The 53,969-nt window shown below is 41.1% G+C and overlaps 2 protein-coding genes across 4 annotated transcripts; both read right to left on the minus strand.

Moving 5' to 3' along the window:
• Positions 1-1,778: 1,778 nt before the first annotated feature.
• sf3b4.S (splicing factor 3b subunit 4 S homeolog) lies at positions 1,779-11,662 on the minus strand. Of its 2 annotated transcripts, none has more exon segments than NM_001086631.1 (6): positions 1,779-3,354; positions 4,266-4,382; positions 6,048-6,206; positions 8,382-8,918; positions 10,204-10,332; positions 11,602-11,662. In NM_001086631.1, coding segments are annotated over 6 exon segments (1,134 nt in total). In that variant the 5' UTR covers positions 11,636-11,662; the 3' UTR covers positions 1,779-3,196.
• Positions 11,663-18,186: 6,524 nt separating this feature from the next.
• mtmr11.S (myotubularin related protein 11 S homeolog) lies at positions 18,187-41,691 on the minus strand. 2 transcript variants are annotated; one of them, XM_018233463.2, is made up of 17 exons: positions 41,165-41,691; positions 34,441-34,510; positions 32,397-32,527; positions 31,214-31,286; positions 29,407-29,549; positions 28,705-28,786; positions 27,728-27,869; positions 27,535-27,622; positions 26,667-26,755; positions 25,181-25,305; positions 24,889-24,961; positions 23,550-23,620; positions 23,264-23,436; positions 22,931-23,101; positions 20,974-21,213; positions 19,729-19,998; positions 18,187-18,630 (listed from the first exon to the last, which is right to left on the minus strand). In XM_018233463.2, exons 1-17 carry the CDS (start codon positions 41,219-41,221, stop codon positions 18,472-18,474), a joined length of 2,157 nt encoding a protein of 718 aa, XP_018088952.1. In that variant the 5' UTR covers positions 41,222-41,691; the 3' UTR covers positions 18,187-18,471. The 2 variants fall into 2 exon arrangements, with proteins under 2 accessions (XP_018088952.1, XP_041430387.1); XM_041574453.1 differs by having other exon boundaries at positions 20,974-21,216.
• Positions 41,692-53,969: the final 12,278 nt, after the last annotated feature.

A 53,969-nucleotide genomic window follows, 5' to 3' on the forward strand; every position in this document is an offset into this window, starting at 1 on the left:
CATATTCCAGTCTCTTATTCAAATCAATGCATGGTTGCTAGGGGAATTTGCACCCTAGTTACCAGATTGGTTAAGATGCAAATTGAAGAGCTGCTGAATAAAAAGCTAAATAACAGAAATAATAAAAACCAATTGCAAATTCTCTTAGAATATCATTCTCTACATCATACTTAAAGTTATGTCAAAGGTGAACAACCCCTTTAATCCCAAAATATAATTAATCCTTATTGGAAGCAAATCCAGCCTATTGGGTTTATTTAATATTTACATGATTTTTTAGTAGATTTAAGGTATGAAGATCCAAATTATAAAAAGATCAGTTATCTGGAAAGCACCAGGTGCCAAGCATTCTGGATAACAGGTCCCATACCTGTACTTGTAAAGGCATTAAAAAACCTGAATGTTTCCTTGGGGGAAAGAGAGCCATTAAAGGACAAATCAAGTGTAACACTGGAAGAGAATTTAATTGCTTCCCTTAGACTTAACAATCATTGGAGAAATAAGGTAAAAGTAAATATTCAACATACAAACAAATAAAGCAGGTTTATTGGCTCCTGCTTAAATTGGCCTTGGTGGTGAGGACTTCAAATTGTAGCTCCTTTGGGTCAGGGAATGATGTATAACCTCTGCAAAGTGTTGGGGAATATGGTATAATATAAATACCAGGAAACAAATAAGGTTTCCATTAGACAAATGCACAAAGTAGTGACGACTTCAACATAAAAAATTGCATTTTTAACCATTCATTTTTGGGGTTTAGTTCTCCTTTAAAAATTAACCACATCATTACCAGCAGGGTTGTTAGGTCTAATTTTTTTAAAACCAGCCCAAAACTAGTCAAGAGGCACTTCAAAAGTAGCCCAAAAATAGCACATGTGCAGTGAAAAAAAAATCGAAAAAAATAAATGAATATATGTAAAAAATTCACAACTACAGAGGGGGGACCAGGAGGTGTAGGTACAGATACAATTTCAATAAATATTGGTAAAACAAGTCAACCTCTAGATATTTTAGTGGCCAGCAGATTTTTGAGGAATTGAGGAAAGTCACCGGAAAACGTGAGAAAGCTTAAGAGTTAATGAGCCCAGAAAAAAACTCCCGACTTCTACACAAGTCAGTCCCGTTGCATGCTGGGTATTGTAGTCTTACATTAAACTTGGCAGTTGGCAAATTGCTTAATAAAAACTACATTACCCAACATGCATTGGGTTAAACAGGCTTGGCACATTAGGGCAAGAAAAAACTTTGTAGAAAAAATTTATATAATGGGATGCTAGTCTCTACAGGGCCCATGATTTTTGGGATAAAGCCCCCAGTTCAAAAGGGTATAAACATCCCAAAACTCTATTATATTAAAAAAATAAGTCTCTATTCAAAAATCATGTTAAGAATATAGGCATACAGACCACATGGTATTCCGCCTTACGCATTTCATACCCCCTGGTACTTAAAAAGGCATAATGATTTTTAAATGAAGATTATTTATTTTTTTATATAATAGAGTTTTGGGATAATTTTCTTTTTTTTGGGGGGTTTTGAAGAAAAAAACTTTGGCTGGTTTTCCAAAGTACAAACCAGCCAAAGGCCCAAAAAGTAGCCCAAATCTGTACCTTGGTTAGTTTGTACTTTCAAAACCCGCCTGGGCTTTAAATTAGTAGCCCAATGTGGCTGGAAAACTGCCGACCCTGATTACCAGGATCACTTGAACTTAAGAACCTTATGAATTCTGCTTCTCCCCTTCTGTTTTCTACCAAAATTAACCACCCAATAAGCCGCTATTCCTTTTTTTTTCTCCTTTTATTTCAATTAAATCTTTGTTTAATAAAAAACAAGTTATTAAATCAGACTAAGAAGAATTAAAAACAAAAAGGATGGGTTGGAGGAAATCTCAAATGTCTGGAGTTTTCAATTTATTGAAGCAACGCAATTCACATACCTACATGGCAATAACATACAAACTGCATGGATATTAATTCCAGCCATGGAATGTAAAAAGGACTACAGACCCCTGTGGAGGAATTCCCAGAGTCCTTCGTTTACAAAACAATTCTGTACATCTGTACATGCAAAATAAAGGGATTCCGTCATGATTTTGTTTTTATTCCTAAGTCACACTGTTTACACTTGTATTTAGTTGTAATATTGGTGTGTAGGTGCATCTCAGGTCATTTTGCCTGGTCATGTGCTTTCAGAAAGAGCCAGCACTTTAGGATGGAACTGCTTTCTGGCAGGCTGTTGTTTCTCCTACTCAATGTAACTGAATGTGTCGCAGTGGGACCTGGATTTTACTATTGAGTGTTGTTCTTAGATCTACCAGGCAGCTGTTATCTTGTGTTAGGGAGCTGCTATCTGGTTACCTTCCCATTGTTCTGTTGTTAGGCTGCTGGGGGGAAAGGGTAGTAAAGTAGTAAAGAGTGACTGAATTTATCAGAGCACAAGTCACATGACATGGGGCAGCTGGGAAACTGACAATATATCAAGCCCAGTGTCAGATTTCAAAATTAAATATAAAAAAATACGTTTGCTCTTTTTAAAAAACTGCTGGCCGATATTGGGTGAATCCGAACGTTAGGCCCTGGGGCCGAACATCGGATTACAATGCTACAAATGTGCGCCAACAGGTCGCAGGACCGCATCAACTAGCCGATGCGGTCCTGGATCGGAGAAAAAAAAATCAAACTTGACCGATCGATATCTTGCCGATTTTTGGCCTGATATCGATCGGGAGGACCTGTCGGGAGCCTCAACGCATGGGCAGATAAACTGCCGAATCTGTCTAAAGGATCTATATCGGCAGCTTTAATCTGCCCGTGTATAGCCATCTTTAGGCTGCTGGGGGGAAAGGGAGGGGGGTGATATCACCCCAACTTGCAGTACAGCAGTAAAGAGTGACTGGTTTATTAGAGCACATGACTTGGGGGCAGCTGGGAAACTGACAATATGTCTAGCCCCATGTCAGATTTCAAAATTAAATATAAAAAAATCTGTTTGCTCTTTTGAAAAACGTCTTTCAGGGCAGAATTCTGCTGGAGCAGCACTATTAACTGATGCATTTTAAAAAACATTTCCCCCCCCCCATGACATTATCCCTTTAATAGCTGAATCTGAAAAGGAAATGAGCTCAAATGCTGACGAGTTGTGATGGTCCGTAGGGAGGACATGTTACACAAGCTGAAGGGGAGTCCGTTTCTTCTATTCACTGTGTCATGGGGAGCCTCATTGGAGGTCGAGGTGGAGCAGGTCGGGGCAAGGGTAGTGGGGCACGTTGGTAACCGTATGGCGGGGGTCGTGGGGGGCCGTTGTATGGCGGCATCAGGGGTGGTGGCCTCATACCTGGAGGCATGCCTGGGTGACCTGGAAAAGAAGAATGAATATAACAAGTTATGGATATGATGGAAGTGTCAGTGTAGCACTTGAGCTGGTCACAATATAGTCCATATTCTAACAAGAAGTCCTATGTTAATACAACATCCAGTAAAGCTGCCCATAGACGTGCAGACTTTAAACTTCAATTCAGTCTGTTGTTCTACTACTAACCATTCACATTAAATAAAGAAGTAAATGAACAAATCAGACGATGATCTGCACTTGACAGCAATCGTAGTAGCGATGAGCGAATCTGTCCCGTTTCGCTTGCCGAAAAATTCACGAAACTATGAAAATGGTGACATTTTGCAAAACGCATTGAAGTGTTTTTACACTCGCGACAATTTTTCTTGTTCTAAATGCATTAAAGTCAATGGGCGTTTTTTGGAATATAATAAAGCCTGCACTTGTCTGATGCCATACTTCCCCTTTAATATAGTGTCATTGTATAGAGCCTTCACTACTAAATCAGTTCTGCCAAACTCTCCCGCGTGTGGCAAAAACGCTCCGTGAAATGTGAAAAGCAGTTACACAATGAGATCTACCAGGCAGCTGTTATCTTGTGTTTTTAGGCTGCTGGGGGAGAGGGGAAGGCATCACTCCAACTTGCAGTACAGCAGCAAAGAGTAACTGAAGTTTATCAGAGCACAAATCACATGACTGGGGGCAACTGGGAAACTGACAATATGTCCAGCCCCATGTCAGATTTCAAACTTAAATATAAAAAATCAGTTTGCTCTTTTGAGAAATGGATTTCAGTGCAGAATTCTACTGGAGCAGCACTATTAACTGATGTGTTTTGAAAAAAAAAAAACATTTTTTCCCATGACAGTATCCCTTTAAAATAGGTCTGTTAGCTAATTGGAAAAAAAAGAGTTCACAGTAATTATTGGACTTACCCATGGCTCCAAATGGTGGAGCTCTTGGTGGCATTCCCATAGGAGGAGGTCCTGGTGGCCCCATTCCTGGTGGGCGTGTTCCTGGGATAGAGGGGTGTGGAATCTGCATCTGCATACCTGTAGCAATACAAACCTGTTATGTATCACATTGTTCAGACATTCAACAGAACAAAAGTCAGTGATCAGAGAATGGCTACTTATAAGGCCTCTCTCAGGAGACAGCAAGATTACTCCAACTTTGAGCTTTTCCTCAAAGGGTCCTACACCCAAAAGCATGTTTTTTTTTTTGCATAATAAAAGAACAAGTAAGGCGAAGCACCTTTCCAATGTACATTCATGAAACATTTTCAGTTGTATGAAATATACAAAATGTTTTCTTCTGAAAGCAATAGATAAATTCATTATCCAGAAAGCTCCGAATTACGGAAAGTCTGTCTCCCATAGACTCCATTTTATCCAAATAATCCACATTTTTAAAAATGTTTTCCTTTTTCTCTGTAACAATAAAACAGTCGCTTGTACTTGATCCCAACTCAGATATAATTTTTTGGAAGCAAAACCAGCCTATTGGGTTTATTTCATGTTTATATGATTTTCTAATTACGGAAAGATCCATTATCTGGAAAACCCCAAGCATTCTGGATAACAGGTCCCATATCGGTATACTTGAAATAAGTGTTTTTGGGCAGAGTTGTCCTTTAAAAGCAGAACTCAGACATGTGCACTAATGTGTTTTTTGCAAAGCCTCCTACATGTTACTACAAAAAGCTCAGCATTGTGCTGGGGATAGGAGGAATTGTTTATGCGCTTGTAATAAAATAAGGAAACTAGGATTTTACTCCTAGTTAAACATGAAAGAGATATCATAATTTTTATGTAGTTTTTATTTCTAAATAACACTGCAAATAATTCACTCTAGAATATAAAATTTAATTCCTGAACCAACAAGTGTATTTAGTTGTAATATTGGTGTGTAGGTGCATCTCAGGTCATTTTGCCTGGTCATGTGCTTTCAGAAAGAGCCAGCACTTTAGGATGGAACTGCTTTCTGGCAGGCTGTTGTTTCTCCTACTCAATGTAACTGAATGTGTCTCAGTGGGACCTGGATTTTACTATTGAGTGCTGTTCCTAGATCTACCAGGCAGCTGTTATCTTGTGTTAGGGAGCTGCTATCTGGTTACCTTCCCATTGTTCTGTTGTTAGGCTGCTGGGGGGGAAGGGGGTGATATCACTCCAACTTGCAGTACAGCAGTAAAGAGTGACTGAAGTTTATCAGAGCACAAGTCACATGACTGGGGGCAGCTGGGAAATTGACAAAATGTCTAGCCCCATGTCAGATTTCAAAATTAAATATAAAAAAATTTGTTTGCTCTTTTGAGAAACGGATTTCAGTGCCGAATTCTCCTGAAGCAGCTCTATTAACTGATGTGTTTTGAAAAAATATTTTTTCCCACGACAGTATCCCTTCAATCAGAAATGAATCAAATTCATTTAATGCCAGTAAACCTTGATTTCCCTTCATATTTAGCTAAAGTAAGCATATGAAAATTCACATTAGAGGACTTTTCTGGTTATATATAAGTGGTTTGCCTTGTTATTTCTCAGCACCTGTCTTCATTGGACAATTTAGGCCACGCCCCTGGTCCTCCCCATTATGCCCAAACACAAAGAACCCGCCAAACCCATCCACCTCCAGCTAAACCAACCGTCCCATTAATCCTCACCCTTTAGCATTGGAACAAACAACTAGGTGCATAGCTGTAGACTGAAAAGACAACTTACCTGGGTGCATAGCTGTAGACTGAAAGGGAAGCGGGACTTGAGGAGCGGCTGTAGCTTGCCCAGCGCCTGTGACAGGAGACATTGGTGGAGGAGGCATGGAGGGTGGAATCCCAGGAGGCATCGCTCCAGGTGGAGGAACAGGAGGAAATGTGGGAATACCTACAAAAGCGAATCAAATTAGAACATAAATGATTTACAATTGAAAAACTTACCTAAACTATTTACAGAGTCACAAGAATAATCCAACATTTCAGAGCTTGTCCTGTGTGTATGTGTGTGTGTATATATATATATATATCTATCTGTGGGGTCACTGCAGACAGAAGATCCACAAGTTCTGCTTTGAAGAGTAATCATATGAGCTCTTGTAATGTAACTTTCATTATACTTTCATGTGACCCTGCTCTTTCTGCTGCTCTAGAAATCCAAAACTTTCTATCAATAAAGGCACCATGTCTTTATATTGTGCCAAAACTCCTTGAAGGACAAGGAAAGTCTAACATTATGTGAGGCTAGAAATGCTGTATTTTGTATACTAAACATAAACATGAACTTACTGCACCAGAAACCTAATCAAACAAATAATTTATGTTTTCAAAGTTGGCCACAGGGGGTCACCATCTTGTAACTTTGTTATACATCTTTGCAAGACCAAGACTGTGCACATGCTCAGTGTGGTCTGGGCTGCTTAGGGATCGTCATAAATAATCAAAACAGCACAAGTGAAATAATATCTGCCAGACGCCGATACAGCAAGACTGATTAATAATGAGAATATACAGACTGCACTGGGTCCTGTGTTGTCATGTAATCGAATGTGGATTTTATAGTTTTTATATTGTTTGATACAAACTTTCTCCAACTCTGCAGAACCAGTGGCTGCAGCAAAATAATCCTCCAAATAGAATCCCAGTTTATCTGTTTAAATCTGGCTCCATGATCTTTGTCCCTGCAGCTGGAGTTGGAAACATTAAAGGGACTTTAAAGGCAAAAATAAAATCCAATACTAATCTACACAGTCGCTGACTGCTCTACAGGGAAACAAACAAAGTTGCTGAATTTCTGAAAGGCTGGGAAGTAAGGCGAGGGTCCCACTGCTGTTCATAAGTATGATTGTTTCCCTGCCCAGCAGTTAGGGACCATCTGAAAATTCCTATCCACAGCAGTATATGAAGGGAGAAATTCACTGCATACAGTCAGGTTTCTTATAAAAACGGTACACATTTTTTAATTAAAGTAAATTGGAGAAATGTTTCTTTTTCATGCCCTTTAATGACGACTCTAGCCGCTTATTTCCTTATAATACATGAGTGATACTCATGATACCCTCAGTGACTTCTAATATCCTTATCATTTACAGTAGGGGGTACATTATCCCTTATAATACACGAGTGATACTCAGAGTTCCCTGTATAACTCAGCCTGCAGCCTTGTGTCTTTAAATAGTCACAGAACAACCCCTCAGTGACTTCTAATATCCTTATCATTTACAGTAGGGGGTACATTATCCCTTATAATACATGAGTGATACTCAGAGTTCCCTGTATAACTCAGCCTGCAGCCTTGTGCCTTTATATGGTCACAGAACAACCCCTCAGTGACTTCTAATATCCTTATCATTTACAGTAGGGGGTACATTATCCCTTATAATACATGAGTGATACTCAGAGTTCCCTGTATAACTCAGCCTGCAGCCTTGTGCCTTTATATGGTCACAGAACAACCCCTCAGTGACTTCTAATATCCTTATCATTAACAGTAGGGGGTACATTATCCCTTATAATACATGAGTGATACTCAGAGTTCCCTGTATAACTCAGCCTGCAGCCTTGTGTCTTTATATGGTCACAGAACAACCCCTCAGTGACTTCTAATATTGTGTTGTGTGTTATCTTGTGTTAGGGAGCGGTTATCCGTTCACCTTCCCATTGTTCTGTTGTTAGGCTTCCTGGGGGAAGGGGGGGAATGGGAGGGGGGTGATATCACATGACTGGGAGCATTTAGGAAACTGACAATATGTCTAGCCCCATGTCAGATTTCAAAGTTCAATACAAAAAAAAAATCTGTTTGCTCTTTTGAGAAATGGATTTCAGTGCAGAATTCTGTTGGAGCAGCACTGTTAACTGATGTGTTATGAAAAACCTTTTTCCCATGACAGTATCCCCTTAAAATATCTAGAATATTTCTTGCTTTCCTTCATTGAGAAACCAAGCTTTGCCTCTTTTCACTTCAATCATAAATTCAGTACATATTGTGATTAATAAGGACTAAACTCCCGTAAACTTTCATTGAGATCACATGACCTGCCAAATATCTATCCAAACAAATACCCACCTGCAGCAACTGCGCTGGTCAATGACGTAATGACAGCTGGTACAGATGGAGGGGGAGGGGCGTCGGCGAAAAGCTGGTGAGGCCGGTCGGCCTGTGAAAGTGGATTCTGGGCGGCCAGCAATCTCTCTGCTGCTGAGCCGTGCCGCTCTCCTTTGGAGTCCTTCTTGAAAGCATAAGAAACAGTGATGGGCCTGTTGCACAAGTACTGTCCATTCATGGCCTCGATGGCTGCATCCGAGGCATCAAAACTGGCGTAATTGATGAAGGCGTAGCCTTTGGAGTTGCCGGTGTCCGGATCTCTCATGATCTTGGGGGTCTGCAGGATGACCCCAAAAGCACTGAAGGTGTCGTAGAGCAACTTTTCATCAATCTCAGGGTCCAGGTTGCCAATGAAGATGTTGGCGCCCACATCCAGGTTCTTGTTGTGTGCCGAGGCTTTATTTACTCTTATGGGTTTCCCATAGAGCTTTATCATGTTCATAATCTTTATGGCGTAATCAGCATCCTCTTCACTCAGAAACTCCACAAAGCCATAACCTGTGAGGAAAAAGAGCAGAGACTGTATCACTGGAATTCCATCAGTGCTGATTGATGATATCAGAGCATTGTACAGACTGGTGACATCAGCCCCCAAATAGGTATATTTCCCCTTTAAAGTAGAACTAAAGCGTAACTAAAGAAGTAGCTAGAAATGTTGTACATGATGTTTTGTACTTCTGTACCAACCCAAGGCAACCACAGCCCTTTAGCAGTAAAGATCTGTGTCTCCAAAGATGCCCCAGTAGCTCCCCATCTTCTTTTCTGCTGATTCACTGCACATGCTCTGTGCTGCTGTCACTTACTGAGCTTAGGGACCCACTCACAATATACAGTACATATAGAATAGAAATGTCACAATATAAGGCTGATTAGTAATTAATACAGAAAATTACTACATGGCAGCACAGAAACCAGTGCAATTAGCATCAGAATTGAATAATCAGCAAACCTGTAGCATCAGCTTATATTACAGCCAGGGAAGTTCATTTTCTGCTGGATAATTAGTGACGAGCCCTAAGCTTAGCTTCTCAACAGCCAATCAGAGCCCACTGAGCATGTGAGTGTCACAGACACTTTCCAAGATGGTGACCCCCTGTGACAAGTTTGAAGTCCTGGATCATTGCTGCTATTGACAAGCTGAAATTTTAGGCTGGTATAAAAAGTTCAATTCATAAATGATGGAATTTTTAATCATGTTCCTTTTTAAGGTTTAGTTCTCCTTTAAAAAGTAATGACCACTTGTTTTTTTCAGCAAAGACACATATGACATTAGGGCAATGTTATCAACTAACAATAACAAAGACTTAAATGGGCTGGTTCCCTTTTAGTATGTTATAGAATGTCCTCAACTTTGCAATTGGTCTTTATTTTAAAATAATTCTTTGCTGTCCTCTGATACATCTTTCCAGCTTTCAAATGGGGGTCACTGACACTGGCAGACAAAAAAAACTATTGCTCTGTTATAATGTCATTTACAAGCTTATTATTTTTGTTACTTATCTTTCTATAGAGGTTGTGGCTGGGCAGATACATTTACTTAACCTCAATCACACACTGTGTCTCTATTAAGGAACAGATGTACAAGCTGTGCATCAGCAGCCCTTGTCTGTGGTGTTGGTTCAAATGGACTGTACCATGTGAGAAAATAGGAATCACAACACCCTAACACTGTGCACTTGTGTGAGACATTTATATGCTCTATTTTACTCTTCCGACAGCAATCTCCTCCATTCCTGTGGATACTCAGCTATAAGAAACAAAGGTTTAGAAATACTAATCTTACCTTGATGTTGCCCCGTGACTCTGTCTTTGGGCATGTGTGTATTCACTACCGGCCCTGCTTGTAAGAAGAGCTCCCATAGGAGAGGCTCAGACACCTTTTCATCCAGGCCTCCAACATACACCGTGGCATCTACAGAAAAAAGGAAAAGTTACAGTATGTGACTAATCGGCTATAGTAACCCTCTCCCCTGCATACACGTTAAAGGAAAAGGAACACCTAAAAATAAGTGTTTTATAATGTGCTGTTGCCCTGCACTGGTAAAACTGGTTTGTTTGCTTCAGAAACTCTACAATAGTTTATATAAACAAGCTGCTGTGTAGCCATGGGGGCAGCCATTCAAGCACAGGATACACAGTAGATAACAGATAAGTACTACTATAGTTTATATAAACAAGCTGCTGTGTAGCCATGGGGGCAGCCATTCAAGCACAGGATACACAGTAAATAACAGATAAGTACTACTATAGTTTATATAAACAAGCTGCTGTGTAGCCATGGGGGCAGCCATTCAAGCACAGGATACACAGTAGATAACAGATAAGTACTACTATAGTTTATATAAACAAGCTGCTGTGTAGCCATGGGGGCAAATGCAGTGCAAAATAAATAACTTTTCTAATATAGTTAGTTAGGCAAAAATGGAATGTATAAAGGCTGGAGTGACTGGATGTGTAACATAATAGCCAGAACACCACTTCCTGCTTGTCAGCTCTGTTTCCTCTGATTGGTTATCAGGCAGTAACCAATCAGAGACTTGAGGGGGGGGGCACATGGGTCATAGCTGTTGCTTTTGAATCTGAGCTGAATGCGGAGGATCAATTGCAAATTCACAGAACAGTCATGTCCCATGTGGCCCTCCTTATAGTCACTGACTAACTCAGAGTTAGAGAGCTGAAAAGCAGGAAGTAGTGTTCTGGCTATTATGTTACACATCCACTCACTCCAGCCTTTATACATTACATTTATGACTAACTATATTAGAAACATTATTATTTTGCACAGCCTATCTATTTATTTTCACACTGAACTGCAAATCTATGGCCAGGCCGCTGTGTAACCATTGGAAAGGAGCAATGAATGTTTCCTGGGAGGCAGATTAGTATCACAGCTGCTTATTAGACACAGGCTTTAGCTGCACGCCCATTAAACTGAACTGACGTGGAAGAAGCAAAGCAAGACAATTCCATTCAGTCTCACATCCGATATTAATTCAGCGACTTTATTTCCAAATGACAGAGATGGAACCTGCATCTCATACACAAAGTACAGCCCTTATCCTTCCCTGTAAATCCTCCTTTCCTCTTTTCATCCTCCGATACCCCTACATTCCCCACGTATATATCGCTCCTCTGTACCGATAACCCCCTGCAGCCCATACGCAGTCTGTATACATCTCACCCTGGTTCCGTTCTGAGATCGGCCCAGCCGCCATTTTCACGCCGCCAACCACTCAGCCACCTCGCGGCTTCGATTTCCGCTTCCGTACTTCCGGTCTTGGAGCACTTACTTCCGCTACCACTAGAGGTTTTTTTTTTTTTACATTGAATAACTTTATGAACATGCATAATGATGACAATGATTTCTGGTTGATCTTTTTGGGGATATATGTATTTAAAGAAATCGTGTAGGCACAATGTGACTCTGGTGGTGTCACGGGGAATGTATTAAAGTGCAAGCAAATAGATTTTACCATAAATGCAGCCAGGCCCTGACTGGAAATCTGTGGGTTCTTCTGGCAAATGGCAGATGTTCTGCTGTAACATTTTATACACAGTCACTATTTATTGCTTGTGTGTGTGGGCTGTTTTGGCCTCTGTACTTCAAATGCCAGGGCCTATTTTAAATCTCAGTCCAGACTAGGGTTGCCACCTTTTCTGGAAAAAAATACCGGCCTTCCTATATATTTATCTTTTTTCCCTATTAATAACATTGGGATCAGTCCTCATTTTTACGAGTCAGGCCGGTAAAATACAGGCCAGGTGGCTACCCTAGTCCAGACCTGAAAGCAGCAGTATTCAGGCCCAGATAGGGCTGCCACCTTTTCTGGAAAAAATACTGGCCTTCCTGTATATTTATCTTTTTTCCTATTAATAACATTGGGATCAGCCATCATTTTTACCGGCCAGGCCGGTAAAATACCGGCCAGGTGGCAACCCTACCAACCACACCCACATTGGTTCACAAACACTGGGGATGTGCAAGAGATGAAATAGTTTCTTAAATTTCCTGTGCGCCAATCCCCATTGCTCCGGTCCAGATTATTAAAATTTGTGCAAATAAAAGGGAGAGGACGGGGGTGACAAACATCAGCAGACCTAGGGGTTCCCACTATTTAAATCCGGCCCTGGCAGTATTGTCAGCTGGTGTCAGGGCAAAGAATAGGGTTGCCACCTTTTGGGAAAAAATACCGGCATTCATATATATTTATCTTTTTTCGCTATTAATAATATTGGGATCAACCATCATTTTCAGGGGCGCTTCGCCAATGAGGCGACTTGAGACTGTCGCCTCAGACGGCAGCGCCCCACTAGGTACCAGGGGCGGCAAAAATGCAGCTCCAGGTACTTTAAGAGCCGAATTTCCGGTTTTCAAACTGGAAATTCAGCTCTTCTAGCGCAGAGAGCGCAGTTAGGCTTGCCCCTAATCATTTCTATCGTCCGGGCCTGTAAAATACCGGCCAGGTGGCAACCCTGGCAAAGATCCAGGCTTTTGCTTCTTTGGACACTTAACTAAACATATAAAGCTTCACCTGTTGGTAGGGTTGCCACCTTTTCTGGAAAAAAATACCGGCCTTCCTTTATATTTATCATTTTCCCCTATTAATAACATTGGGATCAACCATCATATTTACCGGCCAGGCCGGTAAAATACTGGCCAGATGGCAACCCTAACTGTGGGGGGAAAGTAAATGAAAAGACAATGAATACAATGTAAAATCAAAATGCCCTCAGATTGAGATCTCTGTTGAGGCCAAAAACAGAGATTACTGCTGCGGCTGCCAGCTAATCAGATGCATATTATGTCTGTCAGTCCAATTATTTGGACTTTTAGTGGTATAAGCAACTTCTTTAGTGTGAAAGGCCTGGTTAATACCTTGGTCCCCCCAGTTTGCTGTATCTGGTTATAAAAAGGAGAACAGTGTAAGTGTATTGTGAGCGGCATCTCACATTGTTTCAGCTACTCTGCTCTGCAATTGCTGTCCCAGAACACAGGCTACTCCTGTCACAAGATTGCTGAGAAGAGGACCTGACATAGAGTGAGATGGCAGGAGGGGACCCAGGTATTAACCAGGCTTTTATTCACGTTTAAGATCATCGTCAGGTCTGGACTGGGATTCAAAATAGGCCCTGGTATTTGCCAGAATCCATAAATTGCCAGTCTGGATCATACATAGGATGATGTAAGATGTCAATGTGGTTGGCCTCACCAGAACTAGCTGGCAGCTTACTGGCTCATGTATGCTATTGAGCAGGTTAGAAAACCCACAATGGACAAGGTCAATATTGTCCTATTTACCCGGCCCACTCCTGATGGGTCTGCATAGGCCTGCATTATGGTATAATCATTGGATCATCATTACATCAGTATGATCAGTTATTGGGGTAGATTTACTAAAGGGTGAAGTGCCCGTCGCTAAAATTTGCCAAAATGATAATTTGCAGGGACGTCGCCAATTTACTAAAAGGCATAGAGGACAATTCGCTAATGAAAGAGCTGAGTGCTTGCAAAGTTTTGCGTCCTTTCGCCAGGAAAATTTCCGCTCAGGTGAAAGATTGTTATTCATCAAAGTGCAAACTTTACAATACATATTTTTTTTAACCATTTGAAGCTCATGCCACATTTGTTTGAGGGTAGCGCTAGCGAAAGATCGCTCACAAATGCCCATGCTGACGAATTTTCGCTGGCCAGTGTTCATCTGCTGAAATTTAACTTTGCATTTTGATAAATTAGCGTATGTGCTGCCAACTGGCCAGCATGTCGGTCATTCCTCCCAAATGGCCTGCTTTTGGGGGGGGCAGTCCCAATCTTGTTGCAAACCCCTTACGCAAGTCTCATCACAGTTTTGCGAGATGGGACTGTGGTATCACTCCTCACATTATATTAAGTGCTGAACCCAACAAGCAGTATAGGAGTATTCATTGTTGTCTGCACAGGGCTTTTGGGGTGCTGAATTGTGACCAGAATTTGACATAAAATACTGCCGGCTGTAACATGAAATACCTGGGATTGGACTGTAAAATACTGGGAATCATGATCTGTTATAAAATGGTTGGGGCCACGCTGTGTGTTTACTAAAATACTGATGCACATACCTTGTTTCTGCCATTCTATGTGAAAATGGGTGTAGTACTGTGAGTGTGTTGGTACAAACTACTACAAACAATGGTTCTTTGTGTAACTCTTAGCATTTTTCAAATGTTTGGTTTTTATTTGGCTCTTTATATGTGTGGATAGCTTTAGTTCATATAGCCATTCAGAGCATTTTGATGTTACAGATATTACGCCAGACTTTATTTACCCCCCATTTATGAAGTGATCCCTTGTTTCATTTTGAGTAGAGGGTAGGATCCAACATGTATGGCTAATGTTTCCTAGGTGGACATGAAGAGAAGAGAGAGAGTTTGCGGCCCTTTTATAGAAAGTCTCTCGAGTGCATGCTCCTTGGCATCTCCAACCACTTAACTTGTCTTAAGAAAGAAGAATGAGGAGCAGCTCCAGGGCGTGGATAAAATGTATCAATATTGCATCAAAATATATGGCTCCCACGTTCCAAGCCCCCCAGGGGGACCACAGTTTGGGTAAGTAACAGTACAATATATGCAGTCAAAGAGGGGACATATGATGGCGTTTTTATAGATTTATCACATTTAGGAACTTGCTTAGAAACATTTCATTGCTTAAAATATGTACAACTCATTACAATGTACCAAGCAACATATGTGTCATTTCACAAAGCCGCAATCAACATACATTGCTTTTGCCTATGTATTTCAATCTTTGTCATTTCAGAGTCGTAATCAAACTGCATGTAATAACATGGATTTAGTCATCAGAATGGCATAAATATATTGTGGATTTCAAAGAAATTGGCAAAGTACAGAAGGAAGTGAAACAATTTAGGGAAAGAGTTGATGATACTCTGGGCAGTTTGAGAAACTGAGTATTACATATATAACAATAGAGATGTAAATTACACCCCCATAAAGGCAATAGGCACTAAGGGGATGAATGCCGAACGCTGCAGAAGTAGAGTTGCCAGTAGCAACCAAGCAGGTGAGTACTTGCAGTAGACTATTGATAACCAGTTGCTGATTGTTTGCTATTGGCAGCACCTATATTCATAAACCATCCCCTAATACTGTTAAAGAAGGCAAAGTTCTGCTTTTGGAACGGAGAAATGAAATGGAAGGAGAGCTAATCTCATGTAGCCAACATAGGACCCTGCACTGCCCCCCAATCGCGTAACTATAGAGGAAGCCGACCCTGCGGCTGCAGGCGGGCCCAGGTAAAACAAGTCAACCTCTAGACATTTTTTGGGCCTGAAAAATAATTTGCTGTGGGGCCCAGTAATATCTAGTTACACTACTGATCCCTTCCCCCCCGTACCAGTCTTTCTTAGGTTGTCCACTTTCTTTTTGCACCCCAGTCGTTGACCAGGAGCATGCACTTTAGAAACCAGCAGCAGATTGGCTTCTGGTGGACATGCTTCTTTTCAAAAGCAGCGGACAAGGGAATGGAAGTAAAGTATATACAGTATATATATATATATATATATATATATATACACATAGGTATGCAATCCTTTATCTGGTAACCCGTTATCTGGAAATCTCCAAATTACGCAAAGGTCATCTGCCATAGACTCAATTTTATCCAAATAATCCAAATTTTTTTAAACTGATTTCCTTTTTCCTGTGTAATAATAAAACAGTCGCTTGTACTTGATCCAAACTAAGATATAAATAATCCTTATTGAAAGCAAAACCAGCCTATTGGGGTTATTTAATGTTTACATGATTTTCTAGTAGACTTAAGGTATGAAGATCCAAATTACGGAAAGATCGATTATCCAAAACACCCCAGGTCCAGAGCATTCTGCATAACAGGTCCCCTACCTTTAAAAAACGCTGCCTGGTTGAATTACGAACGGCTGAGCAGTGAACACCAGAAGGGGGCGCCACAGGAACACATTTAGGCAACATCCTGCTCAAATGCTTTTTTATAACAAAATTGTGCAGGATGCTGCCACTTTGCAGAGTGATTTGTGTAAAGGTCCCCATAGATGCAAAGATTTTTCTTGCCGAACGACCGATTTTAGCGAAGTCCGACCAATCCTAATTCTGGGCAGTGTCATTCTGTGGCTACTAAAGCAAATAAAGTTCTGTCTTGTATAAAAAAGGGCATTAACTCAAGGGATGAAAATATAATTATGCCTCTTTATAGGTCCCTGGTAAGGCCTCATCTGGAGTATGCAGTGCAGTTTTGGACTCCAGTCCTTAAGAGGGATATAAATGAGCTGGAGAGAGTGCAGAGACTAAGTGCAACTAAACTGGTTAGAGGGAGGGAAGAGTTAAATTATGATGGGAGACTGTCAAGGTTGGGGTTGTTTTCTCTGGAAAAAAGGCGCTTGCGAGGGGACATGATTAGACTTTACAAGTACATTAGAGGACATTATAGACAAATAGCAGGGGACCTTTTTACCCATAAAGTGGATCACCGTACCAGAGGCCTCCCCTTTAGACTAGAAGAAAAGAACTTTCATTTGAAGCAACGTAGGGGGTTCATCACAGTCAGGACAGTGAGGTTGTGGAATGCACTGCCGGGTGATGTTGTGATGCTGATTCAGTTAATGACTATAAGAGGGACTAAACTAAACTCTATAGTTAGTATAGATATGGGTATATAGAATTTATGTGAGAGTAGGGAGGGGTGTGTGTATGGGGCTGGGTTTTCATTTGGAGGAGTTGAACTTGATGGACTTTGTCTTTTTTCAACCCAATTTAACTATGTAACTATATAACTATGTTACTACAGTTCTGATACTTGACAGCTAGATGTCAGACTTTCACTGGACAGCAGACTATATAATGGGGTAGTTTCAGTACAATAGCTGAAGTTTATACATCAACGCCTGCAGTTGGAACATTCTCACTGATGCTGGGAATGAGAGATCCGCTGCACAAATTCCTTCTTTTCTTAAAGGAAAACTATACCCCCCAAACAATGTAGGTCTCTATTAAAATATACTGAGTAAAACAGCTCATGTGTAAAACCCTGCTTCATGTAAATGAACCATTATCATAATAATATACTTTTTTAGTAGTATGTGCCATTGGGTAATCATAAATAGAAAATTGCCATTTTAAAAAATAAGGGCCGCCCCCTGAGATCGTAAGATTCACTGTTTACACATACAAACCACATGTAAGGTCACATGAGCCAATTAACAGACAGAGTTCTGCCTTTTGCTTCCACACTTCTTCCTGTTACAGTTAGAGTTGTAGTATTTCTGGTCAGGTGATCTCTGAGGCAGCACAGATAGAGTCACGAAATGGTGGTTCAAGGCAAGAGATGTAAAAGGGCAATATTTATGTAAATATATATTCCAGTTTGGTAAGATTCTTTAATATGTCATTCAATTTGATATAAACTATCTGTTGCTTAAGTATTCATTTTGGGGGTATAGTTTTCCTTTAACACCCTGTCACATACAAGCTGCATTTTAGCCTTGCTGGTCCTTTATAGGGTTATAATACACAAAAGCCATGAATATCCTGTAAATTATATCCTTATAAACGGTGAGTTCTGATGTCATCAGTTATAAACGGTGAGTTCTGATGTCATTTCTGTCACATGACTCACTGAAATTTGTGTATTATAATAAATAAAGTACCCTCAGTTGCAAAATATGAGGATATTAGAAGTTACCTCGGAGTTCCATGACCTGTATAAAAACACTCTGCCTTCGGCCTCGTACTTTTATATGGTCATGAAACTCCTCGGTAACTTATAATATCCTTATATTTTACAAGAGGGGGTACTTTATTCACTATATATGGTTAATCGTCTGTTTATACAGCACTTTAACCCCATTCCCTTTACAGCAGTTGAACAAGCCTTGTGCCAGCAATGCATTCTGGTACTTCTGTGTCCCAAGGAGCTGACATAGGGATTCAAATTCCTTTCTCCCATAGCACTTCCAAGTCAGCTCTCCTTATACCTTGCCTTGTCTGTTGCTGTTATTCAGAGGATTCCGGGATGGGCCCATTATCCGTACGAGGAAGGTGAGAAGCCGTTTCCACCAGTCTGGATTGTAAGGCTGGCACTAGGTTCTTGGCTATTAGGAATGTGAAAGTTCTTGAGCTTCTCCAGAAGAGATTTCAGTTCCTTGGCCAAAGCAGCAGCTGATGGAGGCGGCAGGTCCAACTGAAAGGAATATAAGAAGTCAACAAGGTGAATTAAATCCACTAAATAATATCTGAACTGAATCAGGGATTGTAATGGCATATACAAAATACATCACTACAACAATATATTTATATATACTTTATACCTGGTGTCTGCACTCAAACTGGTCTTCCTTTGTTTGTGGGTGCAGGGTTAAATTGCAATATAAAATAGTTCAGAAGAACCCGCAATCCATATGGACTATGATCTGTTATAAATATATATATATATATATATATATACACACACACACATATATATATACTGTATATGTGTATATATATATATATATATATATATATCCACATTTATATGGAACATGGAGGATCACTCCCCAAACAAAAACACAGCATGCCTTTATATATTGAAAAAGGTTTTATACCATAACCGAAACTTTGATGTAGATGTAGTAATTGAAGATGAAGAAACAAGATCGGAGTGCGTGCTATCTTCTATTGCTTTGACTACTTCAACCACAGCACAGCACCTGGGAGCATTTAACTATAAACTAGCGTGTGCGTATGGTGAGGGGTTTTATATATATATATATATATACTGTATATCTCAAGCAGGTTGTCTGCAAACTGTTTTGTCACTTCCGATAACCCTCCAGTTGTGTTATAATCCTGCATTGTAACTATCTGAAAGGGAACTTGGCCCTGTAGTCTAGGGCAGTGTTATCCAAGTGTTTTCATATAGTGGGCCACTTATTCTCATGTAATTAAATCAAAGGGTTCATTTGAGCAGTCTGGAGGCCACATCTCTTGGAGGGCCACACCTGACCCATGAGCATCCAGCTGGACAGCCCTGATCCGTGTAGTATGACACTACTGGGGGCCAGTTACATAGGTGTTTAAAAGGAACCATAGATTGAACATGGTAGCATACATATTCCCCTGTACTAGGCATAATCCTGCAGGAACAGCCTTGAGTGTATGCTTATACACTACTGAGAAAAACTAGCATAGGTAATCCTTTAAGCACAATTCAGCAGGAACAGCCCCTTACTTTACTTATAGTCTATAAAGCATCATCAGCAAAACATACAGTACAGTATTATAATTGTATGGGGATTACCTGCATTTCAGTTGCACAGCGCAGATAACATCTTTTCCACAGGCGGACCCATGGCCCCACCCAAAGAGGCTGAAGAAGGTCACTGGTATAATGCTGGGTGCTGATGTGACCCCTGAACTGACGCTCTTCATCCAGCAGGTTCTCTACAGACTGGGATCGGCGGGCACCTTTCTTTGCCACTGCTCCATTCTTGAGTGACAGAAGTGGTGACTGCAGCACAAGGGAACCCCTGCAAAGCCTGTACATCTGCAACTGATTGGGAGCATCCAGCTGAAAAACCGAAAAATACACATTTTCTTACATTTACTTTCTGTGCAAGATTTAATACAAGAGTGACAGCTACAAGAAGAAACTGAAGCAGTCCCAAAAGCTTGCATTTTGTAATATTCTAAATCAGCAAATATGCCGAGAACAAATTGAGCACATAATACCCTGTTCCTAGAAACTTGCACTTTGTTTATGGTTAAATAAGTACAGGTATGGGATCCGTTATCCAGAAATCCGTTTACAGAAAGGCCGTCTCCCATAGGCTCCATTTTATCCAAATAATCCAAATTTTTCAAAATAATTTCCTTTTTCTGTGTAATAATAAAACAGTAGCTTGTACTTGATCCCAACTAAGATATAATTAATCCTTATTGGAAGCAAAAGCAGCCTATTGGGTTTATTTAATGTTTAACTGATTTTCTAGTAGACTTTGGGGCAGATTTATCAACGGTCAAATTGAAAATTTCGAATTTGTTTTTTAAGTGTTTTTTATCTCCCTATTTGAATTTGACAGTTTTGACCATAAAAAAAACAAAAATCAAATTTGATTCGAGTTTTTAAAAAAAAAATTAGAATTAGATTTTCAAGATTTCTCATACTCTGACCCTTTAAGAACTTGAATTCGACTATTCACCACTTAAAACCTGCCGAATTGCTGTTTAAGTCAATGGGAGACATTCAGGGATCAATTGTCAATTGATTTGTTTGCAGCCTTCCTGACATTCAAGTTTTTTTTTTAGGAGAAAAAACTTGAATGGAGTTTTTAAAATTCAAATATAATTTCAGTTGATAACATTCATCCGAGTTTAAAATATTAGATTTTTTTTAATCAATTTAGATTGGTCGAATTTCTAATTTATGGGAAGTTAAGGGGAGTTTTAAAAACTCACATGAATTTAAAATTTGACCTTTGATAAATGTGCCTCTCAATGTATGAAGATCCAAATTACGGAAAGATCCGATATCCAGAAAGTTTACCATGCTTGTCTTGTCCGTAATCCCATTGCCGTTCTGCACCGTCTGCTTCTTGTTTTGGTAAAAGGGATTCCTAAACTGTTGCCGGTGCAAATGATCATAAAATAGATCCCATCGCCATACAGTTACGGGAGTCGGTTTCCCTTCCTCCACACCCTTGTAATCTCCATTATACAGAATCCTGTCCTGCACAACATCTCTCCATCCATTGACAGGTGTGTATGTCTGGCTGTAGAATTGTCTCTGCTGGGCACAAAAGATCACATTGCTTAGCCATGCGGTAACTATGGAACATCAATGGTGCCAACCAATACAGCTCGGCACTACCTTGTCATAATCTCAGATGCACAATGGCTGCTCTTTATACTGACAGTTGTTATCGAAGGGATACTGCCATGATTTTTATGGTGTAGTTTTTATTTCTAAATGATACTGCAAATAATTCACTCTACAATATAAAACATTATCCCTGAACCGACAAGTATATATTTTTTTAGTTGTAATATTGGTGTGTAGGTGCATCTCAGGTCATTTTGCCTGGTCATGTGCTTTCAGAAAGAGCCAGCACTTTAGGATGGAACTGCTTTCTGGCAAGCTGTTGTTTCTCCTACTCAAAGTAACTGAATGTGTCTCAGTGGGACTTGGATTTTACTATTGAGTGCTGTTCTTAGATCTACCAGGCAGCTGTTATCTTGTGTTAGGGAGCTGCTATCTGGATACCTTCCCATTGTTCTGTTGTTAAGATGGCCATAGATGCAAAGATCCGATTGTTCGAATCCTCGAACAATCGGACTTCCCCATCTCCCGACCAGCCACTAACCATACCGTTCCATTCAGTAGTAGTAAAAGAACAGATCAGCCGATGTTCTGCCCCTGACAGCAATCGTACGAAAGTTATGTCCGACAAAGCTGCTGACAGTCTCCCACTGAAAATCGTATGATCGACAGGCAATACATGCAGAGAAATCTCGAATCCTCGATTGGTACGATCGGATCTTTGCTTCTATGGCCAGCTTTAGGCTGCTGGTGGGGGAGAAGGGAGGGGGTGTCATATCACTTCAACTTGCAGTACAGCAGTAAAGAGTGACTAAAGTTTATCAGAGCACAAGTCACATGACTGGAGGCACCTGGGAAACTGACAATATGTCTAGCCCCATGTCAGATTTCAAAATTGAATATAAAAAAATCAGTTTGCTCTTTTGAGAAATGGATTTCAGTGCAGAATTCTGCTGGAGCAGCACTACTAACTGATTTTGAAAAAAAACATGTTTTCCCATGACAGTATCCCTGTAGGACTTTGCTATTTACTGGTACAGCTGAAAATGCACAAAATTGAGCAAACAAATGCCATACATTAAGAGGCACATTTATCAAGGGTCGAATTTTAATATTCATGTAAGTTTTTTTAACTCACATGAATTTGATTTTACTTGAAATTCAATTAGGGGGTTATTTATTAAAAAAATCAAAAAAGGAAAACTCGGATGAATTTTACCGATTTGAAAACTCCATCAAATTCGACTGAACTCGATTTGAGTTTTTTCTCCATAAAAAACTTGAATGTCAGGAAGGCTACAAACATCTCCAAATTGGTCACTGGACCTCTCCCATTGACTTATACATGAATTTGGCAGGTTGTAGGTGGCGAATAGTTGAATTCGAATTCTTAAAGGGCCAGAGTATGATAAATCTCAAAAATCTAATTTGATTTTTTTTTTTTTTTTTTAAAAACTCGAATCGAATTGGGAAAATTCCCTAGTTGAATTTGACAGTTTTGATTTAAAAAAAAAATGTGAATTAGAATTTTCAATTCGACCCTTAATAAACCTGCCCCATAGTGTTTGCACCTACACTATGTACTGGCACCTGCTGCCGGTTTTGTGTACCGAAAGTGCACCATTTAAGCTCTGCAAGAAATTTATTTTCTTGAAGTTGGTCGGCCAATAAGCAAATTGAATACCTGGCACCCCCGGATCCTCTCCCACTGGCAGTTGTACATGAAGCTGCTGCAGAAGGGATGGAAGGCGCTATCATGTAGAGCTAGCAGGTAGGACTCCGTAAACTCAAAGGCGTTTGGGAACTGCTGAATGAGCTGCCAGACGCAATCCAGAAAAAGCTGAAATACTGGCGACTGTAGAGAAAGGGAGATATCATTTAATCAACCTGGATCAATAAAAATGACAGTTGGGCAACATCCGGGGAGGCTGAGTCTGAAATCACATGATATGATCAACCTTGGGTTTGTAGCAGCCCAAGCAACACCATCTGCTCCTTTCATTCAAATGTCACTCACTTCATCCTTGTCCGTCTCCTTGAAAGGATTGATCCTTTGCAGGAAGGGGTGCCCTGCAGATAGCCACTCCTTCTGAACCAAGCTCTGGAACCCCGATATTGTACGAACAAAAGGGTCTGACATCAGCTGAACCAAAGAGGCCAACAGGCAGTTCAGGTCACGGTCCTCTGACTCTGTGTAATAGAATAATAAAGAAAACATGAATCAGAAAATAAGAAATATAAATGACGTGGCTGGTATTCGGGTAGTTGGTGCCATGCTCTTAATTCTGCATTCTACAGTTTACCTTGAAGGACCACAGATCGTTTTCCCTCGCTGAGAAAACCAGAGACATCACTGGACTTCTTTAAGCAAAGCCTGAAGAAGAAACACAGGGCATTAGGTTATACGTGTTAATAATCCACAATGATTACATAGAAAAAGCTGGAGGCCGAGATGGGCAGGGTCATTCTGCACAACACGCATACAGCTCCCTGATAGGTTGAACCTGTATGCATGCTCAATTACCTTTACCATTAAAGGGATACTGTCGGGAAAAAAATGTTTTTTTCAAAACACATCAGTTAATAGTGCTGCTCCAGCAGAATTCTGCACTGAAATCCATTTCTCAAAAGAGCAAACATATTTTTTTATATTTAATTTTGAAATCTGACATGGGGCTAGACATATTGTCAGTTTCCCAGCTGCCCCCAGTCATGTGACTTGTGCTTTGATAAAACTTTACACCCCCCCCAGCAGCCTAACAATAGAACAATGGGAAGGTAACCAGATAACAGCTCCCTAACACAAGATAGCTGCCTGGTAGATATAAGAACAACACTCAATAGTAAAATCCAGGTCCCACTGAGACACATTCAGTTACATTGAGTAGGAGAAACAACAGCCTGCCAGAAAGCAGTTCCATCCTAAAGTGCTGGCTCTTTCTGAAAGCACATGACCAGGCAAAATGACCTGAGATGCACCTACACACCAATATTACAACTATAAAAAAATACACTTGCTGGTTCAGGAATAAAATTTTACATGGTAGAGTCAATTATTTGCTGTGTAAACAGTGTCATTTAGAAATAAAAACGACATTGTAAAAATAATGACAGAATCCCTTAAATTTGACCAAAGAAGAAGAAACTATGGATTACAATCAGGCACATGTTGGGGCCTGGGTTCTACCGTAACATGCACCTAGCTGTATTTTTATGGGCTTGTGGTGGATCAGTATTTTGTGGGGAAGAAACTCTATGGTATAGGATAAAATCCTGGTACAACTAGAATAATTACTTTGTACTTTTTTAACCTTGCCCCGTTAAGGGGTTTGTGCATCCAAATCAGAAGTATTTCCTGAAAACTACTCCGACCAAATCCGCAGACTCTTTCCCCCTATTTATCAATACATTTTTCCGATTTCCGAACAATTATATCAATGATCTGAGCAATAGCCATAGACCTTCACACCATTAGCAGATGGTTCCATCCCATTCATGGCTGAAATATTCTTGAGTTAGGCACAAGCAGATATTTGGCTGGGGAGCATCTGAAAGCACTTAACTTCTTGTAAATATTCTAACACAGCAAGGTTTTATTAGCACCAGGATTAGCTGTTCAACCTTATATTTGGGAATATTTACCGGACATGGTCCAGCCATCGAGTACCTTCCAAATTAGAGAGCCACTTCTCATCGGACACAGTAATTGAGGGATCTGGAAGCAACAAACATAAATATATTTGAAGTTTGCACATTCCCTGCTGCCGAGATGGATAACCTTGCCTTAATTGTGTAAAAAAAAATCAAAGGAAGTTGGATTTTATTCGATTATCACTATATTCATGGACAGACGGGCCTGCAACAATTCCATTAGACAGCCAGTTGGGCCCAGCCAAGGGCACTTATATATATAAATACAATATATTATTGGTACCGTTTAAGCACAGGCTGCGCAGTTTCCCATAGGAGAGTTGGATATCTGAGACAGAAGGAAGTTCTTCATTCGTGTCCACAATCAGACACTGGGAATGGTTGGCAAACAGCAAGGACCGTATGGACCTGGGAACAGAGAATCTGCACGTTACCACGTTCTTATCCTCAAACTGCCACTACTATAGTCAGAAATAATTCACTTGATTTGCAAAAAAAGGGTGGACATGTTGGATGACTAAAACCATAGCTGCTGATGTAAGTAGTGAGGAACATTTATCAAAGGTCGAATTACGAATTTATGAGAATTTTTTAAATCTAATAAACTCGAGTATAAGCCGAGTTTTTCAGCCCCCAAAATATGCTGAAAAACTCTACCTCTGCTTATACTCGGGTCAAGCGCAAAAACGGTCATCGGCGTCTAAGAATAATCACCGGTGCCCAAGAATAGTCGCCGGCGTCCAAGAATAGTCTCCAAGAATATTCGCCGGCATCCAAGAATGGTCGCCGGCATCCAAAAACGAGACGCCGGCAACTCCAATGGGAGCAGAAACCCTCAATTTTTTGATTGAAACTTACCAGAAGCTGCTGCATTTCTCACCCTCGGCTTATACTCGAGTCAATAAGCTTTCCCAGTTTTTCGAGGTAAAATTAGGTACCTCAGCTTATACTCGGGACGGCTTATATTCGAGTATATACAGTACTCGAAATTCAATTGGGGGGGTTATGTAATAAGAAATCGAATATCTAAAACTCAAACTAATATTACCGACCCAAAAACTCGAAATCGAATTCAAATCGAATTCGACTAAGCTCAAATCGAGTTTTAAAAACGGAAATGTCAGAAAGGCTAGTAACATGTTCAAATTGGTCCCTGGACCTCTCCCATTGACTTATACATGAACTCGGCAGGTTTTAGGTGTCGAATAGTCGAATTCGAATTTTTTAACTTCTGATGAAGTGACTGTCACAGTCAAGAAACGCGTTTAGGCGTGCACTCCCCTGCTCATACTCCATCCTTTGAATGCATCGCATCTTTGCTTTTAGAATGATCAAATAAATTTGTAGATTTAACCAAGACATCTGCTATGAGAGGCAAATCCTGCGCATTTAATCCGGTGATCTACAAGTGCGTCTTTCTTGGTGTGAATTTTTGAAAGGCCAGGGTTTGATAAATCTCAAAATTCGAATCGAGTTTGGATTATTCACAATTTGGATTTGAGAGTTTTGACCATTAAAAAACCCTTAAAAAAACTGCCCCTTAGAGAATGACATCTAGACTGGACAAAACTAGACTGGGCAAATGGCATATCATGTTGGTTGGTCATTGAGAGGAGCCACTGCATCACCCTAGTCGCTAACTTACAAAGCTGGTGTTTCTGTTATGCCCAGACCATGCCTGCACCCCCATGATCCACCCCCACCAGGGTAAATAGGAGTCACAAAGAAGTTTTATTTCAATTCAAACCCTAGGGTTGGGTTTTCCTTACCTCATGTTTTCTTTATCAGGATCAGTATTGGTTTCGAATCCAGCCGATCTCAGCAAGTCACTTCCCCCACGGTGATGCCAGGACCACCTCTGTAATAGGGGGCAATACAATTATTAACTAGACCATACAATTGCCTCAGCCATGTCATAGAGGTGCATTTGTTAGTTTGCACCACATTGAGTAATTCATAGTAACCAATCAGAAGTTTACTTTTATTAACCTTCCCCCAGCAGACCATGCTACATGGTAACTTCTGAGTGGTTGTATGGATACTGCACCTAACATGTTCTTTTAGGACAGTGGTTCCCAAATTATGGAGCTGGCACCCCTTGGCAGGGCTTGCAGGGGGTGAGGTGCTCATCTTGAAGGCCAATTCGGATGAGATTTATGGAGAAAACAAGGCCAGAACTAAGGGTAGGCAGAAGAGGCACATACCTATGGTGCAATAGATGGGTACCCTTTCTCCCTGCCTTCCCCTAGTTTCAGCCAATGAAAAGACAGCGAAAATACACACATGTTGGCAGTTGTGTACGCTTGTTGTGTGTTCATGCTTCCAGGAGAAAAATGAACTGGTGGGTGCCGGGGTGCTTGTCTTGGATGTCCTGATCCTCAGTCCAAGCACTAAGAAAAAGCCAACTTGCTGTTTGTATTTACTCAATTATATCATCTTGAAACTATGGTTAAATGACAGTTAGACCAGTGTTTTCCTAAATTTCTAACCTTGTTATGAATTAAAGGGGATTCTGACCAAAGACTGGACCTCTAAGTGGGGAACTGATTTAGGCTTATACATGTACTGTATATAGTGCAGGTGAAAAATCTTCTCTTTGTTCAATATATGTAAAGGAAAGATATAAAAAAGACTCACAGGAACACGCCTCTGGTTGAAGTGAGCAAAGGTCTTCTTCAGGTCAATGTCCAGGAGCTTGCAGGGAACCACAATGTACTTGGATAAACTGAAAGCAGATGGGTCAGGGGGGGAGGGAAATTTGGTCAACACCTGTAAATGTCTTTCTCAGTATTCACAACTAGTCATTGTGTGGGTGTCCTCTGCTTATTACCTGGTGGAGGTGTCATATCTTTCATTGACGGGGCTCACTCTCCAGGCCGAGGCCCCAAGCCTGTCTATCTCATTCTCCCAGTCACTGTAAGACTCAAAAAACTTTGTGGTGAAGTCCATTGATGAACCATCCTGTTTGTTATCTGCAACCACAGTGCAACACGGCTGACACTTACTCTAGACCAGTGATCCCCAACCAGTAGCTCGTGAGTAACATGTTGCTCCCCAACCCCTTGGATGTTGCTCCCAGTGGCCTCAAAGCAGGTGATTATTTTTGAATCCCAGGCTTGGAGGCAAGTTTTAGTTGTATAAAAACCAGGTGTACTGCCAAACAGAGTCTCCTGTAGGCTGCCAATCCATATAGGGGCTACCGAATAGCCAATCACACCCCTTATTTGGCACCACCCAGGAACATTTTTCATGCTTGTGTTGCTCCCCAACTCTTTTTACATCTGAATGTTGCTCATGGGTGAAAAAGTTTGGGGACTCCTGCTCTAGACTTTAAGGCCTGCTGCCAGGCACTGACCTATTCTACATGCACAACGGCTTCCGTTTCACACATCTATGGGTCTATAGCTTTCATAATGTTTATCAAGAGAAAAAATTGCATAGAAGACAGAATCAACCACAAATTATTTAGACAATCTTTATTTTATTTAAAGGAAAGTTTGTAAAACCCTCCTATGACTTCACTTAGGCGAGTTAATGCACCCTGGTCTGAAGAGGGTACAGGCCCAGGTGTGTAGGTGCCCCTGAAAGTTATGCGACTACTGAACTCAGGCAGCACTGTATTCATGGGAGAAATAATGGAGCATAAAGACCTATGGAGCTAAGGTCAGATTATGGTGCAAAAGACACAACATTTTGTACACTTTGAATCCTGCACATTGTAAATGATCTTTAATGGGCCGAGATGAAGAAATCAGCGCTGAGCACAATAAAAAGAACAGCCCATGTCCAGTTATGTGCATTTCTCACCTGGGTTCTGGAGGACGGTGCTGTTCCTCTTCTTCATTGTCAGACAGCTCTTCTGCTGATATTGGAGGATGGCTTTTATGATCTACAAACCAGAGAAAGGTATAACAGTATGACCAAAAATCACCTTGTTTCTTACCAACATTTCCAGCGTAATAATGGGCCTAAGAAAAGCCTACAGGTCAATGGCCACCCAGTTGGTTATTCTGCAGTTTCATCTTAGGAGAATGCAATAAGCAGACTCATTTTAAGGGCAGAAAATATCCTATTTAACAGAAGAGTTTCCATAAAGGTGCATAAACTTTCCAAAATATGTTCTCTTTGTCGTGAGTTTTTATTAAAGCAGCCCCCTCAAATCAAAACCTAAACCCTATGTATCAAGCTATGAAGGTTCACTTTCTGCTAATGATGCCAAAGTTTAATTGCACTGGTTTGGCACCTACATTGTGGTTTCTAAGGTGTTGCGCATTCTCAAATTCATTTTGCAAAACAAGAATTAACAGAACAGGACCCTCTTTATCACTATCACTAGGCAGGCAATATGGCAACACCTTCTAATGTATAAATTTAAATTGGACCTTGTACTTTACTCTCAGCTCAAGGGAAAATAAATGGAAGCTAAACCTCACTATGCGCCTGTTCCAATTTCACTGATAAGTGGCCCCAATGTGGTGACACCCAGAGTGTTGTGCAATTAGTCCTTACTTTGTAAGCCTGTGTCTGGAGTCCATCGTTGCTGAAGAGAAAGCGCATGAGCCGGAATCCTTTATAGTATATCAGCAGCTCTTCAGGAATAAATTTCAGGTTGGACTGGGCTGTTACCACCTTCATTTTGGTCTGGCCGGCTACTGAAACCCCCAAAGCAAAAAATAACATTGGCTTTGTCATCGCATACAGTGAATTTACTCATTGCCACTTCTTCTCAGGGTCAGCTCATGAGCCGAGAACAAAAGGTCGGAGAGGTGTCTCCCAAACCACGAGTAGTGATGGGCAAATAAATTCGCCAGACGCAAAATTATTAGAACGCCCATTGACTTTAAAGCATTTTGACCAAATAGTCTCGCGTATAAAAATTGTGGCTCGCGGCAAAATGAACGTGCATCAAAATTATTTTGACGCCCAATGACTTCAATTTTACGCCGTTCCACGAATTACACAGTAAATTCAGCACAGATTCGCCCATCACTAACCACTAGTTAAAATTATAAAAATACCTTATTGCCAAGCTTATGTTAAACACAGTTAACAGGTATCATTTGTGAGGCTTATCTCCCGGACTATGACATATACAATCACCTGACGCGTTTCATGCCTCCTTCTGGCACTTCATCAGAGGTGGAGTCAGCAAGTGCTCAATGCCTTATATACTGACATTAATTAAAAACAGGCGATAAGCCTCACAAATGTTACCTGCTAACTGTGTTTTATATAAGATTAGCAATAAGGTTTTTCTGCATTTTTAACTCATGGTTTGGGAGACACCTGGTCCACCTTATGTTCTCACAGATTGAAATAGAATTTGGCTGGAGTGGAGACCAGACAATTTGCAATTGGTTTTCATTTTTTATCATTTGTGGTTTTTGAGTTGTTTTGCTTTTTAGTCAACAGCTCTCCAGTTTGCAATTGGTCCAAATTCCCCTAGCGACCATCAGGACCGCCATCAGAAATCGCAGGGCCCCATACGACAACATTTCCTGGGCCCCCTGGGCTGCACCCACAGCAAACCCCACCTACAGGTCTGCCCTCCCCACCCCCACAGGTCCGCCCCCACCACACAGTAAAAAAACTAAAAAAATATTGGTTGCTAGGGTTCCCACATGTTAATAAAAAATAAAAAGATATTGGTGGTCAGGGCCCCCCATAAAAAGCATTTGTGGCCAGGGCCCCCCATTAAAAAATATTGGTGGCTAGGACCCCACATGAGAAAAGAAAAATTGGTGGCCAGGGCCCCTCCCCCCACATTATGAGAAAATTGGTGGCCAAGGGCCCCTTAAACGTCCATGCCTTCCTGAAGTCAGCAGCTCTCAGAAAGATGGGGGGACCGGATAATCAAGTAAGTGTGGCGTGTCAGTGTCCCCCTTACCCTCGGGTCCCCTACAACTCTCCCCCTGTCCCCCCCTGATGGCTGCCCTGGCAACCATGCATTGATTTGAATAAGAGACTGGAATATGAATAGGAGAGACCTGAATAGAAAGCTGAGGAATACAAAGTAACAATAACAATACATTTGTAGCTTTACAGAGCATTTGTTTTTAATATGGGGGTCAGTGACCCCCATTTGAAAGCTGGAAAGGGTCAGTGGAAGAAGGCAAATAATTAAAAACGATAAAAAATGAAGACCAATTAAATAGGCACAATAGTGAACATGCCACTTTGTCCCAGTGTTTAAACGTAATGGGATCAGAACTTGAAAATTCAGGACTCACAATAACATGTTGGCACGTTGAGGTTATCAGTGTTGTTGTGACTCTGCTTGTTACCCTCACACTTTCCTAAATTGCTGTCTGCTCACCTGCCACAATCCTGTCGACACTCGGCAGAGCCATGTCATTGTCATTGTCAAATAGAACCTCAGCAGGAGGATCCTGAAATAGGAAATAGAGAAACGTGGGAGATGTAGTTATACCTGCAGAGCAAGAGAAACTGTGGGAGTTGTATGAAGCGACATGGGCCCGGCACCCCTGATTTATTCATTATTATAAGTGGAAGAGGAGCAAGACATTCTTAATTTGCCCATAATATTACCAAGAGCTGGACGGGCGTGGAACTTGTGAATCCCTATGGCATCTCACAGCAGCCCTTTTGGCATTGGCCCAAATCTGCAGATTCCCAGTCCAGGCCAGGCAGGTCCGCATAGTAAATAAGCCCTTCGTTGTTTCCCATGAATGCCATCGATAAGCAGACAATGTTGTGTCCATGTTAGCACAATGCCCTAATACTGTCTCTAAATTAAAGGGGAACTATCGCAAAAATTATAATTAAATATAAGCTTAATATAAGAAGTTTTAAAATAATCAAGTTTATTTTCACAATTCATTCTGTCTTCATGCAGCATTTGGGTGTCAGATATTCATTGACAATTAGATCCAATATATCTTATAGGGGGGCTTTCTTTCCTAGCAGATGTATTAGAATTCACTCTATTAAAATCACCAGACATCATGTCTCTCTACATGCAGAATTTGTGCAAAAGGCAGTTATTTTGTTAGATTGTGTTTGTATTGGAATCAGTTATTGAGTGAGCTCTAATACATCTGCTAGGAAAGGAGCCCCCCTATAAGATATATTGGATCTAACTGTCAATGAATATCTGACACCCAACTGCTGCATGAAGACAGAATGAAGAGAAACAGATGCTGTGAGAGGAATAGTGAAGATAAACTTGATTATTTCAGAAACAATGCAGAATATTTAATTGATTGTATTTAGAAGTTGTATTATTTCAGTATGCTGGAGCTTATATTAAATTGCCATTTTCGTGACAGCTTTTACCTTCTTTTGTAACACACTGAAGGTTATGAGCTAACAAGTAACTGTCCCTGTATGGCAACTCAAATCATTAGTTACTGGTCTAACTTAAATTAGTATAATGATTGATTGGATTCTATGGGTTAGAGGACACAAAAACGTTTCCCCATATTTGCCAAGTGTTGGCATTTAATAAAGAGAGAGCACAATGTGGAGGCCTGACTCACTTTATCAGGGTGTTCTCTCCTGAAAGCAGTTCTGTAGTTGGTGCAATACAAGGTTCCCAAAATATAGTGGGGTCCATCATTATAGTGAACACACTTCTTCACTCGTATAGCTTCTTCCTGAATGGTTTCTCCTGAGAGGGAAGAACTGGTTACCATCAGTAGGCCAACCTATGTGTTATGTTTTAGTAGCCGAGGATGAGTAGAGTATAACAGTGCTTTATTAGCAGGCTCATGCAGCCAATACACAACAGTAAGCAACTCTAACACCACAAGCTGTATAGAAAGTATGCACAGTATAAGTCTCGAGCACACAGGCCATTTGTATAAACACCACACTATGCTTCTATACAAGCCTCCGCAACACACAGTCATGAACTTGTCGCATTATGTGAAAGTGGCCTTTTACGGTGATCATCAACCTATGGCCCTACAGTGGCTGCTGAACTACAGAGATTTAACTATGCCCAAAGCAATTCCTGTGTAGGAGCTGGTACATTGCTTGCAATACTTACATTCTTTAATGATAAGTAAACCTTAAAAAAGTTTTATGTAAAATGGTTCTGGTCAGTTCGTGTAACTGTACAGTCAGAGAGATATACCTTCAGAAGGAAAATAGAGAAGTGTTCTGATGTTGCTCTGTTCAGGAAAGAGATCAGAAACCTCAGATGCACTTTCACATCTCTTTCCTAAGCAGAGCAACATAAGAACACTTCTCTGTTTTCCTTCCGAATCTATCTGACTGTAGAGTTACAGGAACTGACCAACAGGTGGTGCTGTTGTCACAAAATGTTTTATACTGGCTGTTAATAAAAACTTAGCTCTGAAACTGAAAAAAACATTATAATTAGGGGTTTATTTATCAAAGTCTGAATGCTAAAAACTCAAAAAATTCAAGTTTTTTTTTACTATAAATTTAAGTTTTTTAGTGGAAAACAAACCTCAGATTTTTCTGAATTTATTAAACCCAGAGGGTGTTAAAAGTCCGAATTAAAAACTACTCCAACTCAGACCTGCCGAGTTAATGTAGAAGTCAGTGGGAGAAGTCCTGAAGATATGTTGATCTGTGCTAGGTTTCATGCAATAATTTGAAGATTCTGTGGTTTTAGGGCAAAAAAACGAAAAAAATCTGAAAAATTCACAATTTTATCGAGTTTTTTTGCTGCACAGGAAATTTTCAGAAAAATGTATTGATAAATAAGGGAACTAAATCTTTGTGGATTTGGTGCGACTATTTTATTGAAAATGATCAGAAAGTGTTTTGGGTTTTTGAAAAATAATCCCCTTAATGTAAATTGCCAAAGTGCTTAGAAAAGCACCCTAAACTATTTTACATTCATGTTTTTAAGGTTTACTTATCCTGTAAGTCACATTCATAAAAGGGGGCCTATTCTGAAAATGAAAATTTAGTTTATCTCTATTAGCTAATAAATGTTTACAGTTTCTGAAACAATCAGGTTCCTCTTTATTATGCACCCTTCTCAGCCATCTGTCTCTCTACATGCAGCTTTGTGTCAAAGTCGGTTATTTTGAAAGACAGTTGGTTCTAATAAATTGTCTAGGCAAAGGTAGCACAAACAAATATATTTATTTATCACCTATCAGTCAAAATCTGACTCTGACGCCTGCATGTATAAAGACAGATTGCTGACTCCGACGCCTGCATGTAGAGAGACAGATGGCTGAGTAGGGATACTGAAAAGTAACTTGTACAGTATTTATTTCCTTGTTTCCATGAGATTCATGTTGCAATTAATGAACGCTGCAAAAGGATCTAGTGGTGCTTGGGAATGAATAATTAGAGGATACCATCAAAGTAAATGGTTCAGTTGCAGAGAATGCTCTTGGGGGTCCTGCACTGGAAAGTGTTGACTAATAATAGAAAAAGCACCAATAAGAAGTGACATATAGGAGGCAAGTCCACACGTGTTTTTGCAGGAGGTGGGAGGGAGAGTGATAAAGTGGAAAGGGAAAGCAGATGTGGGAGAGCACGAGATAGAAGCACATGATCAATGTGTCTGATACTCGGCACAGTCTTATTACTCACCTGGGAGGCATCTCAGCGCTGCACCTCCAGCATTGTACTTGCTAATTCTCTGAGACTTGGAACTTTTCAGCTACAGAAGAATCAAAAGGGCAGAAATTCTGATGAGTGCTTTCAGGAAGCTCGTTAAACTGGCAGATTGGCTCATCGTGACTGTCATCTGATCTAAATCACTCACACGTGGATATCATTTCTACGCAATCAAAGGGCCACTCTGGAACCAAGATCTATCTGTGGCTTTAAATAAGCCAGACCCCCTTTAAAGCTCAGTATTTGATCAGGGAGCCCCTGATTATAACAAGGTTGCAAATATATGAAAGCTTTACTTTATGCGCCATTCAGCCATAGTCCTAATAACACCCCTCCCCACTTTTGGATATGGAGGGGAGGGAGGAGAATGCTGCATTGTGGGTAAAACACGGCTAATTGTGTACGAAATTCATTTTGCACACTGTACTTTTAACAGATTGAAAAGAACCATTCCTCTGACTCACAGGAACCATTTCCCCCTCCCCCTTAGGCTCACAGAGTCATTAAATCCCTCAATCACCTCGTTCCATGTTGAAGTAAAGGCTTCTGGGACTCGAAATCCCTCTGATCAACATGGTGGGCAGTTAGGGTTGCCAATAAAATGCAGCAATAAAATGCAGCAACCCTATGGGCAGTGCAGAGACTCTCTCAGAAGCAGAGGGACTTCAAGTCCCAGAAACCTTGGCTTCAACATCAAACATGATGATGGAGGGGTTGATTGGTGCATAAGAAACAAGCCCAAGGCTGAGAGGTAAAGAGGAGGGTCTGGCAATGGTCCCTCTGATGGCAGCACCCTCTCTATCATATATACAGTACAGGTATGGGATCCGTTATCCAGAAAACTCCTTATCCAGAAAACTCCGATTTACAAAAATGCTGTCTCCCATTTTTTCCAAATAATCCAAATTTTTTAAAATTATTCTTTTTCTCTGTAATAATAAAATAGTATTTTGTACGTGATCGGAACTAAGGGGGTTATTTGTTAAAGCCAGAATGCCAAAACCCCAGAAAATAATATTTTTTTTACTATAGAATCCAAATTCTAGTAGAAAAAAAACTCAAATTTTGGATGGAGAAATTCCGAATCAGAAAATCCAGCATCTCAGACCTACCGATGTTGCATATAAGTAGGGATGCACCGAATGCAGGATTCGGTTTGGGATTCGGCCAAGATTCTGCCTTTTTCAGCAGAATTCGGATCCTTGTGCCTAGCCCGAACCAAATCCTAATTTGCATATGCAAATTGTGGGGAGGGTGGAATTTCACATGACTTTTTGTTACAAAACAAGGAAGTAACCCAATTTTTTTAACTTTTTCCTTCCCCGTCCCTAATTTGCATATGCAAATTAGGATTCAGTTCGGTATTCGGCCGAATCTTCCAAGATGGGTTCAGGGATTCGGCCGAATATAAAATAGTGGATTTTTCCATTTTTTTTCCCCCACAGGGAATTTTCAGGAAAGCGTATTGATAAATAAGGGGAAAAAAACCTATGCGGATATGAGTAGTTTTCAGAAAATATTGAGATAAATTCAGACTTTGATAAATGGGGCTCTAAGATATAATCAATCATTATTGAAGGCAGAGCCAGCTTATTGGGTTTATTTAATGTTTACATGATTCTCTAGTAGACTTAAGGTATGAAGATCCAAATCACGGAAAGTTCCGTTATCCGGAAAACCCCAGGTCCCAAACATTCTGGTAACAGGTCCCATACCTGTACTTGATCCCAACTAAGATATAATTAATCCTTATTGGAGTCAAAACCAGCCTATTGGGTTTATTTAATGTTTACTTGATTTTCTAGTAGACTTAAGGTATGAAGATCCAAATTATGGAAAGATCCGTTATCCGGAAAACCCCAGGTCCCGAGCATTCTGGACAACAGGTCCCATACCTGTATATATATATATTGTATTGTATTACATCACAAAGGTCACAGATTTCATTCACTAAAATTGAGAAGGCGCAAAAACACCAACATGAGCCAAAAGTGACGTCACAATGGGTGTCAGAGCAGCCGATCACTTTACACCCATTGTGGGTTTAATATTGTGACCTGCCAGATCTTAATGGTGTAATTATAAAATAGTAAGTTCTTTTAAGAGAAAGAGGACTTTATCTTTATTATTAATACCTGCCCCTTGCATGCCCCATCTTTCATTCAGTTGCCGGGCAACTTACACACCAGGAAGTGTTCCTTTGAGCTTAGTTCTGCTTCAGCAGCAAAGTTAATTTTTTACATTTACACATGTTTTCACAAATAGTTTCATTTCCTTCCACCTGAACCCAGCGGCTACAGGGCAGTAATCATGGCAACATTAATTATTAACAGCACAATGCCAGCGAATCATCTATTGACTGGTGACAATAAAATAAGTGCTTTCATGTGAAACATTACTACATGACTGTAGAGAAAGTAGGGACCCATAACTCACAATATTTAGGAAATAGAAAGAGAAAAAAATCTGATGCGCAAAGATAATTTTTTTTACCACTCCCATTTTGTGGCCACACCCCCTAATTACCATGTTCATTTTACAAAATTAGGCAGGTTGAAGACATCTCTTGTGTTATTACATTTTTGCTAATGAAGATGAAATTACCCTTTAAGCTGCAAGTCACAGTTTCCCAAAGAGACCTGATTATCTTAAATTGTTACAATTGTTTCTTTGCTTATTTTAAATTGTTACCAATGTATCTAACTGCACCTGGCACCTATTCTGGGCTCTCTGCCAAAAGCCAATTAAGTTTTAGAGACTTTGGGGCAAATTCACTAAGATGCGAAGTTGCTCCAGGCGCAACTTCGCCGAGCTTCGCCGCACTTCGCCGCACTTCGCCAGGCGTAGTTTCGCCAGCGCTCCGCAAATTCACTAAAATCCGAAGTTGCGCTCAGGGGTAGCGTAAGGTTGCGTAAGGTTGCGAAGGTAACTTCGCTTCACTTAGCGAATCAAAATTGGCGAAGGCTAATTTGCATACGGCGCGAAATTCAAATTTCAATGGAGGAATACGTATCTGCACTACAAATGCCAAGAAAACCTTCAAATCTGCAAATAAAAATTTTATTTTGCCCTACACATGTGCCCACTGTCTAGGTAAGTTGCCATGAGTCAGGAAATGTAGGGAGGAAGGAGGGGATCCCCAAAAATGTTTTCGATCTTTTTCAGCCTATCACCCATCATGTAGAAAACACGCCAGCGTTTTTTTAGACTTTTTTGGAAACAATCCCTATCTACTCTATTGCGCTTCGCCTGGTCTGAGGTGGCGAAGGAAGTCTAGCGTAAAAGGTAGCGTTCAGTACACTGCGCAAGTTAGTGAATTTGCGTCGTTTCGACGCTAGCGAAAATTCGCCTGGCGTAAGGGTGCGAAGTAACACTAGCGAAACTACGCCAGCGTTCGTTAGTGAATTTGCGCAGTAGCGAAAATGCCAAACACTAGCGAACTAACGCTAGCGTTCGGCGCTTCGCGTCTTAGTGAATTTGCCCCTTTGTTTCATTTTCTGGCTGTTCAGTGCAGGAGATCAAAGAGAAAGTCGGGACATTTCCGTAACAATCCGGGACTGCGGGTTGAGCTGTCAAAATCGTTTTCCTTAAATAAAGAACCATTCTTCTACATTATTTTGTTCCAAATTGAAATTGAATTGGTTAGAGAAAAAGTATTGTGTTGCTGATATACGCAAGGCATAGAATCTGACCACAAATGAGAGGTTGTTGTGTGTCACCTGCAGTACCAACTGCCACCTGTCACATGCCATAGATAACAGTGGAACAGCGCCACTGCTCAGTAATCGCCCAGAAAACGATGAGAAGGTGGCTATTGACATGTTTTGGTGGGATTCTCCATATAGTGAGTTATAAGACGGGACACAGCAGACTGTAATGTAAACTCAGCCCCCCAGTTATTTATATTGCACTAATGGAAAATACCCTGATGGGATGAAGTGGAAACATATACAAAGTTCCAGGGGAAGTTTATATTGAGTGTCTCAGGAATGGGTTACCAGCAGCTGCACAGATGTTGTTGCACTATAACTCTCAGCACCCTACCAGCAAATATTTATATATTAATTAAAGAAGCATGGGGCCCCCTATACCTCCTGGGCCCACCTGCAGCCGCAGGGTCTGCTTCCTCTCTAGTTACGCCCCTATGTTTAATTGAGCTGTTTGATAAATGTCGCAAAATCTGATTGGCTGCTATGGGTAATGTAGAACGAAAATAAAAATCTGATTGGCTGTTATGGGTAATGTAGAACGAAAATAAAAATCTGATTGGCTGTTATGGGTAATTCAGAATGAAAATAAAATCTGATTGGCTGTTATGGGTAATGTAGAATGAAAATAAAAATTGATTGGCTGTTATGGGTAATGTAGAATGAAAATAAAAATCTGATTGGCTGTTATGGGTAATGGAGAATGAAAATAAAATCTGATTGGCTTTTAGGGGTAATGTAGAATGAAAATAAATTCTGATTGGCTTTTAGGGGTAATGTAGAATGAAAATAAAATCCGATTGGCTGTTATGAGTAATGGCACTGGTGCAGTTTAGATCAATTAGTTATGTCCAATAGCTCCATTCACACTTTATGTCGTTATAATGAGAGGTAGGGCTTGGTGCCCTAAATAGTGCCAAAGCCAAGAAAAGCAAAGGGAAGGTACAGAGCAATGATTTGTGGGCAGTTAATTCCCAGAATGTTCCCAGGACGACTCACAAAACCCTTTTGTTCTGGAAATGAGAAGTGTTTTCTCTTTTATTTCTCTCTTTCTGTTCTCGGATCCATTTAATGCATCCGGGGTGTGAAACCAACTCCCATCCCAGCAACCTGCGTGCGGGGGGCTAATTATCTCTGAATCTTAGAAATACCCTGGGTGGAAAATGAATGAATTAGAAAATGAATAGGTGTTTCTATGTTGTTTGCCTCTCCAGAAATACAAGTAAAGCAACCTCAGGGGTCACAGACAGGCCTGAGAATATAGACATTTATATATGAATCACTCCTGGTACATTGTGTCAAGAGTCAGAACCAGAGAACAGAGAGAGAAGCACAAACGCTGCATTAATGACAAACCCAGACCTTAGCAACCAGATAGAAGTTTAAATCCCAAACTCAGACCTTAGCAACCAGATACAAGTTCAAACCCCAAACCGAAACCTTAGCAACCAGATAGAAGTTTAAATTCCAAACCCAGACCGTAGCAACCAGATAGAAGGTCAAATCCCAAACCAAGACCTTAGCAACCAGATAGAAGTTTAAATCCCAAACCCAGACCGTAGCAACCAGATAGAAGTTTAAATCCCAAACCGAGACCTTAGCAACCAGATACAAGTTTAAATCCCAAACCGAGACCTTAGCAACCAGATAGAAGTTTAAATCGCAAACTCAGACTAGAGCAACCAGATAGAAGTTTAAATTCCAAACCCAGTCCGTAGCAACCAGATAGAAGTTTAAATCCCAAACCGAGACCTTAACAACCAGATAGAAGTTTAAATCCCAAACCGAGACCTTAACAACCAGATAGAAGTTTAAATTCCAAACCCAGTCCGTAGCAACCAGATAGAAGTTTAAATCCCAAACCGAGACCTTAACAACCAGATAGAAGTTTAAATCCCAAACCGAGACCTTAACAACCAGATACAAGTTTAAATCCCAAACCCAGACCGTAGCAACCAGATAGAAGTTTAAATCCCAAACCGAGACCTTAGCAACCAGATAGAAGTTTAAATCCCAAACCCAGACCGTAGCAACCAGATAGAAGTTAAAATTCCAAACTCAGACCTTAGCAACCAGATAGAAGTTTAAATCCCAAACCCAGACCTTAGCAACCAGATAGAAGTTTAAATTCCAAACCCAGACCTTAGCAACCAGATAGAAGTTTAAATTCCAAACTCAGACCTTAGCAACCAGATAGAAGTTTAAATCCCAAACTCAAATTAGAGCAACCAGATAGAAGTTTAAATCCCAAACCCAGTCCGTAGCAACCAGATATAAATTTAAATCCCAAACTCAGATCTTAGCAACCAGATAGAAGTTTAAATCCCAAACCGAGACCTTAGCAACCAAATAGAAGTTTAAATTCCAAACCCAGACCTTAGCAACCAGATAGAAGTTTAAATTCCAAACTCAGACCTTAGCAACCAGATAGAAGTTTAAATCCCAAACCGAGACCTTAGCAACCAGATAGAAGTTTAAATCCCAAACTCAGATTAGAGCAACCAGATAGAAGTTTAAATCCCAAACCCAGTCCGTAGCAACCAGATATAAGTTTAAATCCCAAACTCAGACCTTAGCAACCAGATAGAAGTTTAAATCCAACTGCATCCTTAACAACCAGATTGCAGTTTATATTTCAAACCTCAGGGCTGCAGAATATAAGTGGAATAATTAAACCAAACTAATTAGGAACAAACGCAAAGTGACAAAGTTTTCGGCATCCGACACACAATTACCAATTCCCTTTAAGAAGCAGAATATTAAACTCCCAAGGAACAGCTTTAAGTGAAATAGTTTTCAGAGTAACAAATATGAAATGTAATGATTCATTCTTTCCCTGGGCGTCCCTGCTCCACAGATGGAACCACATCCCCTGAAATGCCACCACGGTGCTGCTGCCGTACACTCAGTGTGATCTGAAAACAAACCCCAGCTCCCTGCCTTCAGCAAAGCCAAAAAGTGAGGCACAGAAAGAGGCGGCGGAGACTTACCGGGGAATCTTGGGGGTCCTGCTTGAGAGTGAAAGAGGTCACGGACCTGGGGAGCATTCTGAGATCTGATGCGGAACCAACAAGAGGAAAAACACAGGAGGAAAGTTAAAAAAGAAAAAGGGGAGTTAGATCCTGTGCGCTGCTTCCATGGTGAGAATATAAAGAAGACTTTGTACTGAGTCTGGCGCAGAAATAGAGGCAGCAGGGGGGCAGCTGTAGAGTCCAAAGAAGATCAGAAGGGTGCTGCACGGGGGCTTCTGATTGGCTCTGCCTCCTCCTTGTTAATAAGGATCTCGCCCCTATACAGTGCAAGGGATTGAGAGTCAGCCTCTTGTTCTTCTGTGTATCCTGCACTGTCTGATCTCCATAATGAAACTGACACACAGGGAACATGCTCCTCTTAAAGGGGACAGGCACCAGCAGAATGTTGTTACACTTGTAACCCAGATGCGCCTGTTCACTGCTACTGCCACTTTAACCCTTTCAGTAGTGAGCATTGCCAACGATACATTTTCTACGGGATTCTGGAAATTGAAAAGAAAAAAAAAAAAAAACACAGGGCAGTTGTAAAACCCCAGCTGGCCAAAGAGTTTACAGAATAACAAAAAAAAAAATTTTTTTTTGACCAATAGAAATATTATTAAGCCTTTAGTTGCTGGGCACACAAATGCTTGGGGCATTACTGAAGCACTACAGTATATAGATCTCTTTTTCTCCTAAAACTCCTTTGGTATATTTAGTTGTAACTGATATGGGACCTGTTATCCAGAATTCTTGGGACCTGCAGTTTTCTGGATAACGGATCTTTCTGTAGTTTGGCTCTTCATATATTGGGGGACCTTATATATCAAAATCCGATTTTTTTTCTGATTATTTTAATTTAAAAAAGTCTGACCCAACTAGAATCCACGATTTTATCAAATCGAATTCGAATCGTATGATTTTTTCTGATATTTTTCCCGAATCGATCGATTTTTCCTGCCTTTTTCCCAAAAAAACTGATTTTTTTTCAGATATTTGCCCAAAAAGTCAGAAATAGTCGGGTTTTCGGGCTAATTCCAGCGCAGATCACAGAAAATTCCAAATAGGATAGGGACCTCTCCCATTGGTCTGAGATGGTGGATTTTCTGATTCAGACTTTTTCCATGCTCAGGGTATAATAAATCTTGAAAAAAATGTACATTTTTTCCCCACAAAAAATTCTGATTTTATAGTAAAAAAAAAAACCTCACATTTTTCGAGTTTTTGGCATTCCGACTTTAATAAATTAAATAAACCCAATAGGCTGGTTTTGCTTCCAATAAGGATTAATTATATCTTAGTTTGGATCAAGTACAAGTTACTGTAATGCCATCAATGTCATGGCATGTTGGTGAATGAACGCAGCCTTTGGGTTTCACTGTTGGGTTAATTAGAAGCAGGTCAGTCATGTGGAATTTGCCTGTTAGTGACGACTCAAGGGACTTTGTCCTGCTCTGCTTTTCATAGCCTGACAAACATCACAGTGTTTTATAATGCTCCGGGGCTATAGGGAACCAGTCACATATATATCCTCCCCATGTCCAGCCCTGGTGTATTTAGGTGTGAACTGAAAAAGCCACAAAACCCTACAAACTGTCCAGTGTGACATAACATGGCCAGAGGTGAGAGCACAGGTCACTATTAACATTAACTTATAGAGAATGAGCAGGGGATATAGCAGGGTGACTGTTACCCCAATGTTTCTATATATCTGTAACCTTGTTATGAGCTAAGGGGGCCCAGCCTGAAGTCCAGTTAGGGGGAGATTTGGGGTGAGTGCTTATTTGTGCCCTGGGTACCCCTGGAACTAAAGCAGGGTGACTGTTACCCCAATGTTTCTATATATCTGTAACCTTGTTATGAGCTAAGGGGGCCCAGCCTGAAGTCCAGTTAGGGGGAGATTTGGGGTGAGTGCTTATTTGTACCCTGGGTACCCCTGGAACTATAGCAGGGTGACTGTTACCCCAATGTTTCTATATATGTGTAACCTTGTTATGAGCTAAGGGGGCCCAGTCTGAAGGTCAGTTAGGGGGAGATTTGGGGTGAGTACTTATTTGTACCCTGGGTACCCCTGGAACTATAGCAGGGTGACTGTTACCCCAATGTTTCTATATATGTGTAACCTTGTTATGAGCTAAGGGGGCCCAGTCTGAAGGTCAGTTAGGGGGAGATTTGGGGTGAGTACTTATTTGTACCCTGGGTACCCCTGGAACTATAGCAGGGTGACTGTTACCCCAATGTTTCTATATATCTGTAACCTTGTTATGAGCTAAGGGGGCCCAGTCTGAAGGTCAGTTAGGGGGAGATTTGGGGTGAGTGTTTATTTGTACCCTGGGTACCCCTGGAACTATAGCAGGGTGACACCCCAATGTTTCTATATATCTGTAACCTTGTTATGAGCTAAGGGGGCCCAGCCTGAAGGACAGTTAGGGGGAGATTTGGGGTGAGTGCTTATTTGTACCCTGGGTACCCCTGGAACTATAGCAGGGTGACACCCCAATGTTTCTATATATCTGTAACCTTGTTATGAGCTAAGGGGGCCCAGTCTGAAGGTCAGTTAGGGGGAGATTTGGGGTGAGTGTTTATTTGTGCCCTGGGTACCCCTGGAACTATAGCAGGGCTATGGGGCCCAGCCTGAAGGCCAGGTACATTTCACCCCTCATTCAAGAGGTTTTTTTTTTAGTTCAGCTGAAATTGAACTGAAGAAGCTGCTTGGCTGAGTGATCAAGGCCACTCATGAGATTTGAATGAGGTTTGGGGTGAGTGCTAATTTGCTGGGAAATTAATATGAAGTTATTAGTCGGAAACCTGAAAATGAACACAAGTTCCATACAAGTTAACACAGAAAGGGTGATAGATACAATGAACAGCTTTGGTGCAGATTTAGCTTTGCCGTGGATGGACTATTTTAGAGAATTTAAACACACAAGGGATACATATCAAGACTTGAAATGAAAACGAAACATGGCACGGGCAGATTAATGGACCAACTGGTTCATGTGTGATTCTGCATTTCTACTTTATTACCTGTATGATCTGTTTTGTGTCTATCTTGTAGGTCATGGTTGGATGACACTGGGTCAGATGAGTAAGTAATACAAGAATGGAACAAGAGACAATAAGACGCTTATTGGTGGGTCAGACTGGAGTTAAATAATTATATGTTGGGTAAATTGGAGTAGATGTTTTTGTGATCTTAATTAAACGGTAAGTATTAGGAATCTGAGCTGAATAAAGTAACGCATGAGTGGTGATAGGCTTTTCAGCCATGGGACATTTGTGCTTCCATAGGAGTCTCAGTAACTGATATCTCTACACTCCCTAGATATGTGTTAATGTTTGCTTAGTACACTAACATGTTCCTCATGCCTGACAAGCCTTGCATATCTCCCTTGTTATGGACACTTCACATCTTTGTATCATACTAAGAATGCTGTACTGCTGACATAGGCTTTGGCTTCAGTGTCAGGCTAAACAAATTACCTGGTCCTCGATCACCCCACTCCCCTGGGAGTCAGGACCCTCACTTGTGACCATGGAGCACCGATAAATTCCCCCGCTCCCTCAGCCGGCTGCCTCCAAAGTTACTGAATGGCTGGAATTAGTGTGACACAAGCAGAAAAGGTGTCACCACTACATACTAGTCAATGTCTCTTCTACCTATCACTAGTTCCTGCCCTGGTTGGCTCGAAGAAGCCTTCTTCTAAACCAGGGATCCCCAACCTTTTGAACCCGTGAGCAACGTTCAGAAGAAAAATAAGTTGGGGAGCAACACAAGCATGAAAAAGGTTCTTGGGGTGCCAAATAAATGTTGTGATTGGCCATTTGGTAGCCCCTATGTGGATTGTCAACCTACATTGAGACTGTTTGGCTGTACATCTGGTTTTTATACAACCAAAACTAGGGATGCACCGAATCCACTATTTTGGATTTGGCCGAACCCCGAATCCTTCATGAAAGATTACCGAAGCGAATACCGAACCGAATCCGAACCCTAATTTGCATATGCTAATTAGGGGTGAGAATGGGAAAACATTTTTCACTTCCTTTTGTTTTGTGACAAAAAGTCACGCGATTTCCCTCCCCGCCACTATTTTGCATATGCAAATTCGGATTCGGCCCGGCTGGTCAGAAGGATTCGGCCGAATCCTGCTGAAAAAGACCGCATTCTGTCCGAATCCCGAACCGAATCCTGGATTCGTTGCATCCCTAACCAAAATGCCTCCAAGCCAGGAATTCAAAAATAAGCTCCTGCTTTGAGGCCACTGGGAGCAACATCCAAGGGGTTGGAGAGCAACATGTTACTCACGAGCTACTGGTTGGGGATCAATGCAAGGGTCTGGAATTAGATCCTAGTGTAAAGCCTTATATTCTCTTATGAATTGATTAACTTACTTTTTAACAGCTTTAAAATTCCTTTGGATGAAATATGCATTGGCACATAGGTGTGGTCCTCCTCTGACAGACCTCTGTAGGCCCCAGTTCATGATCACATCAAGCCTTTTGCCCTGCATTTCGGTGGCCAAATGGGACCAAGATCCGCTCATTTGGCTACTTTACCAAACTAGCAGCCACCTTAAAGAAGAACATCAGAGCAGCCTCTTCCTCTCTCCTGACAACTTCCTTGACTATTTGCTGGTCAGAATGTTGGAGAATTAACCAGCAGGTGGCGCTGTTGCACTAAAATGAATTTATATTAACAGTACATGTATCCCTTAATATCTTGGAATGAAAAAAGAATAAATAATGAATGTACATTGCAAAAGTGCTTAGAATAGCACTCTCATCAATTTTACATTCACTTATTTTTAAGGTTTACTTAACCTGACCAATGAATGTACCCTGAAAAGTAAACATATCTCCATCACCTAGACTCTTGGCCTGTTTCAAAGTAAAACCACAAATAATGTTTTTTTACATTAATTTCTGAATGCAGCGAATAGTAATTCTACTAGATTTTCCAGGACCTCCCTATAGCCTGGACGAGCCAGAGTTGGGTCTCGGAGTTGCCAGATCTGTTTTAGCTGAAGAATATTACAGGAGAGTAAAGAAGTGCACTAACAGAAGCCCATCTGGAAGACATCAGCTCACATGCCTCACTCGGCTGAAACCATTCATTTCTTCCACACCATGTAATCCCCTGAAACAAATATAGACTGGGGACGTGTGCCAGGACCTTTCTATTAAAGGAGTCACATGTGTTGGCCTAGTTCTGTGATGGTTCCTGCCATGGGGATGGTTTCTGCTTCGGCTCATAACATTTTATCAGCCCAGAACTCCCTGACGGCGAGAATCTGTGCCCCGGGGGGTGTATGTTTGGTTATCACTAGACAACTGCAGATTTATTGTAAATCTTAATTATGACATTAACCAAACCTTCCTTTCTTAAAAACAAAAAATATTTTGTTCTTATAAAATAATGTATTGCAGCACAAAATGAATTGTGTGGACACAAAAAGAGTTTTTGACTACCGGAAAAAAATTGGTGTCTACAAAACGATGTGCTGACAAAGATATTTTGTGGACTCAAATATCAAATACATATATATTTTGACAGAAGAGTAAATAGGGGTTTACAAAATTAATTCTGAGTTACAAAATAGTGAACATAAACAGCACCTCATTGTAAGGGCGCACCTCTGATTAATTCACATACTTCCGCCATGCTTGCTTGTGGGCACTGTCATGACCATGCAGGACCATCATTGTGATGATGCCACCAAGCAAGAATGGCACAATGATGTCACTCACGTGCAAATGGAAGGGCTTCCAGGGTGGATGTCAGAACACAGGGTGTTGGCACGAAACTTAAGGAGTAAAGGCCCATTGACACCAATGATGTTACTTTTTCATACCAGTGGCCCCTGGTCCCTAAGAATGATATACCGTATATACTCGAGTATAAGCCGAGTTTTTCAGCCCCCAAAATATGCTGAAAAACTCTACCTCGGCTTATACTCGGGCCAAGCGCAAAAACGGTCGCCGCCGCCTAAGAATAGTCGCCGGCGTCCAAGAATAGTCTCCAAGACCAAGAATGGTTGCCGGCATCCAAAAACGAGACGCTGGCACCTCCAATGGGAGCAGAAACCCTCAATTTTTTTATTGAAACTTACCAGAAGCTGCTGCATTTCTCACCCTCGGCTTTTACTCGAGTCAATGAGCTTTCCCAGTTTTTGAAGGTAAAATTAGGTACCTCGGCTTATACTCGGGACGGCTTATACTCGAGTATATACTGTAGTGAGAATCAAGGAGGAAACAGATTGGGAAAAAGTTGGACAGGTGCTTGAGAACACCAAAAAGCTTTGGCACAGGTAGAATCATTTTTAAGGCACATACGTTTTATTACAATGTAACAGGCAGGAGTCCATGGAATAGGACAGCATTGGGTTCAGAAAGTACAAAGACCAACTTAACTTTCAGGTGTATCTAGGAAAGCAAATGGCCATTCACCCCAGCAGGTATTTTCCCTGTACCTCACCCTAACTTCTTTGGGATGAGCCCCCTTCCACCCCACTAATCCTCCCACAGTTTATGAACCACCGCAGCAAGTAGTTTACAAGGAGTACTTCTGTGCAAGACCCCATCATTCCATTATCCCAAGATGTAGAACTACCCAGTAAAGCACAGGGGCTTGTCCTTTTTTGTTCATGATCCTAGGGTGCAAAGTGGACTTCAGATGGTGGCCTCGCTCAAGAACAATTCTGTGGTTCAACTTTATTACTTTTGTAGTTTTACAAGGGGAAGGGAGGAGAGCAAAGCCATGTTTGAAGAAGGGAATACAGGTGTTACTGGCTACATACACTACAGGGCCCTCTGAAGCATTAGGCTACCAGGGGATATGGGAAGGTCTAAATTCTATATGAGCCAAAGGAATGGCAGGACCTTGTACAAAACAATGGCCCAATCCAACCTTGTCCATTAACGGCATTAATTCTGACTCTGGCAGCCATATTACTCCCTGGCCTGCTGCAAGACTACCACGGCGCTAGCCAAAACAGAAGTTCTTCTAAAATAACTTAAAGTGTTAGTTCTCCTTTTGGTTAACTTTTAATATGTCTTATTCTTAGTAACCTTTCAATTGGTGTTAACTTTTTAATTGTTTTCCTTTCTCTTTCGCCTCTATCCAGTCTTCAAATTAAAGGGGTTGTTTGCCTTTACATAGTTACATAGTTAAATCAGGTTGAAAAAAGACAAAGTCCATCAAGTTCAACCCCTCCAAATAAAAACCCAGCATCCATACACACACACACCCAGTGTCGGACTGGACCTTTGGGGGCCCACCGGGTTCCATACCTCTGGGGCCCCCACAGTGTACTTGTCATGCATGCGTGAATAGCGGGGCATGTGCACATGCACGGACACCTCTGCGTATGCATGCATGCCGCCCCACTAGCCAACAATTTGTTTGTTTTTTAATGGGCCCAGCCAAACAGGGACTGTGTCTGGGCTGGCGGGGACCCACAGAGCCCAGTCCGACCCTGCACGTGGCAAATAGGGGCTGGAAGAAAGTTTAAGAAGCATCGTTAATAGCAGGTCTCGCCTTGTCCCGTCTGCCCAGTCCGACCCTACACACCCCTCCATACCTTTACATAAATTCTATATATCCATATCTATACTAACTATAGTGTTTAGTATCACAATAGCCTTTGATATTATAGTCTGTCCAAGAAATCATCCAAGTCCCTCTTATAGTCATTAACTGAATCAGCATCACAACATCACCCGGCAGTGCATTCCACAACCTCACTGTCCTGACTGTGATGAACCCCCTACTCTGTTCCTTTAAATGAAACTTCTTTTCCTCTAGTCTGAAGGGGAGGTCTCTGGTACGTGATTCTCTTTATGGGTAAAAAGGTCCCCTGCTATTTGTCTATAATGTCCTCTAATGTACTTGTAAAGTCTAATCATGTCCCCTCACAAGCACCTTTTTTCCAGAGAAAACAACCCCAACCTTGTCAGTCTCCCCTCATAATTTAACTCTTCCCTCCCTCTTAGGGATGTAGCGAACGTCGGAAAAAAAGTTCGCGAACATATTCGCGAACTTGCGCAAAAATGCGAGCGGTTCGCGAACGGTTCGCGAACCCCATAGACTTCAATGGGAAGGCGAACTTTAACATCTAGAAAAGACATTTCTGGCCAGAAAAATGATTTTAAAGTTGTTTAAAGGGTGCAACGACCTGGACAGTGGCATGCCAGAGGGGGATCAAGGGCAAAAATGTATCTGAAAAATCTGCCTGTGTGTGCTTGGAAGAGATAGTGTAGGGGGAGAGCTGTTAGTGATTTCAGGGACAGATGATAGTAAGTTTGCTGGCTAGTAATCTGCTTGATACTGCTCTGTATTGGAGGGACAGAAGTCTGCAGGGATTTGAGGGACATTTTAGCTTAGGTAGCTTTGCTGGCTAGTAATCTACTGTTCTCTTTAAACAACTGCCATACGTTGACCTTGTAGGCATTGTTTGCCCAGTTTTTTTGGACGCAGCCACTGAAGCACAGTTGCCAGAAAAAATATGCCATATAAATGCTGAAAATAGTCATTTTTCGCCATACGTTGACCTTGTAGACATTGTTTGCCCAGTTTTTTTGGACGCAGCCACTGAAGCACAGTTGCCAGAAAAAATATGCCATATAAATGCTGAAAATAGTAATTTTTCGCCATACGTTGACCTTGTAGACATTGTTTGCCCAGTTTTTTTGGTTGCAGCCACTGAAGCACAGTTGCCAGAAAAAATATGCCACATAAATGCTGAAAATAGTCATTTTTTGCCATATACGTTGAGTCAAAATATATAAATAATAAAATATATTATGGCTGCTTGAAAAAAGTGACTCCGGTGTTTTTTCTGGAGACGGTAATATTATGGATATTTAGACAGAATGGGAACAAGGTCACACAGCTCGATGGCGGGTTGAAGAAAACAGTGTGCAAATAATGCCTACAAGGCCAACGTATACACTACTACAGCGGTGGATACGGATTACGTAAAATATATTATGGCTGCTTGAAAAAAGTGACTCCGGTGTTTTTTCTGGAGACGGTAATATTATGGATATTTAGACAGAATGGGAACAAGGTCACACAGCTCGATGGCGGGTTGAAGAAAACAGTGTGCAAATAATGCCTACAAGGCCAACGTATACACTACTACAGCGGTGGATACGGATTACGTAAAATATATTATGGCTGCTTGAAAAAAGTGACTCCGGTGTTTTTTCTGGAGACGGTAATATTATGGATATTTAGACAGAATGGGAACAAGGTCACACAGCTCGATGGCGGGTTGAAGAAAACAGTGTGCAAATAATGCCTACAAGGCCAACGTATACACTACTACAGCGGTGGATACGGATTACGTAAAATATATTATGGCTGCTTGAAAAAAGTGACTCCGGTGTTTTTTCTGGAGACGGTAATATTATGGATATTTAGACAGAATGGGAACAAGGTCACACAGCTCGATGGCGGGTTGAAGAAAACAGTGTGCAAATAATGCCTACAAGGCCAACGTATACACTACTACAGCGGTGGATACGGATTACGTAAAATATATTATGGCTGCTTGAAAAAAGTGACTCCGGTGTTTTTTCTGGAGACGGTAATATTATGGATATTTAGACAGAATGGGAACAAGGTCACACAGCTCGATGGCGGGTTGAAGAAAACAGTGTGCAAATAATGCCTACAAGGCCAACGTATACACTACTACAGCGGTGGATACGGATTACGTAAAATATATGAATGCTGCTTGAAAAAAGTGACTCCGGTGTTTTTTCTGGAGACGGTAATATTATGGATATTTAGACAGAATGGGAACAAGGTCACACAGCTCGATGGCGGGTTGAAGAAAACAGTGTGCAAATAATGCCTACAAGGCCAACGTATACACTACTACAGCGGTGGATACGGATTACGTAAAATATATGAATGCTGCTTGAAAAAAGTGACTCCGGTGTTTTTTCTGGAGACGGTAATATTATGAATATTTAGACAGAATGGGAACAAGGTCACACAGCTCGATGGCGGGTTGAAGAAAACAGTGTGCAAATAATGCCTACAGGGCAAATAATGCCTAAAAGGTCAACTTATACACTACTACAGCGGTAGTAAAATGAAAAAAAGTAAAATAAAAAAAAAATGAATATTAAAAAAAAAAATTAAAGTTGGTGCTGCTGAACTACTAGGAGCAGCAGATTAGCACACCAGTCCCACTCCCCAACACTGCTAGACTAATAGCACTGGGCTCTTATAGTAGTAGTAGTAGTAGTAGTAGTAAAACAACAAAAAAATAAATAAAAGCAGTCCTTACAAGGACTACTGTTATTGCAGCAGTCAGCAGATGAGATCAGAAGCAGGACAGCTGCCCACTGCAGCTACATACAGAGCACTGCAGTAGAAGGTAGATTACTAGCCAGCAAAGCTACCCAGTGTCGGACTGGCCTACAGGGATACCAGGAAAAGTCCCGGTGGGCCAAGGTGTCAGTGGGCCCTCATGCTGCTAAACATTTGGTCTATTTCATGGCCATTCCACAAAGGGGCTAAATAGATGGAATAATAGATTATAGTATGGAAAGAAAAGGAGAATAAATGAGTGAGGAAAGGAAGAATAATTGTACTAAGAGTGGGCCCCTGGTCTAAGATTAATTGGTGGGCCCCTAGTCAAAGGTTTTTTGGGTGGGCCCCTGGTGTCCCAGTCCGACACTGAAGCTACCTAAGCTTAAATGTCCCTCAAACCCCTGCAGACTTCTGTCCCTCCAATAACAGAGCAGTATCAAAACGATTACTAGCCAGCAAACTTTCAACTGTCCCTGAAATCACTAACAGGCAGCAGCTCTCTCCCTACACTATCTCTTCAGCACACACAGGCAGAGTGAAAAAACGCTGCAGGGCTTCGGTTTTTATAGGGAAGGGGAGTGGTCCAGGGGAGAGCTTCCTGATTGGCTGCCATGTACCTGCTGGTCTGGGGTGAGAGGGCAAAAAAAAGCGCCAACAATGGCGAACCCAAAATGGCGAACGTCGCGCGACGTTCGCGAACTTCCGGCGAGCGCGAACACCCGATGTTCGCGCAAACAAGTTCGCCGGCGAACAGTTCGCGACATCTCTACTCCCTCTAACCAGTTTAGTTGCACTTAGTCTCTGCACTCTCTCCAGCTCATTTATATCCCTCTTAAGGACTGGAGTCCAAAACTGCCCCCATACTCCAGATGAGGCCTCACCAGGGACCTATAAAGAGACAGAATTATGTTTCATCCCTTGAGTTAATCCCCTTTTTTATACAAGACAGAACTTTATTTGCTTTAGTAGCCACAGAATGACACTGCCCAGAATTAGACAACTTGTTATCTACAAAGACCCCAAGATCCTTCTCATTTAAGGAAACTCCCAACACACTGTCATTTAGTGTATAACTTGCATTTATATTATTTTTGCCAAAGTGCATAACCTGCATTTATCAACATTGAACCTCATTTTCCAGTTTGCTGCCCAGTTTTCCAACTTAGACAAATCCCTCTGCAAAGTGGCAGCATCCTGCATGGAACCTATAGTTCTGCACAATTTAGTATCATCAAAGTGCATGGATGTAGCCCTGTAGTTATCTGTATTAATTACTAATCAGCCTTTTATTGTGACATTTCTATTCTATGTGTACTGTATATTGTGAGTGGGTCCCTAAGCTCAGTAAGTGACAGCAGCACAGAGCATGTGCAGTGAATCAGCAGAAAAGAAGATGGGGAGCTACTGGGGCATCTTTGGAGACACAGATCTGTACTGCTAAAGGGCTGTGGTTGCCTTGGGCTGGTACAGAAGCACAAAACATAATGTACAACATTTCTAGCTACTTCTTTAGTTAAGCTTTAGTTCTCCATTAAGAATATTCTTAAGTAATTACAGGACTTCTGAGCTTAACTTTATTATAAACACAACTCAGAAGAGTTTTTTTCCCCCAAATAAAGCCTACAATAAGTTAAATTGTTTAGCTGGCAAAAAATAGACCCGCGCATCACTGAGGATTGTTTTGGTAAAGGTTTTCTCAGAAAAAGCCAGAGGATATGTGCATATGTGGTTTCTCCTCCAAAGGGAAAAAAAGTGTTATTTTTAGGTTTCTGCTTATGGGCAAAAGAAATCTAGCTCCTAATGCCCTTTGCTCCTCACTGCCGACTATGGGGGTTCTTGGGGGTTCCCACCCACAGCAGAGAAATGAGCACCTTCCCATGCACCGGGAGAGAGGGGGTTAAGCAGAAATGAAATGGGATTCCCTCTCTTGGATCCAAACCACAGGGATTACACAATAGCACAGCTGGTGGGATTTCTCCTGTTTGTGTCCAGTGCACAAATTCCTCATGGCTAATTAATGAGTCTATACGGCTAATAACCAACAGGGAGAGTAAAACATCCCAGACTGTATGTGGAGGTGTGATATAAACACAAGCACAAACTGTCCACAGAGCTGGCAATCTAAATTTAGGATTCCTAGTGATACATTATATACAAATAAAAATGTGAGTTTTGGATGTACATGTGTATTTTAAGGATTGCAAGCTCAAGGAGACCATTGATCCATCTGCACCCTTCTGCTTTTTAGCCTAGTGGATCTATTCTCTGGCAAGCTTTCCTACCACCAAGCTGTGACCTGGGCTACAAGAAAACAAGGCAGTGTGGGGTGAATGTTTCCCTACTGACCTACCAGTGAAAAGGGGTAGTTACTGTGCTGGGACCCCTTTTTAAACCATCCCTTCCTTGAAAGTCTCCCTGAACCAACATTCTTCTGCCCAAACTCTCCATATCTTG

The sequence above is a fragment of the Xenopus laevis genome, chromosome 8S, assembly GCF_017654675.1.
Source record: "Xenopus laevis strain J_2021 chromosome 8S, Xenopus_laevis_v10.1, whole genome shotgun sequence".
Taxonomy (NCBI): domain Eukaryota; kingdom Metazoa; phylum Chordata; class Amphibia; order Anura; family Pipidae; genus Xenopus; species Xenopus laevis.

What these genes read in the sequence shown, in the direction of transcription:
- sf3b4.S (XM_018231855.2), bottom strand. Translation starts at nt 11,579, where the DNA reads ATGGGCTGCAGGGGGTTATCGGTACAGAGGAGCGATATATACGTGGGG. An exon ending in AGTCACGGGGCAACATCAAG is followed by an intron (nt 8,919 to 10,203) that starts GTAAGATTAGTA and finishes TTTTCCTCACAG; the next exon opens with GTTATGGCTTTGTGGAGTTT. An exon ending in GTCTACAGCTATGCACCCAG is followed by an intron (nt 4,383 to 6,047) that starts GTAAGTTGTCTT and finishes GTATTGCTACAG; the next exon opens with GTATGCAGATGCAGATTCCA.
- mtmr11.S (XM_041574453.1), bottom strand. Translation starts at nt 41,221, where the DNA reads ATGCTCCCCAGGTCCGTGACCTCTTTCACTCTCAAGCAGGACCCCCAA. An exon ending in GGAGAGAACACCCTGATAAA is followed by an intron (nt 31,287 to 32,396) that starts GTGAGTCAGGCC and finishes TTCCTATTTCAG; the next exon opens with GATCCTCCTGCTGAGGTTCT. An exon ending in TCCAGACACAGGCTTACAAA is followed by an intron (nt 28,787 to 29,406) that starts GTAAGGACTAAT and finishes TCTGGTTTGTAG; the next exon opens with ATCATAAAAGCCATCCTCCA.